Genomic DNA, 58,361 nt, shown 5'->3' with positions numbered 1-58,361 from the left:
TTAGATCTGGATTGGTAAAACCATCGCAACCATTACAATTGTATGCATGATGATAATTTGCTGCATAAAAACAAAAACATGTAGAATTAGAAGTGAGAAGTGTTCAAGCTTGATGGAGAATGGTTAGTTGTATAATGATCTCTAGGGCTATATATAACTTAATTGTGTTAGCGCAATAATTAAATGAACAATCATCGTTCGTATTTGTTGAGTTGTTTCATTGTTTCGTTTCATTAATAATATTAAACTATAACTGCTGTTTTATTTCATTGAAATATCTTAAAATAAAAAGGTGTGGGTATGCTTCAAAGATACAGCACTCAAGCAACACTTTCAAATAATAATCGTGGTTATAAAAAGATCAAAAGAAACAATAAAACACAGCTAGGAATCTTATGTTCATTGGTTTTTAGTTTGTTGATGTGGTTCATAAGTGTTTCTCATTTTTTTTTTATCTATATTAGACATTTGGTTTTCCCGTTTGAAAGGTTTTACACTAGTCTTTTCTGGTGCCCTTTATAGATTGTTGTTCGGTGTTAGCTAAGGCTCCGTGTTCTTACTTTAGCCTATAATGGTTAACTTTACAAATTGCAATCTATTTGAAAATAAATCCCCGCACTCGCTCATTTTGTATGCATGTTATTTTGACTTTGTGAACCACAATAGAATAAGAATAAGAATTAGATTAAAAATGTTAGTAAGATAAGAATAAGAATAAAAATAAAAATATTTATTATTCCAATCAAGAGCCCTTGATGGGCAGCATCACATGTTCACATAACACAATACATCATGATTTGTAACAGAAAAACATTTTATTAATATTGAAATGAAACATTAAACAGTTCAGACAAAGCCACCATTTCTATAAAGAGCAAATCAATTTAATTCTGGGCAGGACCAGAACCATGAAATTTTACAATCATCATTGTTATTTCATACATTGATTTACTTTTCGTCTAACATAAATCATGTAATAGTATAGTTCCCTAATATTGAATTACAAACAAATTTTCTTTCAAGAATTGAATGCTTCTTTTTGTAAATTCATTTGGGGTGTATAAGCGTTGACTGAAATACATTTTGTATGAAGCGCGGGAGCAACTCATTATAAATGACTACGGACGGTTAATGCTTTTACAACCAATGGAAACGTGTGTCATCATGTATGTTACAGCTCATGCAATTCATTTTGAAACGAAAAATGAAGTGATATTGGTGTTAGCCAATCAAAATAACGAATAATCATGAAACATACATCTAATGTAATATATAAATAACTAAACAAATTTTGAGGGATATGAAACATTAGGGAAAATACTGTTTATCTCCTTGAAAAAATATCTCTCTATCGTCTTTGTACGCCGCACAATAATATTATTATGACATTTCATATAAGAAAGTATATTTTCTCCTAATTTATTTTGTTGTTGCAGATAATGGCGAATTCTCCCATCAACGTATATACTATTTAGAGACGATGTTGTAAATTTACATAAACAGATACACGATTTAGGAAAAGCTGGATAGGGATCAGTTCTTATAGAATTGTTGGAAAGAAGCGGCGACCTTGTGAACTTAAGCAGACTTCCAGTGAAAGGAGATAATAAAAGTCCTACCTGGTATACGCCTCTTCATTACGCAGCAGATTTAGGTGCACCGGAGAACATATTTGACGATTTAATACGACTTGGTGCGTCAAAACGTATAACGAATGCTAAAGGTCAAACTGCTTGAGACATTACAAGGAATGATGGTCTGGCTAATTATTGATTCCAGAAAAAATCAAAGAAAACACCGCTGTGATCGAGAAAATCGAAAAAGGCTTACACGAAGTCATCAATAGTAGATTCAAAGATTTGATAAAGGGAAATGGACCAGCTTCACCTCAACTTTCTCTGTTATTTGAACCTGAGAGTTTTTGAAATTATCCAGTGACTTGGATGTATTTTGGTTTTAGTGTAAGTGAACACAAAGATGCGTGTTATGGTCACTACAATTTGGACATATCAGTGGTCATCTGTGACACAGATATTTGAAAACGGTCAACTTATTCACGATGGCGTCATTGATGCCTGACAAATACGTGTACAGAATGAGAAACGAGTAATATTCTCCAATTACTGCCTCTTGGGTTACAGATAACTGGCATGCATAGGATATTATAGGAGTTTTCTCTTTCAGGAGTACTTTGATTTGATATTGCATTCGACTGTTCCTCGCGGGTCTTGTATTGATGTCAACAACATTGGCTTCTAATTCCCGTCGAGTCGTTGACGATGTCATCAGCATGGCTACCTATTACATACGGTTCGTATACGAATGTTTATTGTTTGAAAATCAAAAATTAGTGACGACCGCTGTATGCACTATCGATATACAAAACAAAATATTGCTATGCACTAACGATATACAAAACAAAATATTGCTCTGTACTTTCGATATACAAACACAATCCTGGAATTACCAGTTTTATGTGTTCATCATTAACCCTTGGATTCATTTGAGCACTATACATGTCAAGTCTGACAATTTATATTTTCTCTGGAGAAATATCTTTACAGAACCTGTTAACATTCTTAATTTACAATTGTCAGATACCACATAACTATTTGATTTGTTGTTTATTAGCTAAATGAATGCATGATTGAAAGTTCGTCTCTGAAATATCAAAGATAAGAATATATATTTTCTTTGGTTACATCTTCTGACATCAGACTCGGACTTCTCTTGAATTGAATTTTACATGTACGTATTGTTATGCGTTTACTTTTCTACATTGGCTAGAGGTATAGGGGAGGGTTGAGATCTCATAAACATGTTTAACCCCGCCGCATGTTTGCGCCTGTCCCAAGTCAGAAGCTTCTGGTCTTTGTTAGTCTTGTATTATTTTAATTTTAGTTTCTTGTGTACAATTTGGAAATTAATATGGCGTTCATTATCACTGAACTGTTATATATTTGTTTAGGGACCAGCTGAAGGATGCCTCCGGGTGTGGGAATTACTCGTTACATTGAAGACCTGGTGGTGACCTTCCGCTGTTGTTTTTTCTATGGTCGGGTTGTTGTCTCTTTGATACATTCCCCATTTCCATTCTCAAATGTATTCTGATCTGGAAACATCGAATCAACTCTGACAACAAACTTTGATGTTTAATACGAAAAACCCTATGAAGAGTAATTAACATCTATACAAAGCTTATTGGTTAATATGTCTCCATGTGTGTCAACATACAATTCTTTTCAATCATTATAACTTGTCAGATCACATGCCTGAGTTGTTACTGTTTTTACAAATAATGCAATGTAACTGTTTGGGTTGATATCACATGCCCCACGCAACACGTTAAAGCTAAACTGTGGAGTTGAACATAGAAAATACAATGTAATTGCTAACGGTTGATGTTATAGGTACATTAATTACAAAATTGAGTCGATGGACAAGAAATGATACAATGATACAATGTTAAGGTTGATGTTATATACGCCAATACAGTAGCAGAACAACTTAAACAATGAAATGTAAATGTTAAGAGTTGGTGTTATATGCATCAGAATCACATATCTATATCGAGGCGATAAGCATGAAATAATTTTATGTAAGTGTTCATGGTTGATGTTATATACACCCCTACATCAGCACTAAGGGCTAAATTGAAGCGCTTAACATGTTGATGTTAAACATACCAGAATCACACATAATGGGTGATACATGTATGTAATATAAACAATTAATCTAAACTCTAAACAACTAATCGATCGTCTCACAAAGTTACTCCTTCCATTTTTAATCGTTTTAAGATCAATTCCACAAAAATAATTGTTTGATCATCACAATTGTAAGCAAGTTCTTTAAAACATTTTAAAATACATGTGTATGAACATCATACGCTGGGCTTAACACAGAAGTGAAGTAAACAATTGCAGTCTTTGCATTGTAATTTTGTCAGACAAGTAATAAAGCTCAATCTGATAAATATTGCGACTCTAAACAACAGAACAAAACATAAGGAGCAAGTGCAGATACTTTATTTTAATTAGATTGAATGAAGTTGCAAATGTTAGTGTTCCCTAACAAATTATTACCTTCTCTTTCCGATTGCCTATGCTGAAATATTCTAGTACTTTTTCTGATTTTATTTCCTTGTGAAATATCAACAGATGCGATCGATTTTTCCGATGAAGATCAAGCGTTCCATAAGCGTATAACTAGGTTTTAAAACTCTTTTCATAAGATGCTGTATAACAAAACGGAAGACCAGAGTTTGTTGTCTAACATTGTACGAGTGTAATTGGCTGCTATACTAGTATTGAAAGGATGGAGCGGACTATTCTGAGATAGAGGTCAAACATCTACCTATCAGATCAAACTTTAAAATATCAGCAGAAAAAGGTCAGATTCATTAGATATATAAGAAGCAAGCAAAAACTCATAAAAAGACTGACGACACAAACTACCGATTTTAAAGTATGTACTTGTACTTGCAGTTCTTGAAAATAAGTTCAAAGCTAATCAAACTCAATAAAAAGCATGCATTCAAAACTTAACAATGAAGCAGTATATACCAAATAGATTTAATGTAAAGACGCCATAAACGGTTAGAGAAACATGATCGTGTGAAATTACAAAAAAGGCATCGACAGAATGTATGACCGTTAATGTTCATAGCTGTATAGCAAAACTGTTCTAAAATACGAAATTAATCCCTGCCAACGATCGATTCGTTGAATTATTAACGTGTTAATGAGTTACATGTTTGAATGTTATTAAGGACATCTGAGTATCAAAAATAGTATCTCCATTGCTAGGTCGGAAACAGAAGTATCTATTTTTATCTCCGTTATTTTGTCAATTGGTCCTTTCCATTATTCAAGGTTAATGCATGTATAAGGAGGTTAACTTCACATAAAATAGATCTCATTTTTCATAACAAATATTCATTAATAGAACGTTACATAATAAAAACATAGCTGTGCTTGACATTCTCATTGTTAAAGTACAGCGATGATGTAATGTAATATTTCATGTTGTTTAAGGTTATATAATTATTATTGAGTTTTAGACAAATAAAATGTTAAATGAGAAAAATGACAATTGTTAATCAAAATAATAAATGGTTTGTGCCACCTACGTTAAACATCAAAATGATAGATAGAAGTATTTTTCCTACTTCCCTTTTAATTATAAAACAAAATTTAAAATTATAAAAAATTATAAATGTCAGCAATCAATGTAAATAAATGAAGGGCTTGATAAGAAATATTCTCTCCACTGCTGTCACAGAGATTTCCTTCTTTTGCAACACGGTAAATAAAGATAATACTTATCAAAAGTACCAGGATTATAATTTTATACGCCAGACGCGCGTTTCGTCTACATAAGACTCATCAGTGACGCTCAGATCAAAATAGTTAAAAAGTCAAATAAATACAAAGTTGAAGAGCATTGAGGATCCAAAATTCCCAAAAGTTGTGCCAAATACGGCTAAGGTAATCTACTCCTGGGGTAAGAAAATCCTTAGTTTTTCGTAAAAAATCAAAGTTTTGTAAACAGAAAATTTATAAATATGACCATATAATTGATATTCATGTCAACACCGAAGTGCTGACTACTGGGTTGTTGATACCCTCGGGGACGAAACGTCCACCAGCAGTGGTATCGACCCAGTGGTGTAAATAGTTATCAAAAGTATCAGGATTATAATTTTATACGCCAGACGCGCGATAACAGTGCTATACCGATATTTATAAATCGATTGAAAGTAATACAAACTAAAACAGAAGGAAACACATCAAGTATAAGAGGAAACCAACGAAACAACAGAAACACTGGAATGCAACAAAAACCAAACGACAATGTAACATACACAGAAACGAACTATAATATAACAACTGCTATTTTCCTGAATTGGAACAGAATATTTTAAGAAAATAATGGTGGGTTGTACCTGGTTTTTGTAACAATTACAAAATTAAAGCATTTCTACGTTTTTACAACTTCCATTAAAGATAAGAAGTTATCACATTAGATGTATGAAAAGATTGTGTGCTTAATTCATAATACAAATGTACTTCTATCCTTTTGCAAAGCATTGTATCTTACATTTAAGTGCTAGTTATAATTGTTTTGAAATAACAACTTAACCTTTTGTGTGAATATTTTCGAGAGTGGTAAATCATACAGGCGAACTAAAATAGAAGAAAACAACAAGTTGACTGTAATTTATTTATATGTAAAATATTCCAAGTTTGCGTCAGCGAGAGCAAAAGTAAGGGAAAACTCGTTTAATTCACGAAGATAAACCCGAATAAGTAACCCATAATTGTTAATCGGTGTACCCCTATTTTTGACATTTTTACCTATTGTGTCTGTTTATTTTGTTCACACATCGGTGACAATATTATGGAATTTGATGCGACTGTCATACAAGTGAGAGGTTTAGCTAGCTATAAAACCATGTTCAATCCACCATTTTCTACATAAGAAAATGCCTGTACCAAGTCAGGAATATGACAGTTGTTATCCATTCGTTTGGTGTGTTTGAACTTTTGATTTTGCCATTTGATTGGGGACTTTCCTTTTTGAATTTTCCTTGGAGTTCAGTATTTTTGTGATTTTACTTTTTGTATGTCAGTTGTTTCATCAAATTGGACATTTTACTACATCTGCTTTATTTTTATATGATAAAGCTCACTTAAGTGTGTTGGGAAGGAAGATAAAATCATATATGTGAGTAGTAACATGATGTCTTACATTCGACAAACAGGATGGAGAACATAGAAGGAAATGGAAATGCTTCGACCGTTATAGCATATAAAAAATAAGGCTAGGTGTCATTTGTAAAATTATATGTGCATGGCATGTTAAAATATAAGTTTCGTGCGAACATAAATCAGAACGTCTCTAAAAACCTTATATTTATCACGGGGGATACAGCAGTCTTAAACTATTGATGACATGTGAAGACTTGTAATTGCTTATAAAAGAGGATCGAAAAATACCAGAGGGACAATCAAACTCATTGATCGAAAATAAACTGACAAAGCCATGGCTAAAATAGAAAAAGACAAATAGACAAATAATAGTACACAGGAAACAACATAGAAAACTAAAAACTAAGCAACACAATTCCCATCAATAACTGGGGGTGATCTCAGTTGTTCCAGCATGGTAAGCAGATCCTAATTCACATGCGGCATCCGTCGTGTTACTTATGTAATTACAAATTAAGTTTATAGTCTAATTCGTTAGGTCACATTTGTAAAAAGGGAAGGGGATTGTAGTTACGTCATAAGGAAAATATCCGATATCATCTGTAAAACGGTTATTTCATAACGGTTAACAAACTCGTGATGGCGTCCATAAAATTTACGAAGGGATGATTACAACTTTACCATTTGGAACTCTTTGTTTGAAAGCTTTCTTGAGAGCAGCAACCCTATATCAAGTAAATCAAGATAGGAAATACAAACCCTCGAATATCGTATCAAAATGCAAATGACGGATGGACAAAACGTAAGCTGTATGCACAACTCTCTTTTGAATAATGCTGAGTTACAATTTCACAGAATGAATCGTATTTAAAAGACAGATTCATTCATATGAGGAAAACGAACAGCAGTTTCTGTTAAACTATCGACAAAATTCGCTAATCAAGATTTAAGTTTGAGTTCTTTTTTTTTTTAATTTGACACACCGTTAACCCTGCACTTGTTTTTATGTTACATTCCGATATCAACTTAAATTGTTTTGTCATTAAATCTTATTGAAATGAGAAATGTTTTCACCGATTATTTGATGTTATGAAATTAAAACAATCAAATCAAAATTATCTCCAATAAACTGTGCTGTCAATAATGCTTTCAAGTTCCTTAGTTCTGGTGGTTACTTTGTGTTATTTTGATTCCTTATACATTCTACATTCTTAATTATGTTGAACATGCGTCTGTTAGGTCAATTCTAGTAGAATTTCAAGAACAAACATTTGTCCTCATTGTAAGATTCAGTAAATTAATTTGAAATTTTCAATCAGCGAACTGTGTATTATGTCAAAGAGAAAACTCGATATTTCGTATCCAAACAAATTAACGAACCTTAGTAGTTTCACTGAAACAATTACTCTTTTGAATGCTTTCAGTTGTAAATTGATATTAAAGATACCAGTGATTTTTGTTAACAGCAAGCTTTATTTGTTGGGCTGAACATAAACGGGATTTTAATAAATACATTTTACTTTCACCCTTACCATTGTATTCTTAATTAATCTCTATTTTTTAAATTAGAACAAGTATGTACAAAGTCAGGAATATGACAGCTGTTGTATATTCGTTTGATGTGTTTGAGCTTTTGATTTTGCCATTTGATTACGGACTTTCTGTTATGAATTTTCATCGGAGTTCAATATTTTTGTCATTCTACTTCTATTGAACATCAAAACGTACAACTTGTATATAGTGAAATATTCATTTAAGAAATCTAATGAGGTTTCTCTGCAAATATTATTCAGGAAACAGAATAATGCAAGCCCATCCGATATAATGACATAGTATTTGAAAAAGTTATATACACAAGCACAACCCAGACAGTAATTTCGATTAACCGGGTCTAATCATGTCCATTATCATCGCCAGAGTGATAGTTTCAATTATAAACCCATAAAAAATATATTTGTATCTGAGATTGTACAAGTTTATCTATCTGATGGAGTCAACAATTGATGACACGTTACTTAATGGGGTTTGAAAACAAATGATATACCTTTACGAACATTGTCTTTGGTATTTGATTAGGGACTTTTCGTTTTGAATTTTCCTCGGAGTTTAGAATTTTTTAAATTCTTACTATATTCTAAAGTCAACTTCTGTGTCACAATTAGTTAATGCAAATCGTTGATGTCTTTTTAGACCTAAAAAATTCCCTTACAGATGATTAGATTATAACTAGCTTATTAAATCAAATAAAACAAACGATACTAATATAAATTCCCTTTAATTGTTGACAAAAGTGTAAAAGTATTAAATACTTAATAAAGTTATAGTTTGAAATTCAAACAATATCCCCTAACTACTTTGTTTTTTATCTGATTTGTTTCAACCAAGAAAAGAATCATGACGCCGTCGTTATTGCGTTTTAGATTTCAATTCAATAAACTACATCCGGTCTAATTATTTTTAATTGTAAAAATCAATTGCTTGAACTTCAGCAGTGGTATTGATATCAGTCAATTACAGTTTCCTTATCAAATCCAAAGACGATATATATTGTATTCCTCATAAATCAACGAACTATTAGCTGTCAATATTCCGTGTATTTAAACAACTGTTTAATATACGAATTATAATATGAACAAGTCAACGGATGAACCATCCAAATTTAAAAGGTAAAGGATGTTTAAAACAAAAATCACAAAACAATAAAATTTTAGACAGCAAACAGTGATCTAGGTTTCATAAGCAGTATTTGTCAAGGGGTGCACTGAAATTAGGTCAAACACATTCATCGGTCGACGACGGAGTATAATCAACATTGAAATTTTTAGAAAAAATTATAGTGAAAGGACTGATTTGCAAAAAGTTCATTAAAGTCTACGCTAGACCACTACATCTGCACAAAAAACAGGAGAATTGATCGTTCATAATCACGTTTAACCCTGTTACATGGGAGGGGCAAGTATTAAAACGAACTATTAACTGTAAATATTCCGTCTGTTAAGTATAAGAACCACCTGATTAAAAAAGGAAAGTGAAGTTTCACTCAAAAATCACAAAACAAAATATTTCACAACAAACAGTGATCCAAAATTTCATATGCATTCATTGTCAATGGATGCATTGAAGGTGCGACTAGCCCATTCATTGGTCCTAGATCAAAGACAGACGAGATTACATTTGACAATGAATTTTTTGTGAAAAATCATGCTACAAGGACTTACTAGCTGAGAGTTCACTACCGAAACATCCCCACAAAATATCAAAAGAGAAACAATAAAACAAACATGAATATTATTTGCATCCAGATGAGTCCATAATGAAATAATCATATTTGCTGTGTTGTAACACAACTGTCTGAGATTACAGGTGGTTTAAGCGCTAATGATAAAGTTAAACCGTGTCATATTCTTTGTGTATTTATCTCAACAAGGAGCCTGTATATCAGATGTTATATTTTACCTTACAATTAATTTGTTAGCGTATTTTTATTACTTGTACACCTGTATCTTACCTCAGGTCGTTACTTTTTCACAATTGTATCCCGGGGCCTTTCATATATTGTATTACGGTTTGGTTAGGTGCATTGTTGAAAGCCGAGCGTTGACCAGCAGTTGTTTAGAAACTTGTCATCAGGTCTAATGATAGTTATCTCATTGTCAATCATGCCATGCTTCGATCTAACAAACAAACTTTTGTTCTGTTCACTACATAGATATGTTGTTTAGAAAATTGTCAGCTAAATGACAATAATTTGACAAAACATACCGGTATATGTGCAAAAAATGTATATGTACGTCACAATTTTAGAGTAATAAGTGATTTACGATGCAGTTGCGTGGACATAAATTAATAGTGCATTTGGTTTTAGAATAGTCATCAAGGAAAATGATTTCATTAGAAACCCTAGTCATTTTGTTTTATATTTTGTAGACGAAACGTGCTTTTAGCGTAAACAAATCCATTCTTCGCAGACTTTATCATACAAAAAACAGTCCGTTAACTAGAAGTTTAGCTATACATTTGATATACTCTTACAGAATAAGTCAAAGTTTCGCGACTATATACTGTTCCCTTTAAACTTGAAATGAATAAAACTACGGACATACTGACTAAGTAAATACTTAAGTGTCATCCTGGCTTAAATGAAAAATATTATTGACAACCAATTGTAAAAACCCTGCAATAGTGGGAGTCCGTTTTGTTGTGTTGGATGTAAAAGTACGAAGCCACGTCAAGAAACCATGCAATAACTCTTTTATTGTTCCAGACGTTGATGATAGCAAACCTTGCAATCGCTATCCAATATACCCTCGTTATCCAGTGGTAGTCCAAGTTTACCATATCTGCATCAAAGACGATCTCTATAAAAGGACATACCTATGTACCTATTGTAAAGTTTTTCTCATCCTGAACATTCTTAAATGTATTTCCAGTCAAACGTTCAGCAACCAACAATCAATCAATCAAACCACATATTGTTACTGGTTCTCCCTTTGATATCTCCTCCATCATATGTCAGACCCAGATTTGCTTTTTACAAAATCTTACAATTAAGACAGATATAACAAAAGTTCCATATATTGAATTGTTCAAGATTTAAAATTTATTGCAGTCGTAAGGATATTTACGAAACGAACGACTGTTTAACGGAAACTGTTAAAAACACTAACACGATTTTGTAATATCAAAGTTTGATCAGTTTCTTTTTTTCATGTCGAAAACAAACACGACCGTAACTATAAAAACATCATCAGAATTGTGTGTCCATGTCCTTTTCGTAGTGCTGCATTTTTATCATTTATATGGTGTTTCCAGACTGAACATTTATTTATCTTTGATAACATCATTTATCCATGTTTTAATGCAACTAAACAGTAATAATGTTTTACAAAGTTTCACTTGATAATTGCTTACTTGTGAAATGCTGTGGAAATCCTTTCGCACCTGACTTTGATTGAATCTTTTCTCGACCAGATATTTTAACAAATGGTTTTCCTGTGGATTTATTGATCCTCCTTCCGATACCACTTAATTCTTATGTTTAACTTGTAACTGAGAATAAAAGGCGGGAGAAACATGTTTATTGCATTCGGAACCACTCCCGTTGATTCCAAATGTAATCAGTTTTGAAATCTTATACTTGTTAACTGTGTAATATGCTGAGCACACATATCAATGTCACGAGACAATTGTTCAACCATTTAATCGGATAGCTACAGGGAATATATTATATCACCATTTATCTGATTCTAAAAATATAGCAGGAAATATTAGACAAGTCAAATATAAAGCTGTTTTATGAATAAAAATTACATATGGGTAAAACAGAAATAGAACAGAAAGGGAGACATTTGGTTTAATGAAAATACAAGGTCCGGTTTCATCTGTTGTTACATAGTACACATGATAGCAACAGTATCTCCTTACATATATACCTTAAAACTAGTAGTCCCTCATCAGCACACAAAGTTATCGTTGTTATTACAGTAATTTGTTTATAAGAAGATGTGGTATAAGTTTCAATGAGAAAGGAGCTCTCTATCCATGTCAAAATTTGTAAAAAACAAACACTGTAGGTAAAAATATGGTCTTCAATACGAAACCTTGGCTCAACACTGGACAGAGAAAAAAGAGAGTAGAGGTTTCAGAGAGAGAACGAAATGTCGACGAAATAACCGACAGCATCGTGATGACAAATAACGATAAACGAAAAACAACTATCTGCAACACCCTATATAGAAAATTTACGACTGAGCGACATGAAATTCATAAAATAATGGGGTTATGTATTAAGACTAGGCACTTACATCAGAAAAATCTGATCTGTTTTTGTTTTGTTTTTTTTTTTGCTCTTTTTACAAGTACAATAGAAAAACAAAGGATATTGGGTATTCATGATCCTTCACAGAAAAGTAAATGAACAGCGGTTTTATTACTGTTCTTCATCTCAAAGTCCATGTGAGGGCTTCAGTACTTAATAAAAGAGTATTACCTCACTGCAAGTGAAAGACGACCGTAGCAACTGCTTGAGCGGAGATTTTTGGAAAAATATCTTCTTTCTGTTCTTACCAATCATCTCATTCACTTCTCTACAATGTCTGTATCCCCGCACTTGCATATAACATTCATATGTTACGAGAATGATCATTGGTTTCTGCAGCATTGCAAGATATTTTCTTAATATCGAGTAAAAAAACTATATTTAAGAGACTCCTTTTCTTAATTTTCAATATTCCTAATAGAGACATTTAAAGGGGCCTATTTTGATTTATTCGTATATATTATTTATTGGACATATTTGATAATTACCAGCAGCAATTAAACTTTTATCTCATACAGACATTTTATCTTTTATTTCCTACAAACAATAAATAAAACGTAAAATTACTGTCATTTCTAAGTTATTTAGGCAATCGTTTATAGTCCTTTCAAAGATAATTTAACACGCATCAATATAATACACGTTTTTCCAATTTAACATGAACAAGCTTGGCATTTAACTGACCATGCTAGATAATTTAATGGCCTACAATAATGTTAGAAAAGATCTCTCCTCTATAATGTCTGTAGACATGCATATTATCTGGGTGGTGATCTTTTGTCGGTGCTATGTACTTTAGTATTAACATGATTGATACAGATTCAGTTCCCACATTCCCAGTTCTCGACGTTGAACAGAAAAACCATGGAGGGACGAAGTTAAAGAGAACAGCCATAGAGAAAAGAAGTTAACAGAATAGACTTTGAGGGTAAAGTTAAACAAAATAGGCAGGGAGAGATGAAGTTGAATAAAAAAAAAGCCAAGGAGGGACCACATAAATGAACATTTCACAAATGTAAAGTCATTCCAAAAACCTTATTACTCATTTTTAGTTTTTATTTTTCAGACTTTTTTAATTACTTTTTGTGGTCTGGTATCCTAATCTAATTTTAATTTTAGGCATTTGTTAGGTTGGTTTGGTTTGTGATTTGATTTTTCTACTTTTAGTCAACTTGTGATTTGCTTGTTCTAATTTCATCATTTATCAAATGTTACCATAGCGTCATATAAACTATTCGCGAATGTCATAAAGTAAAACAACAACAAAAACCAAACTTGAGGGAGAACTTATGGTGGCCGGATGCGAAATTGAGAAATTGTGAAATCGAAAAATCATGAAAGCAAAACGGGAAAACGAGAAATAGATTTTTCGATTGCCCGATTTCCCGATTTCTCGATAACCAGATTTATCAGTTTCTCGATTTTCGAATTTCCCGATTTCTCGATTTCTTGATTTCCCAAATGTTGCTACAAATGCTTTCCCGCGGATTTATTGATTTGTCTTCCGCTTCAACTTAACTCTCATGTAAAACTTACTTACTGAATATAAAAGGCTCTGAAACATGTTAGTTACATTCAAAGTCGGTTCTATCGCGTTTGGGATATAATGACTTTTTTTTTTAAAACATATTGACGGTTTTGTTCACGGCATTAATGGATCTGTTATATTTGTCTAAACAAGGTATGTTATTTATAACAGATAAAACACGTATGTCTTCTTAAAGGCGTTGGGTATGGCAGTAGCTGTTTACTTATTAACAAAATAACAAGCTTATTTCCAAGTGTATAAGGTTGTTGTTCTATGTAATTGTAAATTGTTTTGCTGCAGCACGTCGACTTTAACAGTACACATAGACTTTGCTTTATATTTATTTTAAATATATCAGTTAATTATTTTAAAATAATTGTCATGTTTTCTATATCAATGAAAAATTAATTAAGGAATGACTATAATATTTTTTCTGTCTATGAAAAAATAACATAAACAATGTGATGCACACTGTTAAATAACCCGCGTAGCGTAGCATTGTTTATGTTATTTCGAATAGACAGAAACAAATATTACAGTCATTTCTTATAATTTAATTCTAAATTCCATTTTAAACCTTAGAAAATCATGAAAAAACGATGATGACGTCACGGTCACATGACTTAATTATGTATATGGGCTGATAACAAAATAACGTCAACCAATCAGAAGACACGTTACATCCAAAAGTAAATTATTAAAATATATTAAATCCGATCTTGTTATACATTTTTTATTTCCTTTCCATTATGTTTTTCGGTTGTTGATTTATTCCTTAGAAGAAAGAACAAAAGCAAAAACAATACCAAAAATTGATTGTCATTTTTGTTAAAGAAAAAGTTTATAAAAAGGAGAATAATTCGTCACTTCTTCTCAATACAAGGAAGGGAAACCATATAGGGTATTCCGACCTCAATAGGTACCTCTTATTTGATGACATGGAATATAATTTATTACGACCATTTTGAGAAAAGGTTTAGTCTATACTGAGAATTATTCGAAGCTCTCAGATTTGTCTATCTCTTGATTAAATTTAATGAATTTAAGTGCTCTTTTCATAAATGCAACAGTAGTATACCGCTGTTCACAACTCATAAATCCATGGACAAAAAACAAACTCGGGATAACAAACTAAAACTAAGGGAAACGCATTAAATATAAGAGGAAAACAACGACACAACATTAAAATGGAACACACACAGAAACGGACTAAGCTTTAGAAAAAATCCAATGAGAATAACAAATATAACATCTAAACCAATTGAATTTTCCTTTAATCCGAGAGCATCTGATGCTCTCTTGTTGACCAAAAGCGTTTTACAGTACATAATTACACAGGTATCGTTGTTAAACTAGTACCTGTAGAATAAAAGAAGCGAATTTAGAATGTAGCTTTTTCTGTCAGCTAAGTACATTTGTAATTCGTATAACGGAATTCGAAGTGTTGATGCGATTTTCTAGGTCAATCTTCTTGAAGAAAGTTCAGGCTCTAAACATAGAAAAAAAACGTTATATAAATACATATAGTCAACAGCAAACGTAACATTTATACTAATTACATTATTTCATATCTTTATACCGCATTCGGATGTCAGTGTTATCGGCTTTTCATGAGCCTTTAATTCAGTGGTTGTCGTTTGTTTATGTGTTTTTTTGTTTATTTTTTTTTCCAATTTTTTTAGAAATTAGGCCGTTAGTTTTCTCGTTTGAACTGTTTTACATTGTCATTTTGGGGCCCTTTATAGCTGACTATGCGGTATGAACTTTGTTCATTGCTGAAGGCCGTACAGCGACCTATAAATGTTAATTTATCTGTTATTTTTGGTTGTCTCATTGGCAATTATACCATATCTTCTTTTACATTTCCATCAACAAACTTACTAACTCAAAACCATTTTAATTAATTGTAATTACTTTAATCATTTATAGTAAGGTAGACTGTTTAACTAAGTTCGAAATAATTACACAAATACTTTCAAAAGTAGAATTTGCTAATCATGGAAAGCAATTAAAGTATTCTATAGTAGAGTTGTGAGGACATTTCTTTCGCTTTATTTCGCAGGAAATCAAATAATTCTAAAGTGTGAGAAATTTTTTTCTAAATTTTAACATTCAATTGACATATCACGAAATATTCCTCTTGAGGGAGTTAAACATATACAGTATGATTTGCTATCATAATTTTCTTATGAATGTATCCCCACTCTCTCCAGAAATATAAAAAAGACTTAGGTCACTCCCTTGTATTAAAGATTTGTTTTCAGATAAAGAGCCATGGTTACAGTATCAAAACCTGATCTGTAGTAAATACAGTATCAATAGTATAAGGTATTCCAATATCATACAACGGTTTCTGAATAATCTCCTGTTTACATATTCAGCACTTGTCTTTTCTGGATAATAAAATAATCGGAAAACTATAACGGTAAGTGCTCCTATTTACGGGCAGTTTATTTTTATTTTTTTTCCCATGCAATTTAAAATGTGTGGTCATATAATTGACGTTTCATTAAGTAGAGGAATATTGTAATCATCGCGTCTGTCATTAAATGCTTATATTAACAGGAAGTACAATACATTGACCGTCACCGTTTAGATTGACTATTTCACAATGGAAATCACAGGAAGTCATTGATACGTATGAACATTAAATGATGTTAAAACTGTTATGTGATTTGGTGCAGTATTGTGTTGTACGCACCCCTCAAAGAGTCGTTGCAAGCGTAATTATTGAATGTCCAGTGAGCGTAACATGTAACGTTCCCATTCTGACTTGAAGTGGCTGCCTATTAATACACCAATGAGAACATAACGAACGCGCTTTCTAGAGAGGATTTCATTACAAGAATAGAGAAGTCGAAGGAATGACCAAGTTTCTATACCATATTGTCAACCCTTGTAGCTTTTTTATAAAAAAAATCATATATTATCTTATTTTCAAAGCATTTATAATGACCTTTATTTTCGGTTTTCTTCGTTCATTTAAAAGAGCCTACCAGGATATTGGTTGCCATAGACAACACACAACTAGGCTCTTGCTTGATATTCATGTTAACACCGAAGTGCTGAGTACTTGGCTGGTGATACCCTCTTGGACGAAACATCCACCAGCAGTGGCATCGACCCAGTGGTGTAAAAAGTTATCAAAGGTACCAGGATTATAATTTAATACGCCAGACGCACGTTTCGTCTACATGAGACTCATCAGTGACGCTTAGATCAAAATAGTTGTAAGGCAAAACAAGTACAAAGTTGAAGAGCATTGAGGACTCAAAATTCCCAAAACAATGTGCCAAATACGGCTAAGGAAATCTATTCCTGGGAGAAGAACATCCTTACTTTAGATATACATTGTTCAAAATACATATTATTCATTTTCAATTTAAACAATTTATCAGATGAAATATTTATCAACTAGATAGGAATATAATAGAGTCTTATGAAAAGACCAAAATAACATTGAAGTTTCCTACGACGAGAAAGGCTTATGCGAAAACCAAATAATAACGTAGGTTAATTTCTATGGACAAGAATTTCGTATGAGGAGATCGAATAATTACAGAGTGTTTTACGGACAGGTTTATATGTATATATTTCTTACGGACAAGTTTATATGTATATAGTTGATTTAATATGATTGTAGATTTACAGATCTCTAGATAAATCAAATTTCCTCTAAAGATGCAAAAAAAGAAACTTTATCAATGCGGCTATCAATACTGATAAAGAATCAATCACTTGTAGATTGACTGTTTAACTGTTATTCATGTAAATCCAATTACTGTTTATAGGTAGTAAGTGTATTCTCCCAGGGACTTATTATTATCCTGCATATATGGCTGGAAATAATCAAAGTCAATTTACTTAGCCCTGTTATGTGCAAACCAACTCTAATTTACAATACCGTATGTGAAGAACTAGCTTTTTAAATCAAATTACACATAATGAAAAGTCTTTAATGGAAAATGTCCTAGAGTCAAATCAAATTGTAGTAAAAAAAAAAGCCCATAATATCAAATGAAATCTTAGAATTGAAGAAAACACCAACGATAACTAGTATGTTATTGCCTATTAAAGGCGCGCACTAAATGATAATGATGGATGACTGTGAAGTTTGTGTTCAGCAGCTAATCAAATGCATATTCAGGACGATAAATGTGTCAATGCAATAGGAACATTACTTTTCCAAAGTGTAACATTTTCTTATATCTAATTAAAGCTGCTTTGCACATTTATAGACCAATATTCTGAGTTGCCTCTTTAGCGTGTTACGTTGTTTATCTCACAAGGTAACAGATCACAGGCAGTATGGTTAATCTACTCTGAAGTAATATTTTGACTCCGAGTCAACCAGTCTTAGTACTTATTTCGTGATGCCGAGTACTTAGCGGAGAACCAGCAAATACCAGTTTTAACGTTTGTGGTTCTACCCGGCCTTGGTTTGAATCCACAACCTACTTTACCCAATTAGATCAAGCTTCAACAAAAGAAGCCTTGCATTCATAAAATATATTTTACCTAGACTGCGAATTCAACCAATCACATTCTTGATTAGAGTTTCAAGCACTTCGTACTCCGAGTAATGAATAAAAGTCTTGAGGTCATAAAACTGTCAAGTATTTTTTTTGTACTCAGAATCCGCAATCAACCAATCAAAACGTTGGATTTCATATTTCGAGCATGATTTTTGTGCTTCGAGTACTGAGTAAAGTTTTATTACCGACAGCCCAAAGATCGTGCGTCCACTAGATACAGAACTCACCGAAAGAATTTTATAAACTTGCGAAGATTGTTTCTTATATAATGTAATTACTGGTCAGATAAATAAATTTTAATAATAAAGATACTAGAACCAAAAGTAAGATATACAGGTACATATGAATTATTGTCAGAATACTTAAAGAGTTATGAAAGTGGTAGGGTTACTCATAAATGTATTTAATTTCAATCAAGGTCTTTCTAAAGGTTACTGACTGTGTATCTGTGTAAAATTCCTTAATTTTCTATATTTCAAAGTCTGTTTTATATTCGCAGTTCTATGTGTTGTGAAATTCAAAGACTCATTAATGTCATGTTTTTAGAGATTTTGATCACAAACCTATATAAACCGCATGGGAAGGCCTTTATATCTAAATTAACTAGTTGAAATATAGATATAGATAGATAGATAGATAGATAGATAGATAGATAGATAGATAGATAGATAGATAGATAGATAGATAGATAGATAGATAGATAGATAGATAGATAGATAGATAGATAGATAGATAGATAGATAGATAGATAGATAGATAGATAGATAGATAGATAGATAGATAGATAGATAGATAGATAGATAGATAGATAGATAGATAGATAGATAGATAGATAGATAGATAGATAGATAGATAGATAGATAGATAGATAGATAGATAGATAGATAGATAGATAGATAGATAGATAGATAGATAGATAGATAGATAGATAGATAGATAGATAGATAGATAGATAGATAGATAGATAGATAGATAGATAGATAGATAGATAGATAGATAGATAGATAGATAGATAGATAGATAGATAGATAGATAGATAGATAGATAGATAGATAGATAGATAGATAGATAGATAGATAGATAGATAGATAGATAGATAGATAGATAGATAGATAGATAGATAGATAGATAGATAGATAGATAGATAGATAGATAGATAGATAGATAGATAGATAGATAGATAGATAGATAGATAGATAGATAGATAGATAGATAGATAGATAGATAGATAGATAGATAGATAGATAGATAGATAGATAGATAGATAGATAGATAGATAGATAGATAGATAGATAGATAGATAGATAGATAGATAGATAGATAGATAGATAGATAGATAGATAGATAGATAGATAGATAGATAGATAGATAGATAGATAGATAGATAGATAGATAGATAGATAGATAGATAGATAGATAGATACATAGATAGATAGATTAAATATGACAGTATTTATTGGTAAACCATACAAAAACATGGTATTATTGTCAGTTAAACTACTATCTATTAAGATCTACCCAAAGAATTCCTGAATAAAAAGATTGCAATACATCATAAAAAGAGGGGCAATACAGGGATTGACCAAGGGTTAAATATAAAATCACAATAGAATTACAGACAAATATTTGACAGACGTCGCGTCAAACCTTTTGTTGCTAGACATAAGTCACTAGAAAGCTCACGATCTCTATTTACAGCTGAATCATGCCGTCTAAACAATCGCTGGAAGACTTTATCGAACTTTTAATTTGAGATTGCCTGATTACACAGACTTTTACCAGAATCATCGTGTTTAAATAATTTCAAACCATCTATCTCCATTATAACTCAATCTGTTAATGAGATTGCTGAATTACCAAACAAGATAATCACATTATTATGCAAAAGTAAAACATTTATCAGTCTTTAATAATCCATACTTTATACGATGTCTCTGTGTTAAAAGTAGAAAACTTGAGCCTGAAATAATGATCCTTACTTTATTAAATTCCGTTAATGCTATCATCTATTCATCGTTGATAATCGAACACAGACTAAATATAATGTGAATCAACAGCTAGCCTCCGAATAACTGAGAAAAATGCAACAATTATATCGATCTGTAGGGTGATTAGGGAATCACCACGTGCATGGTTGGGGAATCGACACATTGCTTTGCTTTTTTTTTATACTTTGTTTGATCAATTAAACAATTAAAACAACTCTAAATTTTGGAGTTAACGAGAAGTAAGACTGCAATGTCTTCCTGCTAAAAAGATTAAATTTAAGGATAAAAAATCTAAAAAAATTACTATTAAAATGTAAAGTAATTGGACAAGTGCGTTTTTATTGTACAAATATGGCATATTATCACTAAAATTGTGCAAACAACAGCACTGTATAGTCTTTATACTAACTGCTCAATTTACTTTATAGACTATGGAATAATTGTTCTATGATATAACAAGCCAACGATGATCTTACTAAGGACATGATATCACCCGTTCTAATAATCTGGGCTTTTCTGTCAGTTCTGGTTTCCGGTTTAACTACGTATGCATTCGTTCAGCCTGTGTGGCTTGTTGGTTCCAATCTGTTAGATACGTTTGGAATGATAAGTTTGTGTTTATCAAGAACAGTATTTCCCGGAGGAAGCTTAAAACAGGAATGTGAGTTTTATGGTGGATATTTCAATTTGGGAAACTTGCCTTCTGGAGCATGGCAGGCGGCGTGTGTTTTATATGGAGCTGGATGTGTCCTACTTTCGTGCGGAGCATTATTAGCTGTCTGTACATCGTGTATACCATGTGATGTTGTTAGGACTGTTACAGTTATGGCAGGATATGTACAGTTTGTAGCAGGTAAGTTGTTAGGACTGTTACAGTTATGGTAGCATATGTACAGTTTGTAGCTGTTAAGTTCTTAGGACTGTTACAGTTATGGCAGGATATGAACAGTTTGTAGCAGGTAAGTTGTCAGTAACGTCAGTAACGGAAGGGGGCACTGACTGTCTACGAGGGGCTCGCTCCAGTTATGCTTCAGTGATTCCCTATATAATCAACCAATTTTTCCCCACAATAGACTGGGCCCGAGCCCCCTGAAAACCCCGTTAAATCTGCCTCTTATATTGTTTCAAGTGACAGACATGAAAGCAGGATGATGTGTCTTATTTGTATCTGTTATGTTATGTTGTCATACGAAACAGTAAAAACAACTGTATTTGAATTAAAAAGCTTCTTATAAAACAGTTAGAAGTTTTGTAAAATCAATATACTAACAAAACAATAATAAAGGAAGTTATTTTTGAAAGCCAACCAAACATTTATTAACGTTTCACATTTTACACAATTATTTAAAAGAAGTCTAAGCCCATTACTACATAATTATTCATGAGGACAAAAATCACATGAGATACATTCAAACTATGCCACATAATAAAACCTTAAACGTTTAAAAAAAAACATATCTCTTAAATGTTGATAAAGCGGATTGATTGATTGGATATTAGTTGCTTTATTTGTAAGCCCAATTTGCTACCTAGTCAACATCCTTTCAATGAAAGAAAATAAGGTCAAATAACTGCCATTTAATATTGTATATACATGTCACTATTTATCTGGTTTATCGGATTGCAAGAAAAAACAAATAATTTCTAGAAGATGTATAACATACCGCATGAGATAACAATTTGATTATTGTAATATACTTCATCTTTTTTTCAAGATATTGTTTGAAACAACAATTTGCTACAGCAAATTCATTACGTTTATTGCAGTTGTAACTTAATTGTAACACCAATAACTTTACTATCTGTTAACATAAACATTATGTTATGTTTGTTTCATCAGTGCCAAGGGAAGGTTTGTATTGCAAAGTGTTGTAAAATTGTACCATTTGATTAATTGGAAATGCAAAAGCATACATACATACCGATATCTTATTAAGATTGAACAATATTGTAGAATAACGAGTTACATACAAAATGATCAGGTTTAATGGCTTTGAAATTAACACAATTAATAGAGAGGAATTTAATGTTCATATACATTCTCCGTTAAAAGGTAACTTACTGACACAATTCATACGTACGCAAGAACAAACTTTGCGCTTGAGATGCATACTTACTATCGTAATTTACACGTGCGATAGATATTTATTGATACGATTTGAGATGGCCCCTTACTGACATAAATTACACATGAATAGATATTTACCGACAAATTTTACAAGTGAGGTTGATACTTACTGGCAATCTTTACAAGGACATTTTATATTCACTGAACCACATTACACGTGAGTTTGATACTAACTGTCATAAAAGAGGGACGAAAGATACCAAAGGGACAGTCAAACTCATAAATCTAAAACAAACTGACAACGCCATGGCTAAAAATGAAAAAGACAAACAGAAAAACAATAGTACACATGACACAACATAGAAAACTAAAGAATAAACAACACGAACCCCACCAAAAACTAGGGGTGATCTCAGGTGCTCCGGAAGGGTAAGCAGATCCTGCTCCACATGCGGCACCCGTCGTGTTGCTTATGTGATTACAAATCCGGTAAATAGTCTAATTCGGTAGGTCATAATTTACACTAGAGGTTGATACTAAATGACACACTTTTTACGTGAGTTTGAGACACTTAAACACAATTACCACGTGAGGGTGATACTTACTGACACAGTTTATACGTGAGTTAAAAACTAACTGACACAATTTACACGGAGTTTGATAACCACTAGTATAATTTACACGCGAGGTTTATACTTACTGACTCAATTTACACGAGAGGTTTAAAACACTGACACACTTTACACGTGAGTTTGATACTCACTGACATAACTTACAAGTAAGGTTGATACTTACTGACACACTTTACAAGTGAGTTTGATACTAATTGATTCACTTTACACGTGATGGGGATACTCACTGACACAATTCACACGTGAGTTAAATACTTACTGACACACTTAACACGTGAGTTTGATTCTCATTAACATAATTATACGTGCGTTTTATACTTACTGACATGCCTTACACGTGATGGCGATAGTAACTGACACACTTTACAAGTGAGTTTGATACTAATTGATTCACTTTACACGTGATGGGGATACTCACTGACACAATTCACACATGAGTTAAATACTTACTGACACACTTAACACGTGAGTTTGATTCTCATTAACATAATTATACGTGCGTTTTATACTTACTGACATGCCTTACACGTGATGGCGATAGTAACTGACACAATTTACACGTGAGGTAGATACTTACTGACACAATGTCTACTTGAAGTAGATACTTACTAACACAATTTACACATGAAGTAGATAATCACTGACACAGCTTACACATGGTGTAGATACTCATTGACACAATTTAGGCGTGAGGTAGTCATGATAGTTACTGACACAATCGCACACGAGGTAGATGCTTATTGACACAATAACATGTGAGGTAGATTTATAATAGATATATTAACAATGAACTTGGGATTTTTGAAACTTAAGAACAAAAATATTATAAGCATTTCTTAACAAGACTTTGAAGATAGGAAACAAAGATGAACTATCATTATATCTTTTTCACGAGAAAAATTGCATTTAATTGAAAGGAAAAAAGATTATTTTCATAACATCTGTTTGATTTACACTCAATAGTGCTGTGCTTAAAAAAAGGCGCTGATCGAGGATTTGATGTTAGTTGGTGTGCAACCGTAACAACTTCGGTCAGCAATTTTTTTTTATTGATTATACTAAGAAATAAAATGTTCTATGATATTTTCTCTCGATTTGACTTCGGAGAAGAAAATGATGGAGATGTATGAATCCGACCCTAACAATATACCTATTTGAATCGTGAATACGTTCACATCATTGTGAAATTTACCCAAAAAGTATAACAAAAAGAAAATATATAGAGGGCAACATACAGTTCTCAGCAACGACAGGTGTCTTAATAATATGTCAAGCTATAATTAATCACCCAGAGTCAGATTTAATTTACAGAAACAATCACAGATCTACAATTAAAAACAACTTCTTGGATAACAAGAGACGATGTTCCTGACTTAGGGCAGGCAAAAATGGAACAGGGGTCTCTATCGTCTACATTTACCTTCCAGCGTTTGTCTGTATCAGTTCGCTGAGTTTCAATGGAATCCTAACACCTAGAAGTGAATGTTGCATTGTTTTGTTTTGGTTATAAATATTTTACATCATACTCCCCTTTCTTAATTAACTTCCTAAATCTATAACTTAATCAATGTCTTTACATGGTTTCAACAAGGATCTATTTGGTTTACAATGGCCTGTACTATTTGATAAAGAAATTTGAATAATTGGAGTCCTTTGAAATATAATAGAGCTCTATCAATAGTAATTAGCAATTGAATTTCAAGCAGGTAAAGATATAAAATAATGTTATCATTTAAAGCTCATGGCAGACATGCATACCCTGCATCAACAGTCATTCATACTTGTTCTGCTATCCATCTTGACAAAGTGTTTTTCAGATAGTTAAAATTTATCGCTTGTTAGAAAGATCAAAATGGCTCAAACAGAACATATTGTCTAGGCTACTACAGATTATTTGTTAAAACAAACAACAAAAACAAACAAATACAACTTGACATGCAAAACTTTGAAACAGAGAATGGCAGTAATATGAACAAAAAAAACACAAAGCATACATACTGCATCACTCAATTACAGTTTGTCTCGCTCTCATCAGTAAACCTCTTACGATCGCTGATTTATATCGTTTGAAAACAAACATACGTCTGAATGGTGTATCCCGTGTCAGTATTTACAAGATATTTAATTCTATGTAAAACATATCTTATAGTTTATTTATCTTGTATCACACAGATAAATTTTTACAGGCAATGCTAGTTATGTGTTATACGTTATCAGAGTATTGTTTTTATCATCTATTTTCTTCTACAAATTGCATGAACATCAAATAGTAGAGAATTTATTTTCAAGTATTACCTTGAACTTTACTATCTGCTAAATAGATGACGACTCAAACTTAGTGACTTTATTAAAAGCATCTATCCTATAGAACTTGAAATAAAGGATACCCCCCAGATACATGTGACTTGATGTACGCATCTATCCTATAGAACTTGAAATAAAGGATACCCCCAGATACATATGACTTTGTTAAACGCATCTGTCCAATAGAACTTGAAATAAAGGATACCCCCAGATACATGTGACTTTTTTTAACACATCTATCTAATAGAACTTGAAATAAAGGATACCCCCAGATACATGTGACTTGTTGTACGCATCTATCCTATAGAACTTGAAATAAACGATACCCCCAGATACATGTGACTTGTTGTACGCATCTATCCTATAGAACTTGAAATAAAGGATACCCCCCAGATACATGTGACTTGATGTACGCATCTGTCCTATACAACTTGAAATAAAGGATATCCCCCAGATACATGTGACTTTGTTAAACGCATCTATCTAATAGAACTTGAAATAACGGATACCCCCCATACATTATACTTTGTTGTATGCATATATCCTATAGAACTTGAAATAAAGGATATCCCCCAGATACATGTGACTTTGTTAAACGCATCTATCAAATAGAACTTGAAATAACGGATACCCCAAGATACATTTGACTTTGTTGTATGTATATATCCAATAGAACTGTAAATAAAGTGGATATTCTATATAAACACTTGAAGCGCGGTATAGTCATAAAAGAATAATTCACTATTTTAATCGTGAATACGTTTATATCATTGTGACAAAGATAAGCATAACAAAAATATATCTAAAGAGTATCATACAGTCCTCAACAACAACAGGTGTCTACCTAATATGCCAATATAACAACCAAGAGTCTGGTGAAACTTACAGAAACAATCACAGATCTACCATGTAACACAATTTTCTTAAATAACAAGACACGAGGTTCATGACTTAGAGCATGCACATGTGAAGGGGTGTAACTTTTAGGGGTCTCTATCTTCTTTTTTTACTTTCAAGCATATGTCTACATCAGTTGACTGAGTTGCAATGATTTGTGAAATACTTTGATCTCGAATTAGGTTAAATTACACCTAAACGAATGTTGTATTGTTTTGTTTAGCTTATGAAATTTATTTTTTTTATTTTTTATTGATCTTTTTGGTGTTCAAGCTACAGTGCATACATACATACATACATTTTTACAATATATAAGTGAATGACATATGGCATAGTCATACTATTGATATTTTACGAATAAGACATAGTAAAAACAAATACAAGTAAATGATGTGAATAATCGGTATATGATACAAGTAAAAGATACTTTGGAATACATTAAATATACATGATCATATCGAGAATAAAATTTAATTAATAACTTCCATAAATTCCCCCCATCTGTCGACAAATGACTCGTGCTTGTCTTTAGAAAGATATAAATATTCTAATATCTCCAGACGTCTTTTCAAAAATTTGAGAAAAGCTTGCACAGATATAAACAATCTGTCTAATTGTGTGTACTTTACATAATGAATGTAATATTTTGCCTGTAAAATACAATAGTTTAACACTAAGTTATCAGAATTCAATATACCAAAAATGACACTGTCTTTATTTAAAAAAATTTTTACTCCAAAAACTAAATGCCACCAATTAGAAAATTCTCTCCAAAATCGTTTTATTTCTATACATTCAAAAAATTTATGCTCTATAGTTTCTATTTCTTTACAACTGGCACACTCATTAGTTAAAGAAAGTTTATATTTTTCAAGGAGATAATTATGTGAGACTATTCTGTGTAACACTTTATATTGAAAAGCTTGTAGTTTGCTTTCAATAGTACATTTAAAAGCTAGTGAATAAATATTGTTCCACTTTTCGTCACTAATTTCTATATTAAAACTTTCTTCCCACCTTTGTTGTGAAATAGGAGAAACACTTACCCGATCGATAAAAAGTGAATATACATCTTTAGTATATAATTTGCTAATACATGTAGGCATTTTTTTATTCTCATGCTCAAAAACGAATCCAAAAGAGTTGCTCTTAGGTGACATGTGTTGTTGTAATAACAAATCTTTCCAGTCACGTGGTATAGCAAGTTTAATAGAAAGAATGTCTACAAAAGTAACATTCAAATTATATTTTTTGTTAATAGCGTCATGAGACAAAAATTCGCCTTTATCATCTACAATATCATTAATGAACCTTATGCCTTTCGTGTACCAAGATCTGTAAAAAATACTCGTTCTGTTAACCTTGATAAACGGATTGAACCAAATAAATTCTTTTCTAACATGAAATGCATTTAACGGGATGAAAAAACCCTTGAAACGTTTCCAAGCAGATAGCACTTCTATATAAAAAAGAGGTGCTTTTAAATTTAAAAACTCAAATTCACATCTGCTCATAAATAAGTCCTCTAAATCAAAAAGGGAGAAGAATGCTTTGGAAACATGTTTCCATTTAGAGTCATGTTCTGACAAAAATCGTTTTACCCACATGATACGAAAGGATAACAGCTGTACTTCAAAATTTGGTGCTTTCAGTCCCCCCTCGCTAGGAGACTTTTGAATAACTTCCGATTTAACTTTCGGAGTACTATCATTCCATAAAAAGTTATTAATGTCCCTTTGTATTTTAATTACATAAGATCTTGGTACATGTGTAGATGAAATGACATAAATAAGCTTCGATATTGCAAGTGATTTAAGAATTACGATTTTACCGATCAAGGAAAGGTTTCTGATCCTCCACATTTTAATAATTGATTCCATTTTTTCTATGCATGTATCTAAGTTAGAACAAACCATTTCATCAAAAGCGTTAAATTTTAAACCTAAGGTTTTAAAACCATCTGTCCATTTAATAGGAAGGGAACCTTCTTTGTTAAATTTATTTCTTCCAATCCATGTTGCTTCGGTTTTCGAAAAATTGACTTTTAACCCTGAACACTTCTCAAAATCATTAAAGGAATCTAATAAAATTTGCGCAGAAAATACATCTTTCAAAAAACAAGTGGTATCATCAGCCAACTGTGAAATTTTTATTTCAGTATCCCCAATTTTTATACCTGATATATGGTTGTTCTTACGAATATTTATTGCCAGCAGTTCAACGGCCAAAATAAATAAAAAAGGAGACAAAGGACACCCTTGTCGAACACCTCTCTCAATTTTGAACGGACTAGAACTAAATCCATTATTAACGACAAGACTAGATATATTTGAGTATAAAGTTAAGACCCATTTCCGGAACTTGCTACCAAAATTAAAACAAGCCAATGCTTTTTGAATAAATTTCCATTCTAGCGTATCAAACGCCTTTTCGAAATCGACTAGTAATATAAGCCCTGGATAATTTTTTAAAGTAGTAAACAATATAATATCAGCAATTAGTCGTAGATTTTCACCAATATATCTACCAGCCACATATCCTGTCTGATCCGGATCTATAAGTTTCGGAAGAAATAATTTCATTCTTTCCGCAATAACTTTGGCTAATAATTTGTAATCAAAATTTAAGAGAGAAAGAGGTCGCCAGTTCGACAAGAGTGTTCTATCTTTATCTTTCTTTGGAATAAGAGTCAAAATACCCCGTCTTTGGTCTATTGAGAGGGTTCCGGTCTCGAAGGAATATTCATAGCTTTCCAAAACATATTTTTTTACATCAATCCAGAAAAATTTGTAAAAACTCAGCGGTAAGCCCATCTGTACCAGGGCTTTTATTATTTTTAAATGTTTTTAAAACTTTAACGCACTCAGATTCTGAAATATCTGCATCGCATATATCCTTTTCCAGATCTGTTAGCTTAGGAATAAAATTTAAATCAAAAAAGTTAGAATCACCTGAATATTTATCAGGGTCTTCTTTTGATGAGTACAGATTTTCGTAGAAATTTCTCTCTTCGTTTAGAATTTTTTCTTGTGACAATATTTCAATGTCGTTTACAACTAATTTGTTAATACATTTATTTTTATAATTACGTTTTTCTAATGATAAGAAATATTTTGAATTTCTTTCATTGCCTTCGCAGTGCTCGGCATGTGATCGTATAATAGCCCCTCTTGTTTGATTATTTACTATTTGCTCTAAATCTTCTTTAACAATATCTAATTCAATTAAAAGTGTATTTATATCTTTATCTAAATATGTACGAGAGAGATTTTTCTGAATTTCGTCTTGTCGTTTTTTTAAACTGGACTCTCTTTCCCGCAATTTCATGTTTTTATATTTGGAATATTTGACGGTTGCGCCCCTTATTTCACTTTTAATGGTATCCCATTTTAAATTTTTATTTTCTAAATTTTGATATTTATCATCACATTCTGATAAAGTATTTTTGACTATATCCACATAATCTTTGTCTGTCAATAAACCCGAGTTGAATTTCCAGAAACCGGGACCTCTCTCACTAAAGTTTTCGCCTGACAGTGTCAACTTGATAAGACTATGATCAGATTTTATAGACGGAACAATGGATGTTTTTGTTACACTGCTTGACAAAAAATTCGATATCAACCAAAAATCTAAGCGACATTGTATAAGCGGGGTTCTTTGACGCCAAGTATATAATCTAGAGTCAACATTTTTTGTCCTCCAAATATCACATAAGTCAAACTCTTCTATAAAATCTTCTAATTTACTCGTATATTTGACAGGTGTGTTATATTTTGAACCACCCATTTTGTCTAAAGATGGATTTAGTATCGTATTAAAATCTCCACCAAAAACGAGATTTTGTTCTAACTTTTCATTTAATAAAATTTTTAATTTTTCAATATATTCAATTTGGTCATTTTCAAAGTTTCTGGTCGGTGCATAATAATTCACAAAAACAAAATCTGTGTTATCAATTTCAACAGTTAGAATGAGATACCTTCCGTTTTCATCTGCAATTTTTTCCTTTAATATATAATCTGTTGAGCTGTTAAACAAAATAGCAACACCTTTAGAGTTCGTTTCCCCGTGCGAAAAATAAATATCTCCACCCCATTCCCTTTTCTATATAGTTTCATACGATTCAGTACTGTGTGTTTCTTGCAAGAAAATGATGTCGCTTTGAAATTTTTTTAACCAAAGAAACATGGATTTGCGTTTAAAATCGTTTCCAAAGCCATTTACATTAAGAGAAGTTAAATTGATACAATAATTAGCCATTATCTAGTTTTGGCTTTACAGTCTTATTAATTTCATATGTGATACACTTAACGTAGTTGAACATTATATAACTAAGTAGAAACAAAATACAGAAAAACATATCAAATATACAATACAATACAAAAAGAGAGAGAATTCTCTCTGTTCGGTCTGCCTGACCTAAACCATATAATTAATGTTAATGTTTGTTATATTCATTGTTCATTCTCAATAAAACGCATGTAACTTTCATTCATTAATAAAAACAATACACTATAGGTTTACCAGTTACGGTTTTAAAGTACATGTAACTTTCATTCATACATAACAACATTACAATTTACAACCTTTACTATAAATGACCCAATTACAGATTGAAATACACGTGCACAGGTACACAGACATTCTTGTTGATAATTTTGTTTACCTTTTCTTGCCGACGTACGAATATGGGACACAGTTATATAATGGCAAATATGTATTTTGATAGAACTGTGGATTGCATTGCATATCACTGGATTCATGTTTTTGCATATATATATATCGGATAGTTTTTTAAGATTTGCATTGGGTGCAAAACGTATAAAAAATGTTTAATATAAACATTTTTGTTCGCCAACATTGCTGGGGATCGAAAGGATATTCGCACTTTACAAAAAAGGAAATGAGAATTCATTTTATAGAATACCAGTATATTGGATTATTCTAACGTGTGTATGTGCAATTTTTGTAAATATAGTGTCAACAACAACAAAAAAGTGGGATTTTTTTCTCCCGGGATTATAGTAATACACAGGGAAGATGATTACTTTCATGATGTCTGCGTGCCGGTACCGTGAGTAAATTTTGTTATATAAAATTACAATATACGCTACATGTATTTTATTGACTTATTTTAATTCATGGTGAAATTATTTCGGATAAAGTTGTATGTAAATTTACAATTCATAAAAAGTAGTTTTATCTACAGATTACCTATTAAGGTAATTCATTTGAAATTTGCTTCTTTATAACTCACTGGAATAATGAATACTCTTTTTAAAAATAAAATAGAGAATTGAAACTCTTAAGATACTTTGAAAATAGTAAACATATAGGATTTGAAAAGAGAATACATGAAACTAAATATATAATATCTAACAAATTATAAACCTGAAAGAAGAAGAAAAAATGAAATTTTGTATCATACTCCTTTTTCCTTTATTACGACCTTAATCTATTAGTTATTCAATTTCATTACAGCGTTTTAACAAGAAACTACTCATTTGATTTACAATGGGCTGTACTATTTGAAAAACAAAAACAACATTAGAATAGTTGGAATCCTTGGAAATATGAAAGAGTTCTATCAATAGTAATTAGTAAATGAATTTCAAGCACGTTAAGATATTACACAGTGCATAAAGCCAGTATATATTTGACAAAAGGATACAAGTTTAAATTATGGTCGGATTTATAAAATAATGAACCGTTATAATGATTTTTATGAATTAGGCCATTACTTTTCTCGTTTGAAATATTTCATATTTTTCACGTCGGGAACTTTTACAGTCAACTATACGGTCTGCATGTTTATCATTGTTGAAGGTCGTACAGTGACCTATAATTGCTTATATTCATTTCATTTGAACTCTGGTGGATATTTTTTTCATGATTGTCAATCATATCGCTTTTTGCTATTTTAAAAACGATTATGTAACTCATCGAAAACGGCATCGACATTTAAGTCCCCATTCCGACAAGACTAGGCTGAGTATTCTAACATCCAAAACACTTAAAGCAAATCAAAAAATTATATCCACATTGTTTTCACAACATTTGGAAAAAATTTCTCATCCAAGAAAAGTTTAAAACATAGAGCAAGGAATCGAAGAAGAAGTAAAGCTAAAACATAGATAGATATAGGAAGATGTGGTGTGAGTGCCAATGAGACAACTCTCCATACAAATAACAATTTAAAAAGTAAACCATTATAGAGCAAGGATTCGATGAACAAGTAAAGCTAAAACATAGAGCAAGGAATCGAAGAACAAGTAAAGCTAAAACATAGAGCAAGGATTCGAAGAACAAGTAAAGCTAAAACATAGAGCAAGGAATCGAAGAACAAGTAAAGCTAAAACATAGAGCAAGGAATCGAAGAACAAGTAAAGCTAAAACATAGAGCAAGGAATCGAAGAACAAGTAAAGCTAAAACATAGAGCAAGGAATGGAAGAACAAGTAAAGCTAAAACATAGAGCAAGGAATGGAAGAACAAGTAAAGCTAAAACATAGAGCAATGAATCGTAGAACAAGTAAAGCTAAAACATAGAGCAAGGAATCGAAGAACAAGTAAAGCTAAAACATAGAGCAAGGAATGGAAGAACACGTAAAGCTAAAACATAGAGCAAGGAATCGAAGAACAAGTAAAGCTAAAACATAGAGCAAGGAATCGACGAACAAGTAAAGCTGACACATAGAACAAGGAATCGAAGAACAAGTAAAGCTAAAACATAGAGCAAGGAATGGAAGAACAAGTAAAGCTAAAACATAGAGCAAGGAATGGAAGAACAAGTAAAGCTAAAACATAGAGCAAGGAACGGAAGAACAAGTAAAGCTAAAACATAGAGCAAGGAATGGAAGAACAAGTAAAGCTAAAACATAGAGCAAGGAATGGAAGAACAAGTAAAGCTAAAACATAGAGCAAGGAATCGAAGAACAAGTAAAGCTAAAACATAGAGCAAGGAATCGAAGAACAAGTAAAGCTAAAACATAGAGCAAGGATTCGAAGAACAAGTAAAGCTAAAACATAGAGCAAGGAATCGAAGAACAAGTAAAGCTAAAACATAGAGCAAGGAATCGAAGAACAAGTAAAGCTAAAACATAGAGCAAGGAATCGAAGAACAAGTAAAGCTAAAACATAGAGCAAGGAATGGAAGAACAAGTAAAGCTAAAACATAGAGCAAGGAATGGAAGAACAAGTAAAGCTAAAACATAGAGCAATGAATCGTAGAACAAGTAAAGCTAAAACATAGAGCAAGGAATGGAAGAACAAGTAAAGCTAAAACATAGAGCAAGGAATCGAAGAACAAGTAAAGCTAAAACATAGAGCAAGGAATCGAAGAACAAGTAAAGCTAAAACACACGCCATCATAATGAGTGTTTGATAAAGGATTTTGTAGTCGGTTAACTACACTTAGAAAGTTATATAATGACAAGCAACACAAATTGACCTAAAATATTATGTTTTGAAAAATATAATTGTTTTACTTTCAACTTTTTCTGAAATATTAGTTTTTTCCTCATCATAAATTGTTTTTAATAAAAACATAGAGTAAAGAACCAAAGAACAAGTAAAACCACAATATTAGCATTTAAGGTGGTACCTAACACTACAGGGAGACAACTCTGTAAAATTAGCTAAACGTTTTAATCACAATATATTGTTTAGGGAATATTAAGCTTCTCAATGATCAAAATGAGTATTTGTTAAACTGCTATATAACCAGTGTATTTTTTGGGTACCACCTTAAGTTCAGTCTGTGATAAATGATTTTTAGTCATTAAACAACACTTAGAAATTGAGTTCAATACTTTTAGTATAATATAATCTAGTTTTCAATAAGCAGGTATATTTTTTTATATTGGGACATTGCATGTCTTCTATGATTGATGTTTACTTGTCTTTTTGGATGGCAAATCATCAGAAAAGTATTAAAAATTGGTATTATATAACATGCAATATTTACATTGATAGTAACACCAACGTTACTTATTATTGAGAAGCGTGCTAAGATCTTTTCGGGAAAGTAATATTGTCTTGTGAGTGTTCATTGTCCCATTGGTAATCCCGCCTCTTTTAGTTTGATTTAATGCAAAAATGACAGTACATAGTCAGAATAAAATTGAGAAAGGAAATGGGGAATGTGTCAAAGCGACAACAACCCGACCACAGAGCAGACAACAGCCGAAGTCCATCAATGGGTCCCGCACCCGTAGGCGTCCTTCAGCTTGCCCCTTAAAAATATGTATACTAGTACAGTGGTAATGGACGTCATACTAAACTCCGAATTATACACAAGAAACTTGAATTAAAAATCATACAAGACTTACAAAGGCCAGAGGCTCCTGATTTTGGACAGGTGCAAAATTGCGGCGGGGTTAAACATGTTTATGAGATCTCAACCCTCCCTCTATACCTCTAGCCAATGTAGAAAAGTAAACGAATAACAATACGAACATTAAAATTCAGTTCAAGAGAAGTCCGAGTCCGATGTCAGAAGATGTAACAAAAGAAAATAAATAAAATGACAATAATACATAATTAACAACAGACTACTAGCAGTTAACTGACATGCCAGCTCCAGACCTCAATTAAAATGATTGAAAGATTATGTCTTCATCATATGAATATCAGGCACAATCCCTCCCGTAAGGGGTTTAGTATCATACTATCATAACCTATATGAGAAGAACATAACCCGTGTCATGTCAACAACTGTTTTTTTTTAAATAAATGTGTTTAGTTCCGATGCAAAGACCCTATAAGTGAATCAAAATTAAAGCCAAAATATGCAATCTTTAATGACCTAACAAGAGTATCGTAACTATATCCCTTCTTAATTAGTCTGTTCAAAGCTTATCTGAGTGCCGTGTGATAGATACCCGTGACAGACATGCATACCCCGCATCACCAGTTATATATACATTTTTGCTGCTATTCATCTTGACAAAGGGTTTTACAGATACATGTAGATAGTTAGAATTTATCGCTTGTCAGAAATCCAAATGGCTCAAATGGTACATTCTCAATTTTGTCTGAGCTACTACAGATTATTTATTATAAAAAAATGAAAAAAATTAGCAACAAACAAACAAATACAATTTGACATACAAAACATTGAAACAGAGAAAAGTAGTAAAAAACACCTTCTAAACATACAAAAAAGGGACGAAAGATACCAAAGGGACAGTCAAACTCATAAATCTAAAACAAACTGACAACGCCATGGCTAAAAATGAAAAAGACCAACAGAAAAACAATAGTACACATGACACAACATAGAAAACTAAAGAATAAACAACACGAACCCCACCAAAAACTAGGGGTGATCTCAGGTGCTCCGGAAGGGTAAGCAGATCTTGCAAACTGCGTCACTCCATCTCTCAATTACAGTTGTCGCTCTTAGTAATCAGTAATTCTTACGATCGCTGATTTGAAATAAACGTTTAAAAACAAACAAACATATGAATGGTGTAAAGGGTGTCAGCATTTACAAGATATTTTGTTTGATGTGAAATGTATTTGATAGTTTATATGTCTTGTATCACACAGATAACGTTTTAATGACAATACTTGTTATACTTTATCAGAGGAAAAATTATGATTTATTTTGATCTAGAAATTGAACAGTAAATAGCAAAGATAAAAAATATTCTGAATAGTAAACAGCATTATCTGAAACTTTATTTTTCACTATATAGATGATATTTTCTTATTAAATAACTCAAACTTAGTGACTGTGTTGAATAAAATAAAAGGCAACAGCAGTATACCGCTGTTCAAAATTCATAAATCGATTGAGAAATAAACAACTCCGGGTTTCAAACTAAAACTGAGGGAAACACATCAAATATGAGGAAAACGCATCTTTTCAAACACTGAAAAATAAAGGATACCCCAGATACATACAACAAAGTCTGATTTATATATTGACTTGCATCTAGTAATAAATGGTAGGTAGATAACAAAGTGTCTAAGGAATGATTTCAGTATTCAAGTTGTGAACTTCCTGTTTCAGTGTAGAAAGAAAACAGCAAAGCTGATACGTTTTTCCAGAACTTGCGTTTCCTATAATAGTTTCCTCGGTATAATGGTTGATGCTTAAGATGAAGATATTGAACCAATGGTTCCTGATGGTAAACTTTCAGTGTCCATATTACCAAGGAAATGAATCAATTGTCTTAGCCACTATCACCGAATGCAACTAATCACCGAAACGAGTATTTTTTTCTATCTGGTTTTGTCTGGGTTTTTTTTTTTTTTTTTTTTTAACTTTTAGTGTTTGATTGTCCTGTTAGTTTCTTCTGTCTAAATGTATTCCAAAAGTTCAAGTTGGACCGAAATGTTTTAACGTCTTGATGGTATGTTTGAAATGTTCTGTACCAAGACAGGAATATAGGTGTTGTTATCAAATAGTCCTTTTCTGTGCATGCTGATAGTTGATTTTGTTGTGTTACAGTTCAGTCTGTCCGTTGTTCCGTTGTTTTCCACATGTTGTTGATGTGTTTCCCTCAGTTTTGGTTTTTGTAACTCTTTTGAACACTGGTATGCTACTGTTGCTTCTATTTGATGGCCTGAAACTATATCTAAACACAAATAAGAAATATAGAGCAGAAAATTTATGAATTTAGAATTGTTTAAAGAACAATTGAGTCTGTCCTGTGGTTTATGAACGGCATTTATAATAAGGATATAATTATTCACATAATCCAAAAGAACTTTCCAAATTCTCATTGATTTTTCTCAAAATGGTAAAGGATATGGGTAATAAACCTTCAACGCTTCTATCATTTGGATTAATACACATTGAGTTGGTAATGAAATAGCTTTTACGTCTTTAAAATTTGGCGGGGAGGGTGGACGGGGGACTGTAGGAAATGAGTTTATTGAAACGGGATAAAAATATAAAAAAAAACTTGGATTTAACATTGTTTTTGGTCATATTACATTTTTCCTCTGACGATTTCGTTTATGATTAGTCATTGTGATTCATAAAACAGTTTCAGTGAGAAATATTTTACCTATGAGAATATTGCTAATTTAATAACAATTCAAGAAATTTACAGAATCATACACATCAGGGCATTATCAATTATTCTTATCAATAAAACGGAAATGATGATGCATTGCTTCCAATCGGAAATAAGAAATTCTATCTTTTGTAAAAATCAATCATTTTCAAAATTAGGAAGCAAATTCAAATAAAGTCAAAACAATCAATAAACCATTTATAAAAGGTGACAGGATCTCAGATTATCAACTGATACTATGGCTCGCAAGAAAACCGAATTCCCAAAATGATGTGAAAGTTCCTACTAAACACAGAATCAATGTTAAAAAACTTAAATGTTGACAAATAAAAATTTAACGTTAACGTTTAGAAATTATAAATGTCTGCTATTCTGTTAATCTTAAACTAGAATATTTCAAGAATATTCTAAAACACAAATGTCATTCGAGAGGAAATTGTTACCATGTCTTCTTATTGCAAAGGGTCTGACTCCATTTGAATCCACGAGTTTTCACTTTTATCTTTGAGTTTCTGTAACTGGATTCATGATCTGTGCGTCTTCATATTGCACAACAAATTTAAAGAAAAGAAACGAAACGAAACGAAAGAAAGAAAGAACAACAAATGTACAACTACTAAAAGTAACCCAATTAATGGAAGAAATAAGTCTGAAACAACGACAATTTAAAATAAAAACGACCACGTGTTCACAAACTTATACCTGTGAAATTATGTTCAATTTTATATCCCCCAATTTCTTATCAATTTCATACGCTAATGTGTGTCATGTTTTTAATATTTCAGTCCTGGTAATGATTGCAGGATTATTTATTTATCCACTAGGATTTGGATCATCGTTTATAAGACAATACTGTGGATCTAAATCCGTCATGTACCAGGCGTACGATTGCTCTATAGGCTGGAGTTTTGTACTGGCTGTAACAGGGACGTGCCTTGCCATGTTTTGTCCAGTTCTTTCACGGTTTACAGACATGAAAGGTCACGAAATAATGCCTTAATCGGTCAACTCTCGGACGTTATTAGGAAAGACCAAAGAATAAAACAAAAGACAAACCGAACTCAATAATATTTAACCTTGAAAGGATGAAAGCTCTTCCAGAAGGTATAAAGGTGTATGAAAAATTTAGAAGTTATTTATAAAGAATTCCAAATACATTATTGCAGATCAACTGGTAACTACAATTATTTTGCGTATTTACGTATAGTTCTAGTAAAATAAGATCTGGAATGGTAAAACCATCACAACTATCTACAATAGTATACATGATGATAATTAACTTCATTTAGGATCTGTCTGTCTTCATGTTGAACAAAACAAAAGATGAGAAGCCCTATTAAAACCAAATATAAACTTAAACATACAAAAACATTGAAAGGAAAAGAAACGAAACTAAACTAAAGGAAACGAAAGCAGGAAACCAACAACAAATATATACAACAACTAAAAAACCTAATTGAACCTAATAATAAATGGAAGAAATAAGTCTAAAAACAACGAAAATTAAAAACAAACAAAGCCACATGGGATGTTAACTTTAGACTAACGTCTGTGATAATCGGTCAAATTTATATTTGTATCACCCACTATTTTATTATTTTGCTAACGTGTGACATATGTTCCATATTTTAGTCCTGGTAGCGATTGCAGGATTATTTATTTATCCACTAGGATTTGAATCATCGTTTATCTGACAATACTGTGGATCTAAATCCGTCATGTGTCAGGCCTACGATTGCTCTGTAGGCTGGAGTTTTGTAATGGCTGTAACAGGGACGTGCCTAGCCATGTTGTGTCCAGTTTTGTCACGGTTTACAGACATAAAAGGGTGCGACATAATGCCCTAATCGGTATTCTCAGACTTATTAGAAAAAGACTAAAGCTTAAACCAAAAGACGAATCGAACTCAATAATAATTTACTTTGAAATGAATGTACATTCTTCGAGAAGGTATAGATGTGTATGATAAATTGAGAGGTCATTTTTATAGAATTCCCAATACATTACTGCTGATGACTTATTTAGCAGATTTACGTCTAGTTCAAATAGTAAAACTAGATCTGGAATAGTGAAACCACCGTAATCTTTACAATAGTAAACATGATGATACTTAGCTGCTTAAAACTAGAACATTTAGAATAAGTAGTGAGTAGTGTACAAGCTTGATAGAGACCGATTTGTTGTATAATGATCTCCAAGGCTTAACAGGCCTTTATCGTGTCAAAGCAATAATTAAATGAACAATTAACGTTGGTTTTTGTCGAGTTGTTTCATTGTTTCGTTTTATTAATAAGATTTACTGATATATGCTGTTTGTTATTTATTTAACTGAAATATATGTAAATAAAAGGAGATGTGGTTACAGGGGCGATTCCAGCCATTTCAAAAGGGGCAGAAGGTCCAACGACATGTCCCGATTCAAAAAGAGGGATATAAGTTCAACCTCCGAATCCCCCTCCCTTCGATCAACCAAGGTGATATGCTTCATAGATACAGCACTCAGGACTGCAACAAAACAATCAAATTAGACATAACTTTCATCTATTCTTGATACTAAAAAATGAAAAGAAACAAGAACAAACAGCAAGTAGAAAGGAAGCAACCTATCTCGGTCATTGTCGAAGATTATCTTTTCAGCTAACGAACACAGGACGAGCTATGTACATTGTAAGATTAGCTTCTTCATAAATCACGCAGCCATCTAGGAAAAGTAAGGGTGTTTCTACTGAAAATAAAAATATGACAAATTCTGATGATAAGGTGAGATCTAATGAAATCATACATAGATCGATAGAAATAATTAAAACAACGCAATTCTCATTAATTCCAGTAAAAATTTATGTTGTGCATATATATCTAACTCAATGCTGTTTAACCAAATTCCAACAAGTCAAAAAGATTTTTCTTTTACATTCACCGTTTGATAACCATAGTCCGAGAAAACAAAACACTGGTTATGCTCCTGCCAAATTAAATAACTATTGCTGCAAAAATAAGGAAATTTATAGATATATAATATCCAGACGTTAACTTTGCAAAAACAACTATTTCCTGCATATTTAGTACGACACCAATTCAACTAAAAAAAATAAAACTTTTTGTCAACACTTCGGTGTTGACATGAATATCAATATTGAGGTCATTTTTATAAATTTCCTGTTTACAAAACTTTGAATTTTTCGAAATACTGAGGATTTTTTTATCAAAGGCATAGATTACCTTAGCCGTATTTGGCACAACTTTTTGGAATTTGGATTTATAATGCTCTTCAACTTTGTAATTGATGAGTCTTATGTAGACGAAACGCGCGTCTGGCGTACTAAATTATAATCCTGGTACCTTTGATAACTATTTACACCACTGGGTCGATGCCACTGCTGGTGGACGTTTCGTCCCCGAGGGTATCACCAGCCCAGTAGTCAACACTTGAATATCAATATTGTGGTCATTTTTATAAATTTCCTGTTTACAAAACTTTGAAATTTTCGAAATATTAAGGATTTTCTTATCCCAGGCATAGATCACCTTAGCCGTATTTGGCACAACTTTGTGAAATTTTGGGTCCTCAAAGCTCTTCATTTTTGTACATGTTTGGCTTTATAAATATTTTGATATGAGCGTCACTGATGCGTTTTATTTAGACGAAACGCACGTCTGGCGTACCAAATTATAATCTTGGTATATTTGATAAATATTTGGACGGGGATTAAGGCATGGAAATTGGACTGCCTGTGACAAAAAAATCAACACGGGCTCCAGACAAAGTTTGTGCAACGGTTAAATGCCTAGTTCTATAGTGTGCTGCCATGTGAAATAAATATATTGCTCCCATCCGTTTCAAATTTCACTTTCTTATTGGACGAAGCTGCGTATTTATACATTATATACACCCAAACAGACACTTCACATGAATAAAACATGAGTAAAATTACAGATATACACCACAATCAAAGTTTTTAGTCAATAATGCTATGTTTAAAGCTGTAATTTAAAAATATGCATTTAGTTTTAACATTATTACTGATATAATGAGTGTCGGATTGATTTTTGAAAACATAGCATAATAAGAGTATTACAGTATTTGTCAAAAAATTGTAGGATAACAAAACAATACGAGTCTGTCCAAGCAGTAGAGCATGACCTGATGAACGTTTCTACGCGCATGATCATTATAACATAATGCAAAATGTAAAGTAACAAAAATACTGAATTTCTACATCATGTTTGTGAATCAACTATGTAATTTCTATTGGTTATAGAATGTTTTTCTCTTGATAAGTATACAATAAACACAAATATTACATAATACAATTGGAAATCTGGTAAATGGAAACGTCAGACAGAATTATACAAGTTGACAAATTTAGATTATTGTAAAATAAAAGTCAATACTATTTATAATTTGTATCAAATAGGGATTTGTTATGTAACTAAATAGCTATAATACATTTGTTTTATTGGACGATATAATTGTTTGAACAATTACATGTTATTGATAGTATGATTTATCTAGATGATTATAGGCACTTGATACTACATTAAATATTTAGTCATAGTCTTGAGTTGCTGGGTAGTGTAGTGTAAATGTAGAGCCAAATATTGTCCTATGAAATATTGTCTCACAAGACAATATTTCATAACTATGTATCATGAAATATTGTTATCGTCTATGGAAAAATGTCTAGAGAAGGACAAATTATATCCACTGCATTTGAACTTTGGGGGATAGTAGTCATCGGCAATTATACCACATCTCCTTATTTTAACTAATGATAAATTCTGGACTAAGGAAATGAAATTACTATTAAACAACAATTGATATCAATATTGTCAACCTATCTAGCTGCTTACCCAAAAAATAGAAACAATGGCCGTCGTTTCCGCCAGAGCCCGCAGTGTCTTTTATTTAAGTGTAGGACAGTCATTTACGTGGAGGTTTGATGATTTTCTTCAACATTTTGAATCCGTGATTTTTATATAGATATCCTATTACTATTGCAAAAGATATACGAAAGATACCAAACGGACATTCAAACGCATAAGTCGAAAATAAGCTGACAACTCCATGGCTAAAAAAGAGAAAAGACAAACCAAAAAACACAACATACAAAACTAAAGACTTAGGAATTCGAACCCAACCAAAAACAGGGAATGATCTCATGTGTTCCGGATTGATAGGCAGATCCTGCTCCATATGTGGCACCGGTCGTGTTGCTCATGTAACTACAAACCCGGTAGCTAAAAAGTATAATTTGGTAGGTCAAATGCGTTAAAAAGGGGAGGGGCAGGGTTGTAGTTTGCTGCATTAATAAGAATATTCAATTACGGTCCACCAACTCATGATGGTGTCTGTAAAATTTACGAAAGGATGATTTCAACTTCACTATTTGGAACTTTTGGATTTATAGTTTCCTTGTGAACAGACAGCCCTTTGTCAAGAAAATCATGATCGGAAATACAATTTCGGAAATATCGTACTAATTAGGAGATATATACTGCGTATACAGGCGCTACTTGGTAGTTGCTACGAAGAAATTAAAAGTTCACAACTTGACCCCCATATAAAGAACACAACTCTCAGCCATAGACCAAATGACATAGGAGTAAGCAACTGTAGAACTACAACAATGAGTAAAAATCAAAACCGCACAGCAAGCTATAGAAGTCTCCGGAATGGCAAATGTAAAACTATTTCAAACTATAAAAATTAAAAACTAATGCATATTTTAGTTTATATCGCTACGTTGCTGTCTCTTTTATTAATATTCACACAAATATCAGGAAGTTTCAAATTGCAAGGATTTCATAAAAAAAAAGAGGAAAAAAACAAAGTAATTTCTTCCAAGAAACAGAATGAGAAGAAAAATCAAGTTAAAAAAACACAAATTTCCATACGACTACAATTTAGAACATATCTCCTGTTTTCTTATCAATAATTTTCTTCGTCCTTCAGAATAATCTATATCTACAGGCGAATATCTGGCCATATCTAATATTATTATATAGCTGTATAATATTTTATTGGAGTAATAACACCATGTCGTATTAATATAAAAGTCTTTTACGCGGGAAATCAATAGACTTGATTGACGTATTTCTTCACTTTCCAATTTTTATATTAAGATTTGTTATATGGGAAGACAAAACAAGATTAATATTAATCCCTGGAAACACAAAATATCCGAAAACTTCTAATTTTACTTCCCGAAATCTAATTTCACGGTATAAAATTTGTTACTAAATTCATCAGTGACAGTTTATTAGACAGAATACAAATGGCGATAACATCCCCATGACAGCGGCAACAAAAAAAAACAGAACATCAAAACAACGCATTACATAATGTTTGTAATTGGCGGATATTTTAAAGAGATAGAATCTCTATTAGAAAAAAAATGGTACCGCTTCGTCGCCTCCTTTGCTATGGTACTCTATATGTATCAGATCACATTCAAGCGAATATCATTGTCGTTTCTAAAAAAAAAAACAGGATAATTTCTCATTTTAATAGTCTTATACAGTGTTAATATGAAATCGATCAATTCATGTTTCTTAAAACGCAATCGCTGGAAACATACAAAAAAAAAACATCACTGGTATTACATAAAATAACAAATATATGATGTGATTCGAACAATTTTCCAGTACGTTGGAAACTCAATACATCTTTCATTTATACAATATCCATTAAAATCCAACATCACAAATGAGCAAGTTAAGAAATAAACAAACACTAATCATTAATCATTAGGAAAAAGTAAACTTAATTTATATGTCGTCAAATTGGTCTCAAACATGGTAAATATAAAAAAAATCACTTAAAAAACAAATTCTCAGTTGTTATATCGTCATTTCCTCGATGATTTTGACTTTACCACATGTGGAGCAGGATATGTCTACCCTTCCGGAGAGTATCATGATTAACACAACGGTGGTCCCATGTGAAGCATGATGTGCCTACGCTTCCGGACAGTACTATGATTAATATAACGGTTGTCCCATGTGGAGCAGGTTCTGCCTACTCTTCCGGAGAGTACCATGACTAACACAACGGTTGTCACATGGGGAGCAGGATCTTCATACCCTTCCGATAAAAACCATGACCACCCCTTTTTTAATGGAGTTATTGTTTACGATTTAGGAAAAGCTAGACAGTGGTAAGATCTCATAGAATTGTCGGAAAGTAACGGCGACCTTGTGAACTCAAGCAAACTTCTAGTGAAGGGAGATAATAAAGGTCCTACTTGGTATACGCCTCATCTGATTTAGGTGCACCAGAGAACATATTTAATGATTTAATACGATTTAGTGCGTCGAAATGTATGAAGAATGCGGAAAGCCAAACCGCTTAGAACATTGCAAAAAGTAAAGATCTTGATAAGGTTATATTTGACCAATTAATATTCAAGCAAAACGACATGCAATTGAAAAAATGGACAAAAGTTTACACGAAGTCATCAGTAGTAGTGTTTAAGATTTGATAAAGGGTGATGGACAAGCTTTGCCTCAACTTTCTCTTTTATTTGAACATGGACATTTTTATTATTCTGTGCCAGGAATGTAAGGTGGTTTCAGTGTAAGTGAACACAAATTTAACTTCCAAGCAGGTAGCTGGGTTCTTGTTTGTGGCGGAAAAGAGCAAATCCACATCGTTAATAAGGAAAGCAAAATTATTTAATTGTCAAATGACATTCCTTTTTAATGGCATGAAATAAAATTACCTCATCAATAGTAGTAGTCTATAAAACATGTTTATCAGTATTGTGAAATGTGGATTGATAAGAAACGTTGGTAAATACCAAAGGTACAATCAAATTAAGTCAGAGAGAAACCGACAACACCATGGCAACTGATGGAGAAGCGACAATGAAACCCCAACATTCTACAAACCAATACAAACTAGAAATCAGAAGACTGCGCAACATCAGCCAAACCAACAAACAAAGGGTGACCGCATATGCGTTACAGGGGTAAGCATATTCTGGTACAAATGTAGTACCCGTCGTGTAACAAATTATCTGTTCAATTTCGGTGATGTCACATTCTAGGAAAAGAAATAGGTGTTATGGCCACTACAAATAGGACATATCTGTGGTAATCTGTAACACAGATACTTTTTGGTGTCATATATAACTGACTGTACAGAATGAAAAATGAGTTATGTGACAATGGGTCGTGCACTATGTCAGCAACCTTAGATAATTATCACCTTCGGGTCGTGAACGAAAAAATAACCAGGGCAACTCATTCCGATCTGATCGAACACGGTATCAATTAGCATGTCTTCTAAGCTAGTTCGGGTCGTGCACGATGTTAAATCCTTTGTTATCCATTCCCTTCCGGTCAACATCCTTGGTTATCAATTCGTTTTGTGTCGTGCACGATGTCAACAACCTTGGTTATCAATTCCCTTTGAGTCTTGTGTGATGTCAATAATTTTGGTTATCAATTCCCTTTCGGGTCTTTTGTGATATCAACAACATTGACTTCTCATTACCTTCTGGTCGTTGACGATTTCAACAGGATGACTATCCATTCCATTCGGTTACTATACATATGAAGATCCTTTCAAAATCTGAAATCAGTGACAAACGTTGTCTGCATTTAAAATTCTTTATTCTGCAATCCACATTTATACAAATAAATGGAAGCGATACGCGTGTAATGCCCTGGTATGTATAGTCTTGTGGTATCCTGCTTTCGTTGCAAGCGAGTGAAGGGTTATATTCAAATCACTGTTTACATAACAGATCAATTTGGGATCTTCATTACGGTATGCGTTTCATTCCAATTTAATTGAAGGGGGCAGTATTATTTCCCAACTATGAACTGGCTTCCGAAGCTACACAAAAAATCTTACAAATATAGATTTATTTCATCTTCAAGCCATTGTTTTCTAAATTGTCAATTCTACTTACTAGTACACTTGGTACAATAAAAAACCTGATAATAAATTGATTAGATAAGGCCTTTGAAAAAAGTGTAATAAATAACTTTTGGAGTGTCAAAAACTTGTTGGAAGTACTTGATACATTGCATGCATATATTGGTGATTTTGAATGTGTTCCAAGTTTTGATTTTTCTACCTAATATACCACTTTGCCTCATATTCTTATTAAGAAAAAATTCACATTCCTAAATAATTCTTATATCATTTGCATATCTATAAATACTTGAATTGGATTGGTCAATTGGGAATTTTTCTCTTGGTTTACACTTCGATATACCATGTTTCCGAAACTACTTTCGTAATCTATTCATGCGCGATACACATTCTTGCAGGGATACTGGGATTTTCATCAAATTGAGACTATAAAACAATTGCAGAACAGTTGTTTCTATTCTAATGCATATTTAACCAAAAAAAAAGAAATAAAATAAATGCACAAAAGCTTCGAAAATGTATAATAAAATTTGAATAAAATTCCGCGAAATTTCATGAAGGATTTGGCGAATTTACGTCATGGACATAAGACATAAGACATAAAGCTTTATTTAGAGTCGGTATAAGCAAGCAATTACAAACATAAGCTCTGAAGAGCTTTTAAAACCGACGTCATACGAATGAAAAAATTCAAGGGAGAGATTATTTCGTTACGTGTACGCTTCAAATTCGGATATTATTTAATTAAAATGAAGTTTTTGAGGTAGGTGCTAGTTCATTTTAGATTCTGTTGCATTTATCGGACATTTATGGTTTTCAGAAAGTCAAAATGGCTGCCACTGCTTAGTTACGACATGCCATTGTGTTTTTGATGGTAAATATAGCAGCCATCAATCAAATAATGTGAATAAATAATTGCGTATGTTTGGATGCAGAATTATAAGGATCGGACTTTTATGTCAAGTTTGTGAGTAAGAGACCAGGTTTACACATCAATAACCTCTAGAAAAAATGTGTTTAGTCCTATATTAACTGAGCATTTAAAAAGTCAGGATGCGAGTACATATGTTCAAACTCTTTTAGGTAATTTCTTAGTGGCAATAAACAATAAAACTATGTCAATTGTACATGCTTTGATACTATATATGCGCTTAAATTTTAACTTGATAACATCTTTGTTCGCTTCGGAGATTCCGTATATCGTCACGTTATTGGAATTCTAATGGGGACTAACTGTGCACCAATTATTGCGGACCTGTTGTTGTATTGTTATCGGTTACCATTTATGACTAAAAATAGCAAAGACCCATCGAAACAACATTTGAAACAAAAATTTAACTATACTTTTAGATATTTGGATGATATATTGGCTCTCAATAACGACGACTTCAGTGTGTATACTAAGGAAATTTATCCTGTTGAACTTACTTTAGCATGTTTAGATAAAGCTAATACTAACAATGACCACTGCTCTTTCCTCGACCTTGATATCTATATCATTAACGGGAAGCTTAATACAATAATTTATGATAAAAGAGATGATTTTTCATTTCCTATCGTTAATTATCCATTTTTAGATGGTGACGTTCCATTGTCACCATTTTATTGTGTTTATATATCTCAACTTGTACGATTCGCTTGTGTATGTAACAACGTATTAAATTTTAGCGAGAGAAATTTATGTATCACTGATAATTTTTTTAGACCAGGGTTTTCGATCTCACAAACTAGTCAAAACATTTACTAAAGTTTATCATCGGTATAAGGAAATAATTCGTAAATATAACTCAACATGCAGACATCTTATACGTTCATGTATCTCAAATCCAATCTTTTATGGTAATATTCTTTACAAAGTACAAAAATGTCAGTATTCACTTCAAAAGCTTACAAATCCTTTAAACAGACTTATTAAGAAGGGATATAGTTACTATACTGTTCTCAAGTCATTAAAGATTGCATATTTTGGCTTTAATATTGATTCCCTTAAAGGGTCTTTGCATCAGAACTAAACACATTTATTTAAAAAAAACAGTTGTTGGCATAACACATGTTCTTCTCATACTTTATATGATAGTATGATACTAAACCCCTAACGGGTGGGATTGTGCCTGATATTCATATGATTAAGACATAATCTTTTAATCAGTTTAATTGAAGTCTGGAGCTGGCATGTCAGTTAACTGCTAGTAGTCTGTTGTTTTTGATGTATTATTGTCATTTTATTTATTTTCATTTGTAAAATCTTCTGACATCGGACTCGGACTTTTCTTGAACTGAATTTTAATTTGCGTATTGTTATGTTTTTTCTTTTATACATTGGCTAGAGGTATAGGTGGAGGGTTGAGATTTCATAAACATGTTTACCCCGCCGCAATTTTGCGCCTGTCCCAAGTTATTCTTGTATGATTCTTTATTTTAGTTTCTTGTGTATAATTTGGAGTTTGGTATGACGTCCATTATCACTGTAGTAGTTTACATATATTTTAAGGGGCCAGCTGAAGGACGCCTATGGGTGCGGGAGTTTCTCGCTACATTTAAGACCCATTGGTGGAATTTGGCTGTTGTCTGCTCTATGGTTGGGTTGTTATCGCTTTGACACATTCCCCATTTCCTTTCTCATTTTTAAAACAAAATATAACTCTGTATTATCGATATACCAAACACCATCCCGGAAATACCAATTGTATGGATTAATTATTAACCCTTGTTTTCATTTGAGCACTACATGTCAAGTCTGACAATTTATATTTCTCTGGAGAAATGTTTTCACAGAACTTGTTAACATTTTTAAATTACAATTGTCAGATACCAAATAACTATTATATCTGTTGTTTATTAGCTCAACGAATTCATGATTGAAAGTTTGTCTCTGAAATGTCAAAGATAAGAATGTATACTTCTGATCTGGAAACATCGAATCAACTCTGACAACAAACATTGATGTTTAATACTAACAGCCCTGTAATTAATATAAATACAAAGCCTATTGGTAATTATGTCTCAATTTGTGTCAACGTGAAGTTCTTTACAATCATTATAATTTGTCAAATAACATATGCATGAGTTGTTAATTTTTTACAAATAATACAATGTAACTTTTTGGTATGATGTTATACGCATTAAAACTAAACTGTATAGAACAACATTGAACGTCACAATGTAATTGTTAAGGGTTTATGTTATAAGCACCAAAATCATATGTTTCTATATTGAGGCGATGAGTGGAGTGAGTAGTGGTTAGCGCTTAGTGGATGCTCCCATTACAGTGAATGTATTATTGCAATTTGTGTGAATTAATATGCAAACTAGTGAAACTTTTTGCGGATCTATAATATATTACTACAAATGAACTAAATTGTAGATTTTTATAAACATTTATTGTTAATCAGCTTGATAATTAATCATGACATTGTTGAAAACAATAACATCGGTAATTATTCAGCCATTAAGCTGTATTTGACGATCGTTACTCGCCACATTATCACGTCGGACCAGACGAGGTACACGAGCAGGAACGCGTGTGATACGACAAATTCCAGCTCTGAGAGGTAATAGATATCCCAAGGTAAACAAATATAGTCAAGAGGCATAAACTTTAATAACATAGTAAATCTGAACAAATGCGACACTAGTCATATGATATTAAGCACACTTACTGATACAGATTCAACAAGTAATATCACGACATGTAAAGATCGCAGGCCTGTTGGGGCATACATGGAAAGAAATTCTGATAGCTCTGATCGGCCAATAACAATTGCATCAGTGAATATCATTCCCAATATAAGAAAGTATCCCAAAGTAGCTTGTTGTTTGCCACACTAAACTGCAGATCTGTTAAAAATAAGGCTCTAGCAATTTGTGATTTTGTGACTTCTCATGATTTAGATATTCTGTCTATCACGGAATCAAAGGTGTTATTCAAGATCTAGTACCATCTGGAAACAACATAATGCATCACAGTCGTAATAATCGTCGAGGCGGTGGAATTGCACTTTTGTTCAAAGGGGGAATTGGCATAAAACGATTGAACGTCCATGAAAAACATTTTATTCACTTTGAGCATATGGAGTTCACTGTACATTATGGGGATCTCAATATTCGTCTGTGTGTAATAGACCCCCACGATCTAAATTTAATGTTTTGCGCAATACTGTTTTCTTTGAGAAATGGGAATCATACCTTGATCAAAATACTATACTAGTACCCACGCATAACGTTCTTTTCACCGAAGATTTCAATTTCCACCTTGATAATCTCAGCGATCCAGACACCCAGACACATTACGTTTCTATCAGAGTCTTGAAAATCGTAACCTTACATAACATGTCAAAGATGCCACACACGAACGTGGCCATATCTTAGACCTTCTTATAACGAACAAAGACAGTCAGATACTAAACAGAGTTCCAAACGTTTAGCGTCAGAACATCAGTGATGCGCAAGGTAATCTAGTATGTGACCATTTCTCTGTTCATGCAACGTTAGTATACCAGAAACCAAAGAGTATGCGCACTATTTGCCATAGAAATCGTACAACTACTCGAGTTTGCTTTAGGCATTTTGAATTTAAGAGAATTTTCCAAAACATAGTTTCTCAATGACGTAAACATAATAGTTCTTGAAAAACTGGTCATTATCGTGATACATGGGCTGCCCGTAGGATAGTGGTATTGACTGCGACAGCGATAATGACGTCGCCGTCGGCTCAGTTAATATCACTATCTTAGTCAATACCACTGTCCTGTGGGCAGTCCATATATCACAATAATGACCAGTTTTTCAAGAACTATTAGATAAAATCAAGTTCTCTTTAATTTTATAATTTACCAAAACATATGGTAAACAATTCAACAATTTAAATATAATATTTAAAACAGGAAAATGTACTATTAAAGGGACATCTCTCTAAACAGAGAATCAACGCCCCATCGGTAATTAACAGAGAAACCACGCCCCACCGGTCATTAAGTGATTGAAACCACGCCCCAACGGTCATTAACAGATGGAAAACACGCCCCATCGGTCATTTTCATGTCAAAATCCGTTAACGACTGGTTTTCTGGTCAGTTTCGTTCTGTTAATGAAAGATGGAATTCATTACTGAAGAATAATGAATGTCATGTGGTCCCTTTTTCTCCAATAATAGAAGCTGATTCAAACGATATGAAATAACATAAAATAATACACTGTTCATGTTATACGTACCAGGAGCACACACAATGGGAAATGCATATATACAACAGGAAATTCGTATGATTCTGAAATGATCATCCCACAGAGTCCATTTACATTTTGTTTTATAATCCTTAAACTCAATACCACAAAAAATTGTTTGATTATCACAACTGGTAACAACTTCCTTAAAACATATTGACATAGCTGTCTATAAATATGATAAACTGGGCTTAACATTAAACATTGAAGTTATTCACCAAAGTGAGGGTACAGTATTTTGTTAGGGGAGTAACAAAGCTCCATCTGATTAAAATTGCGACATATCAACAACCATAAAAAAAAAATTACAAAAATGCGGAGAACTTATTTTTATAAAATTGTATAAAGTTGCAAATGTAAATATCCAAATCTGACAAATTATAATGCCACTTCCGAATTTCTTACGTTGAACTATTCAGGTTTATTTAGTAAGTCGAAATTTATTTACTTATGATATATCAACAGATGTACTCGTTTTTGCCGATGAAGTACAAGCGTATATCTAAATAAAAAAGCTCTGTTCGTGTATTACAAAACGGAAGCCCAAAATTTGTTGTCTAAGGTTGTACACGACAAGTGTAATTGGCTGCTATACGATAAAGATGGATTCGCAATATTTAAGAACTTATTTTAGATACAATATAAAAATAAAATAAAATTGAGAAAGGAAATGGTGAATATGTCAAAGCGACAACCACCCGACCATAGAGCAAACAACAGCCGAAGGCAACCAATGGGTCTTCAATGTAGCGAGAATTCCCGCACCCGTAGGTGTCCTTCAGCTGGCCCCTAAAATATGCATAATAGTACAGTGATAATGGACGTCATACTAAACTCCGAATTATACACAAGAAACTAAAATTTAAAATCATACAAGACTAACAAAGGCCAGAGGCTCCTGACTTGGGACAGGCGCAAAATTGCGGCGGGGTTAAACATGTTTATGAGATCTCAACCCTCCCCCTATACCTCTAGCCAATGTAGAAAAGTAAAAGAATAACAATACGCACATTAAAATTCAGTTCAAGAGAAACAGATATCGACAAATTGCAACTGCACAGGATAGGTCGATATCCCGTAGACTTAAAAAAAACCTATAAATATCAGCAGTAAAAGGTCTGATTTATCAGATTGAGACGAACACCCCTTTCCCCAATTAAAAACGACTTATAAAAAGACTGACAAAACAAAGTACTGATTTGAGAAATTGCAATTGCAGTTATTGAAATCTATACTGAGCAAAAAAAGTTTTTGAAATTTTATTTTATTACAAAATCATAACAACATATAGTTTTAATAATAAAAAACTGGAATTATTACATGTCAGAAGCAACATGGCTGTTTATCACTCACATTCATTAGGATTTTCTTTGTATGGAGCGCGGGAGGGTCAAAATGCGGAAATGAATATACTGTTATTCAAAATCAATTTCTCAGCCATGCCCTTAGTGCACCAATGAAGGATTGGCAGGCACACCAGCAGCTGCCCTTAGTCAATGCACTACTTTTGTGGCCGGAAAAAACTTGTCACGTGTTGATGAAAAGCGAAGGTAGCGCTCCTCCTTTGGCGATAGTTTTTTTAAGTCTACGGGATATCGACCTATCCTGTGCAGTTGCAATTTGTCGATATCTGTTTGTTAGTCTCTAAACTGTTGCCGTATGCACATTAAATCGATCCAAGATGTCAGCAACACTCATTCCGACATCAACCATTCCAAGACCTGTCTGACGGCCATTTTCGGGGAGCCCTGGTTGACGCCCCATGCAATTTTTTCAAAGGTGTATGTGTTTTTCCTATCAATGGCATGTTTCTGAACGTCAGTGAAAAAGAAATTTTTACTATCGTTTTAAAAGTACAGGTACAGAAGGTAAAACGTCAATTACACGTGCAAAGCTGAAATGGCGCGAAATCAATCAACAGGAAAAAGTACATCTGTTTAAAATTACAGGTAAAACTAAGGATTATATCAATGATGTTTGAATATTTTTTTTTCCAGAAACAACAAAAAAAAATTAAAATAAAAGTGTTGCTAAAAATTTTTGGCTCAATATAGTTCAAAGTTAATAACACAGAACAAAAAGCATGCATTCAAAACATGCCCAAAAGACTTTGTGTAAAGATGCCATAAACGATCAGAGAAACATGATTGTGTGAAATGGCCAATTATAAGCATTGACAGAATGTAGGACAGTTAATGTTCATAGCTGTATAGCAATAATTTTAAGTTATAAAATTGTTTTTAAAATATGCAATCAATCACTTTTAACTATGGATTCGTTGAATGGTAACTATGTTAAAGACTCATTCGTTTTAATGTAAATAAGAAATCTGATTATCGGAAGTAGGGTCTCCATTGCTCGTTCGTAAACAGATGTATCTTTTTTATCTCCGTTATTTTGTCAATTGGTCTTTTCCATCATTTAAAGTTAATGCATTTATAAGGAGAATAACTAAACATAAAGTAGATCCCATCTTTCTTCACAAATAGTCATTAGTAGAAAGTTACATAATATAACATAATTATGCTTGACTGATGAAATTCCCATTATTTAAGTACAGCGTTGTGGTGTTATATTTCATGTTGTCGACAGTTATATAATTGTTATTGAGTTTGATATAAAAACATACGACGCGAATAAGACTAATGCAATGTCATATGAGATAAATCGAAAATAAACTGACAACGCCATGGATAAAAATGAAAAAGACAAGCATACAAATAAAAGTTCACATGACACAAGAAAACTATAGAATAATCAACACGAACCCCACCAAAAACTAGGGGTGATCGCAGGTGCTCCAGAAGCATCAAACATTAAAATGACAGATAGAGGTATTTTTTTTCTACTTCCCATTTGATTATAAAATATAATTTTAAATGATGAGGAATTATAAATATCAGCGATCAATGTAAATAAATCAAGGACTTGATCAGAGATGTTCTCCTTTCACTGCTGTTCCACAGATTTCCACTTTGTGCAACACGGTAAAAAATGGAAAATTTAAGCAATTCTACGTTTTCACCTCTACTATTAATGATAAGGAGTAATTACAGCGAAATTTGTTTCGAAAAGATTTTGTTTGATTCTTAATACAAATGTACTGCTGTCCTGTTGCAACACAGTTTATTAACGCTCAAGTTATAATTGTTATAAAATAACACCTTAACCTTTTTCATTTGAGGTTCCTAATTCGATCCCCGCTCCGTGAACAAAATTCAGGGACTGAATTTTCGGCTCTCCCTTGACACCATTTGCGAGAATGGTTTAAGAGACGATTTAAGTCCGTGGAAAGGGGACGGAAAATTGCTGACCCTTGTTGAAAGAGAGTCAAGCTATGTCACGTAAAAGACATCTTTGTTGATATGAAAAAGAGCAGGCTAATGCAGCTACAAGGCAGCACTCACACCCGCATCATGGAAAGGAATTAATATCAGTTACAATAACTTGTTTCCCAATCCACTATGAATAAATAAATCACTAATAGTATAGTAATAATCTCATTATTCTAGTAGTAATAAGATAGACAATGGTTACGATAACGAATCCCATTAAAAAAACGATGACATGAATATGAATTTTCTGTTACATTAGCAACAGTATTCTATAATTGAGATTTAAGTTTAAGTTTTAGTTGGATGGAATTATTTAATTGACACATTGTTTTCTTTTGTTTTTACATTACATTCCCACATCAAGTTAAATTGTTTTGTCAGTAAATCTTACTGGAATGAACCAATGACTTCAGCAATCATTTGGTGTAATGAAATTAAAATAATTAAATCAGAATTATCTCCAACTAGCTGTTCTGTCAATAATGTTTTAAAGTTCAGTAGTTCTGGTGCTTACTTTGTGTAATTTCGATTCCGTATAAATTCTTCATTCTAAACTGTGTTAAAGAAACGTCTGTTAAGTCAATAATAATAAAATCTTCAGGACAAACATGTTCTTCGTGGTAAACACAGTAAATTAATTTGAATATCAGTGAACTGTTTATTTAGTACAAGAGAAAACTCATTATTTCGAACCCTACAAATTCACGATCTTTATAGTTCGTGCACTAAAAATAAACACTCTTTAGAATACTTTCAACTGTAATGTGATATTAAAGCTGTAATCTTTTACGTACTATTACATTATTTCGACGTTTATTACAATACATTCATTATTTTCTTTAGTTTTATTCTACTCAATAAGAACGATAATTAAAAAAAGATGTGATACGATTGCCAATGCGACAACTCTTCACATGATACCAAAATGACAAAGAAATTATCAACTATAGGTTACCGTACGGTCTTCGACAGTAAGCAAAGCCCATAGTGCATAGTCAGTTTCAAAAGTTCCCGAAATAACTATTTAAAACAATTCAAACGAGAAAACTAACGGCCTAACTTATGTGCATCAAATGAACGAAAAACAAATATGTTCTACGAATGTCAGCTGACGGCGACCATTGTGGGGGTTTTTTTTGTGTTTAATTGTAATTCCTTAGAAATTCGACATTCCAAATTCTGTTAAACAAACGTCTTTTAAGACAATAAGAATACAATTTCGAGAAAAAAACATTTTTATCGTTGTATACTCTTTAAAATGAATTTGAATTTTTCAATCAGTGAACTGTTTATTTAAGTCCAAGAGAAAAACTCGGTAATCCGAATCCTAAAAATTCTCGATCCACTTAAAACAACAATTACTTGTTTTTAATACTTTTCAGTTGTAAAGTGATATAAAAGCTATCAACGTATTACGTAATAGCAAGCGTATATTTTTCAGGCTAAAATTTATAAGAATATTGCTTTTAACAGAATCATTTTATTTTCACCTTCAACCGAATTTACATCAAATCGTACAACATGTAATATTATGAAATATGCATTCAAGAAAACGCATGAGGTTTCCTTTCAAATATCATTAAAAACCAGAATTAATCCAGCCCATCAGCTATAATGATCAACCAATATTTGACAAAGAATGCAGCTTACTTTGACGGCGTGCACAAAGCTGAGTCCACAAACGTAACGTTTTCAAATTACTAAAACCATTTACGACGTCGGCATTTTCCTCCAGAAAACAAGCGCGTAACAAAAAAACTGGACACTTAGTTTATCATATAACTTTAAATATTTACGTTCAACATATTTTTTTTTTTCTTTCGAACAAAAAAGTGCAGCAAATGCACATTCTGGAAATATAAATAGATATATGCTAAGAGCAGTGAAATGGAAATGATTAGCGATTATGTCGTGGACCCTTTTCAAAAAATAGCGTTAAAACGTCATTTCTTAAGATTGTAACATACTAGCTGGACATTGAAAAAATTCAGGTGTTCAGTCTGGACTATCGAATCATTCATATTTTGCAGATTATTTTAAACCTCTGGTTATGCACATTTGGAATACCAAGTTATTTTGAAAATAAAAAGATTGTAATTACATATTTTTCTTGTCGATTCTTCCATTTCGATTATTAGTCCTTCCAAATTACTACTTCTTACACATAACGAAGACCATTCCAAACTTATCTACCATGATCGTTTTTGATTTTTTTTGCGATGAATTTCGTGTGATGTCCGAGTCCGAATCCGAACAATTCTATTATATGAAAAAGCAGGAAAATATGTTGAATTTGTATAAGTTTTAGGTCAAAAACTCTAATTTATGCTTATTTAATGTTACAAGTTACACCGTATTTTTGCCGTTTTCTATATGCCCGTTTCATGCTTTATAGGTTAAATTTTAATTTACCTTACTAGTAATGTGGATTTTAATGGCATGCATTCATCATTTTATCATAAAAAAATTCTTATTCCTATTCTTATTCAAAAATATTTTAAACACGGTTGTATAAAACTATTTAAAAGGCGCATTTTACAGTTGCCGTCAACTTTGTGCACGCCGTCTTTAACTTCTTTGTTTCAAATCTTATGCACAAGTACAACCTAAACAGTTATTTCAATTAATCGGGTTCAATCATTTGCATTATCGCCGCTAGAGGAAAAGTTTAAATAACAAACCATAAAAACATGTTTGTATCTGATATGTTTAAATCTTCCTATCAAATGAACGTCAACAATTGATAACCATTAATCAAAAGAGTTTAAAAACATTTTGACTTGAAAAACAAATGATGTATTTTCACGAACATTTTTTTATTGATAACCATTAAACATGAAGAAATTATAAAAAAAACAACATCAGAGTCGAAATAATATATTATGCATAATTGAAAAGAATAATGTGTCTAAGGAAACGAATGTCCTCGTTCAAGGTTCTCAATTTGCAAAGGGTCATAACTCTAGATCTAGAATGATCAATATGAATCTCTGCAAAAATCGAACTGACTGTGTGTTTATGTTTATAGCATTGCGTATAATTGGTTGCGACAAACTGTAGTTAATTTCCGGAAAGGAATAGAGGAAGAACAGACAGACGGAAATAGTTATCAAAAGTACCAGGATTATAATTTTATACGCCAGACGCGCGTTTCGTCTGCATAAGACTCATCAGTGACGCTCAGATCAAAATAGTTAAAAAGCCAAATAAATACAAAGTTGAAGAGCATTGAGGACCCAAAATTCCAAAAAGTTGTGCCAAATACGGCTAAGGTAATCTACTCCTGGGGTAAGAAAATCCTTAGTTTTTCGAAAAATTCAAAGTTTTTATTGACGGAAGGGCGGCCATACTAAAAAAGACGAACGGACATGGTAACACTTAATGTCTTAAATACCAATGGCGGGCCA

At 32.4% G+C, this 58,361-nt stretch overlaps 1 protein-coding gene across 1 annotated transcript; it reads left to right on the top strand.

Annotated features, from left to right (window-relative positions):
* The first annotated feature begins 21,002 nt into the window (after window positions 1-21,002).
* Window positions 21,003-38,515, top strand: LOC143074254 (LHFPL tetraspan subfamily member 6 protein-like). The gene is made up of 2 exons (XM_076249799.1): window positions 21,003-21,435; window positions 38,301-38,515. The coding sequence occupies exons 1-2, from the start codon at window positions 21,066-21,068 to the stop codon at window positions 38,513-38,515; spliced, it is 585 nt and encodes a 194-aa protein (XP_076105914.1). The 5' UTR covers window positions 21,003-21,065.
* The last annotated feature ends 19,846 nt before the right edge of the window (window positions 38,516-58,361 follow it).

This window comes from Mytilus galloprovincialis, chromosome 5, assembly GCF_965363235.1.
Source record: "Mytilus galloprovincialis chromosome 5, xbMytGall1.hap1.1, whole genome shotgun sequence".
Lineage (NCBI taxonomy): Eukaryota > Metazoa > Mollusca > Bivalvia > Mytilida > Mytilidae > Mytilus > Mytilus galloprovincialis.
The sequence above is the reverse complement of the archived record's forward strand: the minus strand, read 5'-3'. Positions and strand labels throughout refer to the sequence as shown.

What these genes read in the sequence shown, in the direction of transcription:
- LOC143074254 (XM_076249799.1), top strand. Translation starts at nt 21,066, where the DNA reads ATGATATCACCCGTTCTAATAATCTGGGCTTTTCTGTCAGTTCTGGTT. An exon ending in ATATGTACAGTTTGTAGCAG is followed by an intron (nt 21,436 to 38,300) that starts GTAAGTTGTTAG and finishes TTAATATTTCAG; the next exon opens with TCCTGGTAATGATTGCAGGA.